The following is a 66,492-nucleotide window of genomic DNA, read 5'->3' as shown; positions in this document are numbered from 1 at the left end:
CTAATTGTGAACCATTTGACGCTTACTGGAAACTAGTTGTGAATAATTGATGTTTGCTCTAGAGTAGTTACGAACCATTTAACGTTTGCTACAGACTTGTTAGGAATCATTTGGCGTTTACTGTGGACTAAATGTGAACCGTTTGGCGTTTATTACAGACTAAATGTGAACCATTTAACGTTAATTCCAGACTAAATATGTGAACCATTTAATGTTATTACAGACTAAATGTGAACTAGCTGGCGTTATTACAGACCAAATGTGAACCATTTAACGTTAATTACATACCAAATGTGAACCATTTGGCGTTTATTACAGACTTAATGTGAACCGTTTAACGTTTACTGTGGACTTGTTATACACCAGCTGACCATTTCTGTGGGCAAACCATGGACCATTTGTAGATGAACTATTTTAGAATATTTTAGCTCGGACAAAATAATAACTTTTGAGTGAATGAGCATTTTACTTTTAGCAGTATTTAGCAGCATCACAGGGGGACGAGGGATACATCCATACTCCCGAAAACAGGGCCCACGTGTAAAGTGACAGCCATTGGTGTCACTTCCATACTTTAACGTACACCTACGACGATCGGTGGTACTGAGATGGGTTTGTGGAACGAGGCCCTTGTTCCCAAACCTCTTCTTCAAAATTATTTATGTTTTACTGTACAGAAGACAGGAATGGCTCGTTAATTTAACAAAAAAATTCTCCCGGTGAAGTGTTTCTGTACAATTTCTGGTACCGGTATCTTTTGATTGTTTTAGTGAATCTTATCATCAGTGATACCTGAGCCTCTGAACACAACGTTAAGATACAAAAGCTTGATATTGACAGTTCTTTCAATATATAATGGTATAATTATATATGTGGTTTTCGTATAGTCTGAGCACTACTTTAAGATACGAGGACTTGTCAGCTCTTTCAATTTTACATGATATATATATTCAATCTACTGGATGTGATTGGCATGTAATCGAATAGAGGTGTCTCGAAGATGTATTGTGAGCTACGGACAGGGGATAAAACAGGTGTTTTGCTGGACTGTTGGAGGGTCGATCCGGGTGAGAATTGGTCTTCAGTAACTCATGCTTGCAATTGTCGTAGGAGACGACTAACGGGATCGGGTGGTCAGGCTCGCTGACTTGGTCGACAAGTCACCGGTTCCCAATTGCGTAGATCGATGGTCATGTTATTGATCACTGGATTGTCTGGTCCAGACTCGATTGTTTACAGACCGCCGCTATATACGTGTAGTTGGAATATTGGTGAGTGGAACGTTAAACAACAAACCAACCAACTACTGTTCGGGGGAGATGCATCTCAGCTGTCAGAACATCAGCAACGACCCAACCCGTAGACGTTTCACAGAGCCAACCTATACTACCCATCAAATGTTTAGACTCACTTAAAGCACTCACTGTATGTTTACATATATATATCGTGTATGTAAACAGCTGCGTTTTGGCGTGAAGTATTGTTAAGAATTCTCCAATTTTCATCGAGTTTCATCGTTTATTGAACTCATGACAGTAATCAGTTCATGTGTAAACAGTATTTTTAAACAGCATGGAATATTTTCAAAAGCTAGTTCAGAACAGTTGAGTTACGTAAGTGGCTACATTTACACTAGTGAGTCTAAACTTGATGGGTAGTATATATTCCGCCGTGCCGTCGGGCGGCATTCCGCGTAATGAGAACAAGAAGCAGTCGTTACTTTAATGAGGGGGTCGGAGAGGGAGGGAAGGGGGAGTTGTTCCATCACTCTCATCCCACATAAGTCTCGCGCGATTAGTTTATCACGTGACAGGCTCTTCCAACCCCTCTCGTGAAAACATCAGAGAAAGACCGATATAGATGATTTGGTTGGTTGGTTTGTTGTTTAACGCCGCACTCAGGAATATTCCAGCTATATGGCGACGGTCTGTAAATAATCGTGTCTGGATCAGACAATCCAGTGAGCAACAGCATGAGCATCGATCTACGAAATTGGGATATGATGACATGTGTCCACCAAGTCTGACGACCCTTTCCCGTTAGTCGCATCTTACGACAAGCATGGGTTAATGATGATAAATTTTCACCCGGATCTTCACGGGTCTGATGCAGATGAAATTGATTTGGTCACCAGCCGGACAGGTTATTTGAAAGGGTGCACCTTCCGTTTTAATTTAAAACATAAATTTTATAACATTTACTCGAACATAGTTTCTCGCTTCGCTTTAAATAGAAAGAAAGTGTTTACACAAAACAAAGGACACTTTTCATTATTGTGTTTTTGTGTTCGGTACAGGTGAATTTAAATTGACACTGAAAGAAACGTGACTTGTCATTGTTTCAAAACTTCAAGGTTCTTGGGAAATGCAGTGAAGACTGTCACCACTGAAAATACTCAACTGAAAAATGGAAAACTTGCTATCTATACAATTTAAAATTCCACTATTCACCTAACGGTTTTATTAGACAGCTTGTCAACATTGCGGCCGTGTCATTTGATCCATTTGGCGTTTTTAGAAACAGTTCGTGTCGTTTTCTATATTTCACAATGCGACATGGAGCGGCAAGGTTCTTCTATCAGCTTTTTAATAGTGTCAGTTGACATGCTAACGACAGGTTACCTTGAAACAAGGTTTGCGGCGATGCACAAAAAACTCTCGCGTTGTTCCCGATAGGTTTCATGTCAGTAAGGGGCATAAAGAATAGCATCTTTCAGATCTGATCTCCACCCCAAGGCTAGCGTGATACTGATGTCGGGTTGTAAATACCTTCACTGCTGACTGGGAGGATGAAGATGAAGACAAAATACCATAGTTAGCGCCAATCAAGTTACCACAAATAAAAGCATGCAGCAGCACAATTGGCAACGTTGATGAATGCCTGTGTACGACATAGACACAACATCCCCTTCTTGGAAGGAATCTCGGTGTTTAAATGTCAGATGTTTTCTAGACTGACTTACACACATTGTCGCCTGTGAGTCTGAACGTTGAGGGTGATTATACACAATTTTGGTAACGTTATAAGGACGAGTTAACGTAGGTGTCGGGTTAAAATTTTAGATTAAAAATATATTTGACACTTTTTCGGAATTTGTAATGTTTTTTTAAAACCTCTGTTTTCTATGTATTTTATTATTTAATACGATACGTCGAAGTAGTTTAAAGCTACTGTGCGCATCCCCTTCGTCAAATTTGATCACGGATGGAGAGTGACACTGTTTATGCAGCATCAGCTATTATGACGGTGAAAGGGAAATAATGGACCAGACCTAACCAGTGGCATCAACGCATATATTCTATTTGACAAGAATGGGGATGTCGTGTCCGGGTCGGTAGGCAGTGTTCTTGAAAATTTGGAAACTACGTGTTAATTTTAATAAAACCATATACGCGTGAAGATCAGGTTTAGTATAGATCTTCACCAACCCATGCTTGTCGTACGAGGCAACTAACGGGATCGGGTGGTCAGGCTCGTTGACTTGGTTGACACATGTCATCGTATTCCAGTTGCGTAGATCCATGCTCATGCTGTTGATCACTGGATTGTCTGGTCCAGAATGGATTATTTACACACCGCCTCCATATTGCTGGAATATGGCTGAGTGCAGCGTTAAACAACAAACAAACATACAAACAAATACATAAAAGCATAACACCTAAACAACAGCATGTCAGTCATTGAATAGTCACATTTAATACCCCATTTGGCAATTCTCCAGCTGAGCCACGACGGCATCTAAATAACGGGACTTGATCAGAACATTAGTTCACCAATGTCCAGGCTGCCAGGACATGTCCAGACATCCGATCCCCACTTCAGTCTGCCCTCCCAACAACCAACAAATACTGAGGGAACTAAATAAGGGATCACATGAAAGCACACGTGTTCCTTTATTTTTTTCCAGGTTTCTTCAGAAGTTGTGCAAAGCTTGTGAAGAAACCTGGGAAAAAATAAGGAACACTTGTGATCCCTTATTTTGTTCCCTCAGTATATATTGGTCACACATTCTGACCTGGAATTTCAGAGATGTAACTATGTTGATAGATTTGTTTAAACTACCAGACATGCTGAACTTTGCATAGATTCATGTGATGTTAAAACGACAAACATTAAATACCTTTGCAGAACCGACTGTTGTACAGTCATGTGTAAAAGACCAAAGCATTGAATTCCGGACATATTTTATAGCGGCAATAGAAAAACAATGTGCATATTGTGGGCCTAAATGTTGCCTTTTAGCAGGCGTTCTGTGCATAATTAAATGGCAAATGTTAAAATTAACATACATCTTTCTTTCTTAGCTGATACACCCTACCCTCGCTATGCTCTATCTGATATATAGAGAAAATCCGATATTCTGAAAATCCGGTGTCCGTTGTACAAGAGTTGTACAAATAATAACGTTTGCTGAACAGTGTACTCTTTTAGGTATCATGACGTTCAGACAAAAGCGATTTTCACTTTTCTTTTCTGCATTAGGAATTGTCTGTTTACGTTCGTCTTTCTGACACAGGAGTGAGTTTAGTTTTACGCCGCACTCAGCAATATTCCAGCTATATGGCGGAGGTCTGTAAGTAATCGAGTCTGGACCACACAATTCAGTAATCAACAGCATGAGCATCGATCTATGCATTTGGGAACCGATGACATTGCTCCCTGGCTTGAATACTGGAGCGCTGCGTTAAAAACTTCACACATAAACACTTCAAGTAAACGGAATGTTCTCAAAAGCTGTGCATTAACAATGAGAGATGTCGCTATTACTACCATTAACATAACAATCAGCTGTCTCCATGGTATTTACTGCTTCTGTTCTGTTTCACTGTGAAGCGTTGCGAAACTGAGTTTGACAACGTTTAATTGGATTTCGTCGAAACGTTTTTTTCGCAAGGAATGAAACGAATTCTCATTTTCCAAAAGATCAATATACATTGGATTGTTTCGTGTTTCGACTGAGTCATGAATATATGTTAGATGTCTGTGTTAGGAACACACGTTACCCATAGGTGTGTGATCGTTGGAGGTGATCCATTTCTCAAACATACGACAGTAGTCATTACGGGAAGAGAGGTAGTTGCTGGATTTAACGTCACATTGTTCTCTGAGTGACATATTATACGAGATGGAGCAGTAAAGGAAAAACACTTTAAAGGGCGTCGGTATTTCATTGCTATTGACGTGCGATGTGGCATGTTATAGTCCAACATGACACAGTTCGTGTCCAATGAGAAGTTGCCATTGAACGTGAAACACACCTAGATACTGATGATGTACTCCAGATATCACGCGCCGTTGGAAAGCGTGCGTCATTTGCGTTTCGTATGATTTTCATGCCAGTCGTTTCATGCCAGCACTTAAAAGTCAGTCTGAAACAGTAACCCATGCTTGTCGTAAGAGGCCAGTGGCGGGTCTAGAGAGGGGTGGGGTGTGTGTGTATGTGGTTTTTTTTCAGGAGGTCCCCCCCTCCGAAAATTTCTGGATCCGCCTATATAGGCGTCTAACGGGATCGGGTGGTCAGGCTCGTTGACTTGGTTAACATATGTCATCGATTGCCAATTGCGTAGATTCATATTCATGCTGTTGCTCACTGGATTGTCTGGTCCAGATTCGATTACATGTATTTACAGACCGCCGCCATATAGCTGGAATATTGCTGAGTGCGGCGGCGTTAAACTAAACTCTCTCACTCAGCCTGAGACAAATGGGTGGCGTACCTCTCTTCCTTAAACGATGCAATGTGTGAAGCCCATTTCGGCTGTCCCCCGCCGTGATATTGCTGGAATATTGCTGAGTGCGGCGTAAAACTAAACTCAGTCAGTCAGTCAGTCCTTAGACGATGCTTCGTGTTTTCAGAAATGGACAGGTGGTTGTCAATTATTCATGCCAGCATTATCTTGAACCCTGTTTTCAATTAATGCACATTTGGAATTGACGGAACTATTTTGTTTTGTTTTGACGCTCAAGTAAATGAGTTTGTAGAAAAACGCGTGCCGCCATCAATCATGTGGTTTGAGGTTGTGCGGTTAGGGCGACAGGAGTGTTAAATATCTTCAATTATTTCTGCGATTTTGAAATCGAGATGTATTTTTGTCTCGTATGACACTGTCTCTTCTGTTGATGGTAGTAACCACTTTCTGCGATATCTTTAGGTTTTCTTTAAATTATTCATTAATTATCAGGAGTAATCAGCTTGTCACTTATTATATTCTTTAATATATATACTGAGTCATATAATATCGGTTGGATATCGAATATGAATAATCGTCGTAGTTATTTCTCATAAAACATGGGCGGTGGGGTAGCCGTGTGGTTAAAGCGTTCGCTCCTCACGCCGAAGACCCGGGTTCGATTCCCCACATTAGTACAACGTGTGAAGCCCATTTCTGGTGTCCCCCGCCGTGATATTGCTGCAATATTGCTAAAGGGGCGTAAAACCAAACTCACTCACTGACTCATAAAACATCTCTCGGGCACCGAATGTGTCACCTACTTTACAGGAACACATCAGCTCACCAGACAGTCTTCGACTGATCCTAAAAGTGATGACGTCATTGGCAGCATCAATCCTCGATGTCGCGCGCATGAACGGTAGACCACAGAACCCATACAACACGTTGTCGAAAGTATAAAAAAACATAACGCACTTGAGGATTTTTACGAATCCATGATTTTTCCAAATTAAATGATTTGAAACAGGAAAATGTGTAACATGTTTTTTTTCCTTTATGGATATCGCACCATTACTTTTATCACTGGTGTTGTCATTAATGGATCTTCATATGGGATATTACTGGCCAATAATATTCAACAGTCACCCTGGGTCTTACATATGGGACCCGTGAAGATCCGGGTTAGAATTGATCTTCAGTAACCCATGCTTGTTGTAAGAGGCGACTAACGGGATCGAGTCGTCAGGCTTGCTGACTTGGTTGACACATGTCATCGTATCCCCATTGCGTAGATCGATGCTCATGCTGTTGATCACTAGATTGTGTGGTCCAGACTCGATTTTTTACAGACCTCCGCCATTTAGCTGTAATATTCCTGAGTGCGGCGTAAAACTAAACTCTCTCACTCACTTTCATTTGAGATATTACTGGTCAGTTACAGTCAACCTGTGAGAGGTTGATGCTTGCAATATATTTAAACCAGAAATTGCCTGATGCTTGACTGTTATGGGGCCGTTTTACCACACAGGTTAATGCCCCTTCGAGGTCAAGGTATTTATCTCCTCTAGGTCAAGGTCATTTAACGTGCTTTCAAATATACCTGAACGTCTCTCTTAATTAGCATTTATCTCTGGCTTGCTGAGATAGCGAACCGTCTGCTGTTGTTTTAATTAATATAAGATAGCCGTCCCGTGGATGCGAACGCCCCGTCTGGTGAACTGTCATTTGAGACATGGTGCACGGGCAACTGTATGAGTCTTTTAATAATGCATTAAACAGATAGTGGGGACGCGAATCTTGCCAACCTAGTTTTCAGTTTTGGCTTATATTGACTTGTATTTCTGTACATACATTGGTCAGAAGGGAGTGAGTGAGTGAGTTTTGTTTTACGTCTCTTTTAGCAATATTCCAGCAATATCACGGCAGGGGAAATGGGCTTCACACATTGAACCCATGAGGGGAATCGAACCCGGGTCTTCTGCGTGACGAGCGAAAACTTTAACCACTAGACTACCCCACCGCCACTTGGTCCATGGTGGCCCGGTTGTCTTATAGGTTCGTAAATTCTATGTGTAGAATTACCTCCCCTGCGTGAAAGCATCCAAAAGTCGCGAGTTTGAATCCCACTTTAGGCCTGATTGTGCCCCTGGGTTTGTCACCCCCGTTCCCCAGCATGTAAGAAATACTCTCGACAAGGCTGTATGACAAAAGGAATGACATAAACTTTCCAATAGTCACATTTATTTCGTAGAACGTCATATGACTCTTACTCAGATGTAGTTCGATGGAGGTTATTACATTCCAGGTTACGGTAGAGCTTTCAAAAAGATATATGGTAGCCATGTGGATTACAAAATCAAAATCTAGTGCATCAGTGACACAAATGATGTCCAATGCAATTCCCAATTTTGACTTTATCGAACGTGCCTGAGTGAGTGAGTGAATGGGTTTAGTTTTAAGCCGCACTCAGCAATATTCCAGCTATATGACGGCAGTCTGTAAATAATCGAGTCTGGACCAGTCAATCCAGTGATAAACAGCAAGAGCATCGATCTATGCAATTGGGATACATGACATGTTTCAACCAAGTCAGCAAGCCTGACCACCCGATCCCGTTACTCGCCTCTTAAGACAAGCATGGGTTACTGAAGATCAATTCTAACCCGGATCTTCACGTGCCAGGTTTGTTACAGGTGAACAACTAGTTAACGTTGTTGTTCGTTTGTTTAACGTCGCACTCAGCAATATTCCAGCTATATGACGGCGGTCTGTAATAAATCGAGTCTGGACCAGACAATCCAGTGATTTAACAATCGACTTTTTCAGAAAAGGTAAAGATAAAAGACCTACATGTACATTACTTCGGGATGTCCTCCCCCATGAAACAACTCGTCGTGATATAGGTAAATACTGTATAAAGCTGTATCCTTCATTCACACAAACTGGCCTACTTCTTCCGAGGTCATTACAAGAGACAATAATAACATAAACTTTAAAAAACCCAAAACTTTGTTAGTTCCTCAATCGCATCCCCAAGGATCCAGGTTTGATATAACAGTGATTTCATGAGATTATTTAGCATTTTTTCTGCCATGCTTGTCATGAAGTCTGGAAACTTTAACTTGGCATTCGACTCTCATTCCACGCAAAGCCATAAAGCAGCTGGCCCAGGGGAGACAGAAGGTTGTATGATAACGCTGTCCCATTTGTGAGATGACGTTTATCCGACTCCGTCAGATCAGCTGGCAGAGACGACAGCGGCCATTAAGACGCCTCAGTGCCAGTCGAGGCTATTTGCTATTGCTCGATAACACCCAATGAGTTGATAATGTCAATCAACAACTTTCCCAGGTTTATATTTTCCCCTTTAAATGTACTCACTGTTAACAAAATGGCCCATTTTGACAAGTCGGGGTTGAAAGTCAACGGTCGGAACAAATCTCTGGAAAGTGGAATGAGCAAGGTTTGTCATCCTTGCGGTTTTGAATACTCTTGCGAATTCCCCGTTCCCCGCTCCCCCACTATAACGGTAAATGCCACCATTAGGAGTATGAATTATTTACACAGGATTAATACTCAGTCAATTCGGGGATCCCCCTGAACGTTTAACTCTAATCCCTCAACGTCTCTCTCGGATCATAACGTTGACGTCGAGTTAACGTGGATCAGATGCGCAGTGGGGAGTTCCAACATCGTGGGCGACGATTCGAGAAGACATAATGCCAGAGAAATACCATCAACCGTATAACGAGGCAATCTTGAAGATTTATATGCATGTTTTGTTCAACAAAAGCGAAAAAGTATAAAGTAACATATTATGCCATGAAATGAGGCGGTTCGATGCCAAATATATTTTTCCTTGGAGTTTAACTGCTATACTCAATGTAACATTTTTATAATGGGCAGACAAACGGGTCAAGTGAAAATATGGTGAAAATAACGGATTCCTTTGGGATCTTTAAGCTGCAGGAAAGAGTATAACTGCTCTTGGATTTTGTAATAAATACCAAAGTTCATCCGATGCTATTACAGTACTTCAACAACGCCCACGTGACGATGTATCGGGATTGTTCCTAATACCCTGAGCTATGGCATTGTAGAACTCGAACAGGCTTGAAATAGTCACAGTAAAAGTAGAACAGCATTTTCCTTAGTGAGTGAGTTTAGTTTTACGCCGCACTCAGCAATATTCCAGCTATATGGCGGCGGTCTGTAAATAATCGAGCCTGGACCACACAATCCAGTGATCAACAGCATGAGCATCAATCTGCGCAATTGGGAACCGGTGACACGTGTCAACCAAGTCAGCGAGCCTGGCCACCCGATCTCGTTAGTCGCCTCTTACGACAAGCATGGGTTACTGAAGATCAATATTCTACCCCGGATCTTCACGGGTGCATTTTCTTTAATACTTAGGTGAGTTTGGTTTATATCTTGATAACAACGTGTATGCACGTGAGTGTGTGACTGCTTGTACTGGTCCGAACTTATCCGGTTTGATACTATAATCCACTGTGGTGAAGTTTAAAATGGATATACCCCCAGACACATTATACAGATTCCGAGACGCCCAGTCTTTGCCTTATACTCTATATATCGAAATTCAAGCAGCATCGCACAGTGCATGCGCCGTCTTTTAACGACTTTTGGTGCCACGGAGCCAGTGTGCGAAATAGCCACTGATCCGCTTGCCCGTGGCTAGTAAAAATATTATCGGGCCAGTAAATCTCCACAGTCACTGGCCCGACTGGCTAGTGAATTTTCATGGGGTCATTTTGTAAATATACCACTCGTTCCGACTTGTTCAGTTATAACACACTTTTAAATCATGCACGATTATGGCCTGATAAAAATATTCATATCAGCAGCTTATTGATGAAACCCGTGTTTACATTCACATTTCGGACTAGTGAATTATTTTGTGGGCTAGTAACTTTCAGGCATAGCTGGCTAGCAAAATTTACACTATTTCGCACACTGCACGGTGTCAGGGATCGTACAACGACGTTACTTACTCACTCTGCGTTAGGGCTAAAAGTATACTTCGATATGAGTGAGGTCTCTTCAACGCTGTACTACATTAACTAGATATTACCTTACTAATGAATAAGCGATATAAGTGTACCAGCACAATGTATATACTGGTAACACGCTGTACCTTACGTCCCTGTATACGTTCGTTGTTACAACGTTATTCTGTTGTCACAACGTTGCGGCCAGAAGTCGTGATACGTCGTTTATATGTCGCACAGGGCTAAAGTTATTTGATGCTGACGTATTTTACGTTGACTTAACGTTGTAGTTACGTTAATTGTGGAATAGTTTACCCAATAGCGAACGTCCTGGTACCAGTATGATGCATGCTCGTCATACGTTGTAAGGTCCCTGCACCAGTTCGATGTACACTTGCCATATGTTGTAACGTCCTGGTACCAGTATGATGCATGCTCGTCATACGTTGTAAGGTCCCTGCACCAGTTCGATGTACACTTACCATATGTTGTAACGTCCTGGTACCAGTATGATGCATGCTCGTCATACGTTGTAAGGTCCCTGCACCAGTTCGATGTACACTTGCCATATGTTGTAACGTCCTGGTACCAGTATGATGCATGCTCGTCATACGTTGTAAGGTCCCTGCACCAGTTCGATGTACACTTGCCATATGTTGTAACGTCCTGGTACCAGTATGATGCATGCTCGTCATACGTTGTAAAGGTCCCTGCACCAGTTCGATGTACACTTGCCATATGTTGTAACGTCCTGGTACCAGTATGATGCATGCTCGTCATACGTTGTAAGGTCCCTGCACCAGTTCGATGTACACTTGCCATATGTTGTAACGTCCTGGTACCAGTATGATGCATGCTCGTCATACGTTGTAAGGTCCCTGCACCAGTTCGATGTACACTTGCCATATGTTGTAACGTCCTGGTACCAGTATGATGCATGCTCGTCATACGTTGTAAGGTCCCTGCACCAGTTCGATGTACACTTGCCATATGTTGTAACGTCCTGGTACCAGTATGATGCATGCTCGTCATACGTTGTAAGGTCCCTGCACCAGTTCGATGTACACTTGCCATATGTTGTAACGTCCTGGTACCAGTATGATGCATGCTCGTCATACGTTGTAAGGTCCCTGCACCAGTTCGATGTACACTTGCCATATGTTGTAACGTCCTGGTACCAGTATGATGCATGCTCGTCATACGTTGTAAGGTCCCTGCACCAGTTCGATGTACACTTGCCATATGTTGTAACGTCCTGGTACCAGTATGATGCATGCTCGTCATACGTTGTAAGGTCCCTGCACCAGTTCGATGTACACTTGCCATATGTTGTAACGTCCTGGTACCAGTATGATGCATGCTCGTCATACGTTGTAAGGTCCCTGCACCAGTTCGATGTACACTTGCCATATGTTGTAACGTCCTGGTACCAGTATGATGCATGCTCGTCATACGTTGTAAGGTCCCTGCACCAGTACGATGTACACTTGCCATATGGTGCAACGTTCCGGTACCAGTATGATGCATGCTCGTCATACGTTGTAAGGTCCCTGCGCCAGTTCGATGTACATTTGCCATATGGTGCAACGTCCTGGTACCAGTATGATGCATGCTCGTCATACGTTGTAAGGTCCCTGCGCCAGTACGATGTATACTTGCCATATGGTGCAACGTTCCGGTACTAGTATGATGTATGCTCGTCATACGTTGCACGGTCCCTGCGCCAGGACGATGTATACTCGCCATCTTTTGTGACGTCCTGGTACCAGTACGATGTATGCCCGTCGTTGTAAGGTCCCTTCGGTGTTGAAGCAAGACGTACACTGGCCATACATTGTAATCTGCGATCAGCAAACCGATAATTCATCGCCATACGTATGAGGAATAGTCGCCATGTGCTGTAATTCATTCATATGCTTAACATTAGGAGCAACTATCCCCGTACACTGGGGTACATTGACACACTATGAGCCACCCAATCCACTTATCGGCAACATCTCTGAGGACGATTTCTGATCACCACGGGGCCATTTAAATAACAAATCGAATATTTTTAATTCAATCCAGCGCACAAAGAAAATATCGCAGCTTTTTATGATGTTCTTCCTAGATGCCAACAGCCAATATATACTGGACAAAATAAGTTAGGGATATTGGTATTTTATGATTGATATTTTATCAGAGTGACAATGAACAAATAGATCATTATTCATAATTTCAAAATTTGCATATATCCCTAACTATTTTTGTCCAGTATACATGTCAGCCAGAATTGCTTCCAAGGAAAATCAACAAATATATGTATTTAATCTAACTCTGAACGTTTGAAAGACAAACGGAATAACAGAACATTCTGTAACTAGACCTTAATTTTGTTAAATATGTATTGACCATGCACTTAAAAGCTGTGCTATAGTATTTCAAAGCTCTTTGTTCTGTGTCTGTATAATCGAGTATAGTCACATTTAAAAGCCGAAAGAGATGCAAATGCTGACCTTTCCAGGAGGATCATGGCTGCACACTCTGAAGTGTCGGAACGCTTTTAGTGCGTCTGGTCCAACCTTGGGAAATAATTGAGTTAACAATTACCAGACAAATTTCACTGGTTAGCTTGACCGTATAAGACACGGAATGACTCCGGATTTGAAGGAAATATGAGAATCTATCTTTACTGATAGTGAAATAGTTTGATATTGATATGGTCGTTGTGTCTCCTGTTCTGTTTAACGTTTCGCAAATGGTAGTTCAGCTATATGAGGGCGGCTGTAAATCAGATAATCCAGTGATTGATATTGCGAGCAACGACGTCGGGGTACAATGACACGCTATCAACCAGGTCAACGAGTTTGACCACCAAATCCATTTGGCGTGAAACGTCTAATTCAAGTTTAATTATCCCTTAATTAGGACTTGAGTGATAGCCGATGACCGGACATCCCCCCCCAAAAAAAAATATAAATAAAAAAAAAAAAAAAAAAATAAATAAAAATAAAAATTTAAAAAATAAAAAAAAAAAATAATGATAATAAAATAAATAAATAAATAAATAAATAACTAAACTAAACTAAACTAAACTAAACTAAACTAAACTAAACTAAAATAAAATAAATAAAAAATAAATAAATAAATAAATAAATAAATAAATAAATAAATTAATTAATTAATTAATTAATTAATTTTATTTAATCACTGTCGGCAATTAATTAATTAATAATGAATAAATAAATAATAAATAAATAAATAAATAAATAAATAAAATATATAAAATAATATAACACAAAAAGAAACGCACGCACGCATACACACACACACACTCTCTCTCTCAGTAATTGTTGTGTTAACCGTATTGTGTTAGCATGGTGGTGGACAGACGGTACAGTCAACGTTTCACGTCAAACAGACAGTAATTAGTCTTTGAAGGTGTAATCATTCGTAATATGCCAAATTCAAATCATCCAGATAGTGAGCTATTACTGGCCAGTTACAGTCAACGGGGGATTATTTCTCCCCAAATGAAACAATGTTTCGATTATGGCTTATAAGTCACAAACATTATGTATATGTTACCACAACACCAAACATATCGTACCAAACTGCGACGTTGCCAACGCATCACGTTCCACGCCCAACGAAGGCGATTTAGTCGATTTTGAAGGGTTCATTACGACCAAACTGCTCAATAGGCTCGGATGCCGACAACATGCAGTGATCCCATAACTGATACGGTGACCCAATGCTATTGGTGCTGAAGACGTCACTGTCGGCATCCGGTTGCGCAGATGGAGAATGCGCAGGTGACTGTAGTCACAAGTCTATGGGACGTAACTCTCATTTGTTTTAATACTTGCCAAAGGTGCTGTTTTTGTCAATTGCCATGCTCAACATGACTGATTAGAAGCTGTATACCACTGATATGTCGTATTGCTGAGTTGAGTGCCTCCTTGACAAGAAGGACATTTATGTTAATAAAGTTAACATATAGCGAAGTGACGTAATTTCAATTTTTTTTCATCGCGTTATTTTTCAAATTTATAAGTTGAATTTGCATTTTTAATGATTTGTATCTGTAAATCCATACCGAAAGGTATCAGAATCTGAGTTGTGTTTTACGTTGCATGTGCGGGGCGGTCACTCTCGGTCTTCAGTTCTGGGACTGCAATATTGCCTGGCCAGTCTGGCTGATGTTTCTCATTGGTCTGAACAATGTATGAAGCCCATTTCTGGTGTCCCCCGCCGTGATGTTGCTGGAATATTGCTAAAAACGGGGTAAAACCAAAACTCAGTCAGTCAGTCATTGGTCTGATGATTGTCCGCCTTGTCCAGCTGAACGTACTGGCTATGTGGCTGGTCGACCCTCGTCTGGGGCGGTGGGGTAGCCAAGTGGTTAAGGCGTCCTCTAGTCACGCCGAAAACCGGGTGAAGTGCGCACAAAATGTTCGTAACGCTACGACATTCGTAAGCCTATGCGTAGATAGATGCCTATGCTGTTTATCACTGGATTGTCTGGTACAGATTCTATTATTTACCTACCGCCGTCATATGGCTGGCGTATTGCTGAGTGTGGCGTTAAACAACAAACCAACCATTCTCTTCCCACAGAGGTTACTTGTCATATCTTCCTACGAACCTCTGTTCTAATACGGCCCTTTCATGGTGCGAGTGTTCAGGATTCGTGATTGGTTGCAATCAGATTTGGTTGTGCAATCAGCAACGTTGTTTCAAATGTGATCATTCGCAAGGCCTCGGTTATTTCCGTATGCTCCTGGAAAACAAGAACCTCTTCCCCTGCGCGATGCGCAAACGTTTCTTCTAGACAGAACTCAGTCATGTAATGGCGGATCAATGGCGTCTCCATCGCCCTCGTTGACAACGGACAAGCTAGCCATTAAATGTCTTGTGTGTCTCATCAACCCAAGTCCCCAGCAGAGGAGGGATATTTGTGGCCCCACATTTGCTTGTATTAGTCAAGTTGGATCTAAGTCGATGTAACACGTGTTTTGATTGGATAGAACGAAGGGAGTTAATTCGTGTTGCGATTTTTTGCCTCTAGGGGATTTTACGAGAACCGGGATATATGGCCGTATTAGAAAAGAGGTTCGTAGGAAGATATGACAAGTAACCTCTGTGGAAAGAGAATGGAAACCCACCAACTAAAGAGAAAATGTCGAAAACAAAGGATATTGATATAAGTTCAACTTTTTTCCGCATCTTGACATCAGTTATAATTTACCGATATAACAAAGACGATAAACCAAAGCTATTTTGAAGTGTCAAGATGATTTTTACATATCATCACGTCGCTTGAGATGTGTTTGCAGTCAGTCCCGCAGGGATATTCTCATTTGAGTTTTTCTTATCGATCTGCGACTTTTTAACCATTCAACCAGACACCTGATGGAATTATTCTTTTCACTGACAGTCTATATTTTGGTTTCTGTTCAGTGTGTAGACAGAAATGTATTCTGCTTGAATACTATGCGGCAAATCCGTCCTACTTTCGACGTCGCCACACAACCAGGAACCGTGTTGATAAACGGCCTCAGTCAGATGGAGCTTGTGTTTAAAGGCGGTGTCCGACTAACAAATGGTCCCGGAAACATAGTTATGTATAGTTAAGTTCAAATGAAAGTATTTCTGAAAGGAGACCTCATGTTCTAACAAAGACTTGCGATAGAATTAAATCACTTGCTCTATAACAGACTTTCGATAGTCTTAACACAGAGACCCGTGAAGATCCGGGGTAGAATAAGTCTTCAGCAACCCATGCTTGCCACAAAAGGCGACTATGCTTGTCGTAAGAGGCGACTAACGGGATCGGGTGTCCAGGCTCGCTGACTTAGTTAATACATGTCATCGGTTCCCCATTGCGTAGATTGATGCTCATGCTGTTGATTACTGGATTGTCTGGTCCAGACTCGATTATTTACAGACCGCCGCCACATGAGCTGCGTGCTGAGTGCGGCGTAAAACTAAACTCACTCACTCACTAAACACAGACTTGAAATATTCGTAAATCCCATGGCCTAACACAGACCTATGATAGTAAGCCCAAATCCCACTTTGTGAAACAGGCCATGGATACCTTTTTCAAATAACCAAGGGAGAATCATATTACTGACTAGTGTACAATCTGTTTACCCCACCCAAGGCCATTACTGCGAGTTGTTTCGTTGCCAAAACGCTGATGTTATCATGCAATACCTCCGCAATGATTAAACTACCGATACACGTACGGCGTAGTCTTCAGGGGTTGGTGGAACCTCTCACTTCTCACACTTGGTTTACTCGAGTAACTTGGGCGGCTGAGCAGCAAACACTATAAATTGCGTCTAAAAAGCATTGCATTTGGGTCGGTGCCATTTTCACATTTGTCAACTTAAAAATGTGCTACTGCTTTCGTCCCTTGGGCGTATTGGACTGGAAGCATTGCATTCAAAGCATTCATTTCACGTACACTTAACACTGTAGTCATAATTGACTTAACTGCGTCATTGTCACTTTGTCTAGTGAAAGGGGTGCTGAACAGGTTGAGTGTGTTCTGTCGCTAAACAACGCCTCCTTGCCGAGCACTGTAAGCAATACTCAGCACCTGACAGTCAGTGAGTGAGTATGGTTTACGCCGCTTTTGGCAATATTCCAGCAATATCACGGCGGAGGACACAAGAAATGGGCTTCACATATTGTACCCATGTGGGAAGTCGAACCCGGGTTTTCGGCGTGACGAGCGAACGCTTTAACCACTAGGCTACCTCACCGCTCCGCACCTGACAGGGATCCTAGGCTTGCAGTCCGAGAACAATATTATCCCTTTCACCCAGTCCTGAGTGAGTGAGTGACTTCAGTTTCACGCCGCTTTAGCAATATTCCACCAACATTACGGCGGGGGAACACCAGAAATGGGCTTCACATTGTACCCATATGCGGAATCGAACCCGGTCAAGGCTACCTCAAGCAACCCATGCTTACCATAAGCGGCGGGATTGGGTGGTCAGGCTCGCTGACTTGGTTGACCAGCCATCGTATCCGAGTTGCGTAGAACGATGGTCATGCTGTTGATCACTGGATTGTCTGGTCCAGACACGATTATTTACAAACCTATATAGCTGGAGTATTGCGGAGTACGGCTTTAAACAACAACCAAAGTTTGATGATTGATGACTACTGATCATGACATCCCCATCTCCTTCCCTAAAATACTGAAAGTCCACAGACCTTTAGCAAAATCTAATGTATAGTATATGAAGATATTTAATTTGGTCCTGTAGGTTAATCAGTGAATCGGCGGGGGATTAGATTATCTGGCCGAGTCAGCTGGCTTTTAATGCCGTTTTGCACAGAATTTCGAAAACAGCTGTACGTGGTAGGAAAGTCCGAAGTGATGCAGGTTGTGTATCTCTTTGTTGAAGCCACAGTGAAGATCCGGTTTTGAATTGGTCTTATGCAAATCCATGCTTGTTGTAAAAGGCGACAAACGAGATCGGGTGGTCAGATTCGCGGAATTCTTCGATGCAGTCATCGTATCCGAAATTCCGAAGATCGATGCTCATGTTGTCAGTCACTGTGTTGTCTGTGCTGATTGAACAGCCAACAATGAAGTAGGTGGAATATTGCAGGGCAGCTTCAAACAGCAAACTATGGCGAAACCCGTACGCGCGGGCACAGTATAGCCATATTACATCACATTATTTCCACATGCAGTAGCTAAAAGGTGTAAGGTTGTAATAAATACCTAGTTTGCCATAAAAATCCTGCCTGTATCTGTTGTGCAAATTGGTCACCGTCCGCCACGGTTTCTTCATGGTTGTGTTCAGCGTCTTACAAAGTATTTTATGAACGCTTCTCATTCAAAAGGGTTTGTTTGTTGTTGTACGCCGTACGCAGCAATATTCCAGCTGTATGGGGGACAAGACAATCCATTGATAAACAGCATGAGCATCGATCTATGCAATTGGGATACGATGGCGTTTGTCAACCAAGTCAGCGAGCCTGACCACCCGATCCTGTTGTTCGCCTCTTACGACAAGCATGGGTTGCTGAAGACCATCTAACCCGGATCTTTACAGGTTATTCAAGAGGGAATGTACGCACCGAGAAATGCAGAGAAGGACCTGTCAATGCCCCCGACTGTAATGCAATAGCCTAAAATTAAACAAGTTCTGGTTCTGAGTCACACTCGTTCTGTGGGTATGCTGTGCTGACCCAGAATACCAAGGAAACCAAGTTGGTTCCGAGTCACCAGTGTTACTGGGGCTCCTTTCCAATTCCAATTGGAGTTGTTTTGTTTCTATCAAAAGTATATACTTTAAGAGACAAACCCACTGTGGGTTTGATAGAACATGGAACAGCACATTGTAACAAGGCATCCCAGCCTTACACAGGGCATCTCTGGTATGCCACCAACAATGCTATTGTCACCAACAATGCTATTCCTTTAGCACATGTTTAGTGTTGGGTTCACCGAGGTATTGTATTATAAATATATATGTACCGTGTACAAATCCCTACTGGACGGATATTTTGACTTTGCCTCTCATATGGCATGGTGGCCGAGCTGTGTAAGGCGCCGCGCTAGTAAGCGAAGGTGCCTGGATCGATCCCCACTTGTGACCGGGTGTAAAAAAACCTTGGAGCTAACATTACTTGCAGGCTCTTTCAGTGTTGTCACAACCCCAAGTGTGCAGTACACAACCCTGTGCACTTAAAAGAACCCACGAATCCGATGGTAGGTGACCAGATGGTGGTTAAAAGAATGCCAGAAAAAAAGACATCCGTTGCTCAAGGGAACACTCAAGCGCCTTGAGCATGTACCAGTTGCGTGGATATGTGCGCTATATAAATATCCTATCATCATATTCAAATGTCAGGTAAATGATGTTATGAAAGCTACTGACCATCATTTCAGATATAAATATACCAACCTGTGTAAGTTACTATTGGCGGGTGATGCATGTTCATACTGTATTGTTTGTTTGGCCCAGAGTAGGGTCATGAAACCATGGATCAAACATGTACTGACAAAATCATGGTCATAATGTATTCGTCTAAGGGAGGCAACTCAGCACAGAACACTGGGACAACTGAGCCAAGGATGCATTTCCAGCTTTACGCCTGTTGCGTTTTTTGTTTTTTTTCAAACTAAACAAAATTTAAAGCTTTTGTTTTGAAAGTAAATAACCGACTCTGTACTACAGTCTCAAAGAATGAATGCTTAGAGGACAATTCCACAAAAATGGAAGTCGGACAACTGGTAGTCTAGACTGAGGGCTTTGTGTACCCCTCTGATAAGTGTTAAATGGCACGGCTCCCACAGCCGAAAGCTATGAAATACACAATGCTATTTTAGAAAGTGATCAAATGTAACATATGTTATATTTGGGATTACACTTTCTTAGTAAAGTACAGATTTTAGTACTTTTTTGGGTACATATTCTAGCCCATCACCCAGGGTGTGGGTTCGAATTCCGGATGGGACTCAACCCAAAAAGTACTAGAATCTGTGCTTTACTAAGAAAGTGACCTCTCTGACTGCCCTTAATAGTACCCTGATGCCCTGGATCGTTGTGCTCATATCAATCACTGACGTGTCTTGCCAAGGCGACATCAAAATAGGAATGGCTCGTGTAATGACAACAAACATTCCAATGATGGGCTATGATGTGTAATAGTGAGACTTCGTCTGTTTAATTGGGCTGATGGTAATGTGGTGTCCGAGAGATGCCACGGACCGCCGCCATATTGCTGGAATATTTCTTAGTGCGGCGTCAAACAATATTCAACATTCAACGATACCAACTTACTCCAGCCTGTGTAAAACGTCTACCGCGACCTAACAGCTTTACACCTTCCAGAGTAGGAATTGAACCGAACGCCACAACACTGTAATATATATACAGAATTATTGCAAAGGTTTCTAAATATCAGGGGCCTTTATTGACAATCCAGTGACTGAGATCAGGAGCCACGATCTACACAACTGGGACATGCCGATATGCAGTAAACCAAGTCACGAAGACTGAACAGCATCCATTTCATTGCCTCTTCAGACAGGTGGACCATGTGTGTGAAACACAATACCAGTACGCCCTCACATGTAAAATGAATAACAAAGCTTCCTTGATATGTAAACACTCATCAATTTATATAGTAGAGGTATGCAGCCAATAAGCTTTCATAACAATACTGTTTTGTCATTTAATTATTCCAACACACTGTACCAAATATATTGGTAAAGAAATGTGATTCTAAATTATCTTCTTCTTTCTGTGAGTGTGTGTTTTGGCTGTGGCCATTGAATTCTTGAACAAAAGACAAACACTATTTACTAAAACATAGTTATTCCTGATTGTGAAAATTTCGGTCGTCACACAGCACCTCAAAATGATCATTTGGTTGAACTGTAAGTAAAGCACTGATACTTTCATCCATGAATTTGCTGTAGCAGGAACTTGCACACACCTGTAGACACCCATGCACAACACACGTCGATGGCAGATTCATGTATCTTCCTGTATCGCCCTGTTCATGAAATCCTGTTTAATGTTCAACTTCACCTTCAGAGGTTGTGACGTGTCCTCACCTCTCGCAGACATCTCCTGCTTCGCGAGGAGACCCAGCAATGGAGGAATATCTGCATATTTGGGTACTACATTCCTGGGCCGAGGCTCAGACAGTTCCTGGCAATAGGTACTCTCTTCCTCTTTGGGAATGAGTCTCCAGTCTGCCTTCATACCAGCATTTATCTGCCGTACACCTAGGTTCTCTCCCCTGAACACCTTCGTCCCCCACGCCTTCCCACTGCGAGTACTCTGTAAACAACAATTTGATAAGCATATAATAATAATGAGAAAATTTATAACGCGCCTTTTCCAAGCTAGGTATCCTGCCCAAAGCGCACAATTTGATCATTAATACCCCCGATAACCCTAGCTGTTAGTTTTGCACTAGAAGGTTAATAGTCTCACAACTTCTTTCACCGGGTACCCATTTTCTGTTGGGTGAACAGAGGCAATTTTGAACAAACTAACTTGCTTAAGGTGAGACCACATGTATCGCATGTGCTTTGTTGTGGGCAGACTCTCAGTCCCAGGAATCAACCTGCCAAACACCAAACACGGTCACCCATTTAAGGACTCTCCGCACCCAACATTGCTTAACTTCAACTGATTTGTGACCTCAGCTCGATGCACAGGACCACACACCGCCATATATAAACATTATCACCAGTGTTGAATGTTATCTATTCTTTTACAGCCTATCCCATGTAGATTCAGGGTTAGAAAATCTGTTGAATGTTGCTGAGTGTAGAGTTAAACAAATACAAACAAACTATTTCATCCTAAAATTGATGACTATTTCTTCCTATTTGCATTGAGAGAGTGTATTGAAATATACCTTGGCCTCAGTCTGTGATGTTAACATAATGTACAGAAGAAACTTTGTTAAAATGTAAAGAGAGAACTCTCTGACCCCAACTAGAATATAAATGGTAGATCCAATAAAGGTATCTTTCTGGATTAACACTATTTTGAGCAAAATTCACAATGCTTCAGTAATGACATGGCATGTGTCTACTTCACAAAGGTGGATAGTCAAAAAGATTACACATTGTAGATATTTACTGATTTACATTTACAAACCCTGACACTTGATTCCTGATCAAGAGATCCTGGAATATAAACTATGGCGACTTAGGCAACTGTGCCATGTGTATTCCACATCTTAGAGAAGCTAAGATAGATGAATGTCTTCTTTTACGTAATGAGTAAGTTAGTCCATAGTCCAGTTGAATCAAATATATGGAAGGTCATTGTTTGGGTACATTACGGCAGTGCGACTTGAATGAGAGTTCTACATTTCTGTCAGCACAACAACAGTTATATCATTTAGTCTAAAGTTTGAGTGAGTAAGTGAGTGAGTGAGGGTGTGTGAGTGAGTGAGTGAGTTGAGCTTTACAATGCTTTTAGCAATATTCCAGCAATATCATGGTGGGGGGGGACACCAGAAATGGGCGTCACACAATGTACCCACATGGGGAATCGAACCCGGGTATTCGGTGTGACGAGTGAATGCTTTAACCGCTAGGCTAGCCAACCGTCCCCAATAAGGACTGAATGTTCAGACCAGGAAAAAAGAATTTAATTAATCTTCATAAGTTTTCGATGATCTGTTTATCTGTTGTTTAATTCCGCACTCAGCAATATTCCAAATATATGGCACAGTCTGTAAATAATAGTGTCTGGATCAGACAATCCAGTGCTCAACAGCCACTGGGATACAATGACATGTGTCAATGAAGTTGGTGACTCTGACAACCCGATTAGGTTAATCGCCTCCAACGACATGCATTGCTTGCTGGAGACCAATTCTAACCCGGATCTTTACGGGTGGCCATGTGACTTGTGCATATGTAAAGTGTACTTACCAGAGTTATAACATTACCCAATAGTCACAATACATGCCGTAGACAACATATCCTTCCCAAAATGGAAGGTCATAGATACATTTTGACATAATCAGCTGATTATTATCCATTGATAACAGTGGCAGATTCGAGTAGATCACGAAGCATATTTGAGGAGATTAGACACAGCTGACAATTGACTCTCAATCTTGTTACCTTGTCCGAGAGGTCAGGAACAACCTGGGTTAGTCGATAATAGCTTTTTTCTTCGTAGCGTTCCGCGAACTTGAATCTTGTCACAACTCGGCCCTCGCCACAATTTCTCAAGTTTGCTGCAATCTCGAAGAGAGTCTTTCCACGGAAATAGCTTTCCCGGCCAACATATCTAATAGGCATTTTGAGACTTTAGGTAGGTCTTCTGGAAAGAAACTAAATTTTGTATTTCTCATGCATTTGAGCACATGTTTACGTGTGCCGCCATATTGGAATTGATTTTTCTTAGAGTTATCTCCCCTTGACCACAACCTTCTTGATCATTGATATGAACAGTGCTCATTTCACGCCGCGTATTCGTGTGAAAGGTCAGTCTGGCGTGTTCGACTGGTCTATGCACTAATTAGACAGAGGAACCGGACCGTAAAATTTAAATTCCATTCTAAAAATCATTATTGCAAAAGTATAACAGTAAAATACTGTGGATGAGTACTATCACTAGGAGTATATAAGTTACATCGGCTACTTTTTTTAATTATAGTCACGTTTCAATGTTGACCGTTACCCTCTTTTTCAAGCTAATCTATGAGTCTGCAAATGAAATTATGAACAGGTAAAAAGGGCTAAGTAAAATGTGCTATGAAAAAGGGCTACGTCAAAAGTGAAAAAGAATGATATTATTGCAAAAATAGTGTTCGTTTCTATTTGTTTTTATTTAGTTCATTAATAAAACATGAATTACATTTAACTTCGATCGAAAGTAAAACCTTTTGGTGTTGTTTTTTCTAAGCTTGTCTGATACATACTTGGGTATATATAATGTCGTTTGACTTTTGATCATTTGTTTAACTTGCGTAAAGGTGGTGGTGTATAAGCGCCCTCGTCATGGAAGTCTCCCAAGTTAGACTACAAGTAAGACTGCTCACAGGCAAACTGTAGCGCAAACAGGGTTGCGCAACAAAGAGAAAATGACCAGTCTTCGTATATCTTTCGCACTTTGTTGCGCAACCCTGTTTGCGCTACAGTTTGCCTGTGGACTGCTCCACGACAGCAATACAAAGTGCGAGGGTACACCAGGAAGATAGCTGGCTCCAGGGTTTCCCACGAAGGGGATCTGCCTCCTGGAGTTTGTACAAGAATGGAAATGACAGTCCATCGGAATTGCTGTCCATCTGTTTATATTTGTGCTTGGTTTGGCAGAGTATTTGTTTTACTAAAACGTTAAAGAAACGAAAAATGAAAAAAACAAAAACAAAATCAAAACAAAAAACTTACGTTTCAAGATTAATGCCAATGGAAACATTGTAAGATAATATGAAATAGTTCTTAAATGCTTTTAACTTCAACTAAGGGTACTACTACATAAATATATTACTACTAAAGTATAACCATTACCACCATGGAGGCAGTAGATAAATGAAGGCCGAAGGCCCGGGTTCAGGTTTCGACCAATAATTGTGCCAATTGTAGATTTACACAGAGTTATTTCAGGTCATGCAATATAACTAAACACCCCTCCCTAGCCATAAATTATGAACGGTTCCTAACTATAATCTGGCGATTTTTGTTGTTGATACACAATCAGACGAAAAGATGCAAACAAATACAGGCGTCTTAACACTTAACAAATAGTCTATGATTCCAACACGTCAAACTAGCCACAGCGTGTTTAATATGACATATTGTGGGTTAGGTCGATATGTCACACCAAATAGTCGTGTAATATTTGGTCGATGGAGGACGGACAAGCAAAACGTGTGAAACTTGGTTCATTGTGTATACTTAAGTGAAGCGCCTGCGCATCATACCCAGGGAACCTGGCTGGTATTCGCGTGATAGAATGTTTGTTGCACATGCGCAATGTCTCCTAAACTGCCATCTGTAAATGGCTTGGAGCTGTTAAGTGTGCTTTGTAATTAGTTTTGTCCTATTGTAGGACATTTAACTTGATTATAAACCATTATTTAAATGCGCCTTGCGTGGACAGTGGGACAGAAAACTGACCAAGTAAAGTCGAAATATCGTCATCCGCCACGCTCAGAAAGTGACAAAATTAACCAAATTCCGCATTTGACCTGTTTTCGTGTTTTGAAAATGTTTTTGTTATTTACCACAGGGCAACAAAGCCACATTTGCAGGTCATATGTCAAATCATGGAAATCGGGCGGACTGTGATAGGATTCCACCATGTACACCGATGTTTGCTATAGGCTAAAAATAAAACGAACAAGTGATGTTTGTTTGTTTGTTTATTGTTTAACAAGCAATGTTCCAGCTATATGGCGGCGGTTTGTAAATGATCGAGTCTGGTCCAGACAAACCATTGGTTGACAGCATGAGCATCGATCTACACAACTGGGATACGATGGCATGTGTTAACCACAAGGGCGTGGTTAAGACAAACCTGGAAACGCAATCAGAGTATTCTGTGAAATGAGCACCATACTGAGGACCGTTAATGAGAAGACACGGGAGGATAAACTCAATTTTTTTCAAACGTCAAGACGAAATATGAAGCCTTTTCTGTGTGTCTCCTGGTGTGACAGTGATGGGAATTTGCTAAATCTCAACTCAATCCAATAACCTATCGCATGTCTAGGCATTTTGTGATGAGGCATTCCTGTTAATATGGAGATACGCTTTGAACAAATCAGGCAAATAGCTGTTATTTATACACACAAATTCATAATCATGACATGCCTGGCCATTGTTCTTCGACAACATCCATTAAATCGCCCTCCCTCCCACTCCCCTTTCAAAGTTCACATGCTAAAAGCTAAAATTCGAATTATTCAGAGCTGAAATATTTAATTAAAAATAGACGAGCTCTGAAGGAAGGCCTGACGCACATTCCATTCGCGGACCTGGAATACCGAAAGAACAATGGTCTGAATTTGATCTCTATGTCCACTGATCACTTGAATCGAATGAACTGATGACTCAATGTTAGGTTGCCCTATCACACCGACCTTGTCCATTGTTTTTGATCCCAGGAGGGGGCGGGGAATAGGGGTTGGGGGAGGAGGGGTTTTGATGCTGCAAATTCCATCAGAGATCTCAGAACATAATTGTAGAGCCAAGGGACACGGTTCCAATCTGGCTGTTCATTGTCTCTCTCCTGCTAATGTCTTTTGTCCACTCAGATCGATAATCCCGTCGAGACTTAATGTCAGAGTTGTTTGCAGACATTAAAATGCAACTCCTTGAAAAGATGTGCACAGTTTCAAATTAGCGACAGCGTTAAGCGTCTCGGCGCAATGATTGTCATAACTATTCCTCGCAGACATGGGCCTTGAGATAACATGTCTTTCGGTTGTGTTTGTGACATTGATATGATTATCTGAAGCAACGGTACGTTATTAAATAAAGGAAATGTTTGTTTGTATTCAAGAATCATGTCCATGATTCTGTGTAACTAATATGGCCCGTATAACACAATTGTGAAATTGAATTGGGATGAGGAGGAGAGGGTTTAACTCAAGTTCAGCAGCCGACCATTCTTCGGGGCTTGTATTTGGGGCTGGTATTTGTTCCACAAAATGCTGAAATTAATGCTTAATAATTTGATTACATTTCGAGGGTTATGCTGGATGGGATAGCGTGAAAAAAATGCTGTAAAATGTTTGGCTCGACTCCAATAATGCCTGAAGAAAAGATACATTTCTAACAACCTGGCCTGTATAAATAAATATATGAATGAATGAATGAATGAACACTTTGAATTAAACAACGCGTTGTCATGTTGATAAGATCCACAACAAATATATGAAGCGTTTGTAAAATATAAGTACTAGTATTAATGTCTTTTTACGTGGACTGACTGAGTATGGTTTTACGCCGCTTTTAGCAATATTCCAGCAACATCACGGCGGGGGACACCAGAAATGGGCTTCACACAATGTACCCATGTGGGGATTCGAACCCGGGTCTTCGGCGTGACGAGCCAACGCTTTAACCATTAGGCTACCCCATCGCCCCTTTTTACGTGGAAGGTATACAGATCTATATGTAGCAATCTGACGGCTATTATCACATTTCAGAACAATATTTTAAATTTCACAATATATTTTATAGTAATATTATATTATATAGTAATATGATTAGAAATGACAGTCAAGATATGAAACTGAGATGCAGACTATCAAGTACTGATAAATATCATACCAGTAAACCAACAAACTGCTAACATTGACGCAGCGTCACTGATAAGAGTAACCAGTCACTGTGTGCTCGCCTCTGGACCTGTGTACTAACTGACACTATGGACAATCATATTCACATTGATACAATTACGAAAATGAAATTAAAATTGTCGAGTAGTCCCATACGGTTGTTAGGCCTAATTGCAGCGATTTGTCTGTATTTAAGGGTGAGTCAGACTGAACTCAGACGGTGGGGCTTGGGGGGTGAGAAGAGGGGGGTGGGCGGCTCGTCTCGCGCTCCGGAATTATACAGTCACGTGACTGCACGTGCTGACAATTCAGTAGCTGATAAAGGGATCCTGAGCACAGACGTGTGATTTCTTGCTTAGGATGTTTTAGTAAGAGAGAATCCGTCGCAACGTGAGATCGATGTGAACAGACTGTTATCAGTAACCAGAATGATGTATAGTGTTCGAATTCCAAAATATGTTTGCTTAATATTCATCTGAACTATGATGGGTCAGATTTAGCCTGTTCGTAATAATAGTCTTAGGCCAAATGTTAGAAAAATCTTTATCTTTTAGTCTCTCTCAGCAGCAGTAAAAGTGTTATCTAGTAACTCTTATGACACCTCCCACCCTCCAAGAATTCTTGTCGATATGGAACTAGCTACAGAATTATCAGGTTACGAAAAACAAACAAGGTTTACTCCACTGTTGAAACAGTGTCCACATGTTCATAGACCAACTGCATGAGTATTAACCACATGGACGGTGACAAGCACTGGTGTTCAACATGGTCAAGATATACAGTATGTATGATAAGATCGGAGTATTATATTACCGGATTTTGATCCTATCTCTACATTTGGCCTATGAGTAATAAGTTGATATTAGTCGATACTAAGAACAATTCCTAATAATTTTCACAAACAGAAGTCCTGAATTAATTTCCAAAATATGTCACCATCTTAACAACTTTAAATGAATTCTATATCTTACCATAGTCTCCTCATATATTATTTCCATGTCATTATACCACATGATTTAAAAAATATATGTTATAATGTACATAATTTATGTGTTTATATTTGTAGTTTATAGAATATTGCCACTGTTTCTTCATGGAATACTATGCAATAATATCTTATCTTACAGAAATGCATCAGAAAAGTGTCATGTTACAGAAAAGCCCGGAGTGATGTCTATTCTTTGGAATAGTCTGTCATCAGTTTCTGAAACTGAAGATGAGTCAGAGACTGGATGTAAGTCTAGTCTTAGATGTGTATCACCTTGGAGAAACTTGCGAGAATGGATACAGTGCAGACAAACCTAGAAACGAAGCTTGGATTCGAATGTACGATTATAGGTTTCTGTCACTTCGAAGGGACGCAACCCTGCGCAGGGAATTGAGGCGCCTCGCAGGACTGGGCCACCCGAGCACCCTTCCTTGGCAATACTAGAGGAACGGAGATGGCAACTGTGTTGGGACCGTAGACTAACATATATAGTCTCTGAAATGAACATATTTTATAAACTCACGGGCGAAAGAAACGTCACCAAAATGATCTTTTATCGTACACTATAAGTGATTATTCATATCTGTAGTTTACACTTTCATCATTCAGAATGTTGTAAATCCATTCATTTTCCACATATGATTGGTAAATTTCCAAAATCTGAGTTTGTTGTTTTGTGGCATGTTAAATAAGCGAGGTGACTTTTCTTTCGCCCGTGAGTTTAGTTCCTTAAATTATAATCATAAAATGTAATGAAATAGAACCCATGGATTTCCTTCATTTTCAGACTAATCTAGACTTGCCACATAATCTAGACTTGCATGGGCTTTCTTGGATACAATTGTTTCAGGGTCTGTATGTCAGACTATTGGGACTGTTATATCGTCTTGTAACAATATACCGAATTAATTCATCTCAACATCATAATATCGTAATATGGTTCATGACGGCCACGACAGATGTGAAAAACACCGTATCGTTGTCCGTAACGACTCGAACAGGACACATTGTGTCCAACAGAACACGGCCCTACATCCTCTAACGTGTCGACAGCCAAACATCTTCCCGTCGTCTCAACAGTCACTCGTGGAAACAATTCCTCTCCCACTGACAAGGCAATTGGATACAATCAAACCCTTTAGTCTAAATCTAGCATATTCCATTGACAGCGTCAGCCTATTGAATTACAGCATTCGTTGTCGGCGTTGCCGTGTCGGTATTGCTGGCTAGACGGACGCTGTGGACGCTGAACCCCAAGTCGTCCGTTTGCAGAGGCTACAGCCAATCTTGACCAACTAACCTATTAACCTGATGTAATGGACGCCTTTCGATCAGCAAATAGTGTCGGTTGATGCCACGAGGTGGTTGGCGCAAGATGACCTCCGTCTAGGGTCATAAACTGGCTGTACTGCTGGTTCACGCAGCAAGATTATCTCATGTAGGTTTAATTCGTTTAGGGGACAGGAGCCCAGTCAAGTGGAGTGATATGGCGTCGGTTTGTGTGGATGAAGGCGTCAAAAACAACCTCTTCTGAAGCCGAGGCGGCACGGGGGCGGATTTCTGCAAAGGACCATTAACAAGTGCCAAGGAAATGGCACAGATAGAAATGTGTCTTTTGATCATGGTGAAAGAGATCCCGTATGACGAGGCTTTATCAAATATTGCTGACATGCATCAAGTTCCATTAGTGTCCGTTTTATCTGCTAGTTTTTAGAAGTCGTCAGTGATGTTCTTTGGTTTGGAAATATAAAGATTCTAGATGACGTATTGGATTGTTTCACTGTCTGTAAAAATACATGCAGTGTGTGACGGCTATTATGACAGCCCGACGTGTAAAAGGTACAGACGCTTGACGCCAAACTGAAAACATCCAATATCTGATATAGTTTCCCCAAAGAGACCATACGCTGGCATATGGCGTTGTGGCTGCTGGTATATCTCCAGTTGGTCGGATGTATCTCCTGTATCTCCAGTAGTCGGAGGTATCTCCTGTATCTTCAGTTGGTCGGATGTATCTCCTGTATCTTCAGTTGGTCGGATGTATCTCCTGTATCTCCAGTTGGTCGGATGTATCTCCTGTATCTCCAGTAGTCGGAGGTATCTCCTGTATCTTCAGTTGGTCGGATATATCACCTGTATCTCCAGTTGGTCGGATGTATCTCCTGTATCTCCAGTAGTCGGAGGTATCTCCTGTATCTCCAGTTGGTCGGATGTATCTCCTGTATCTCCAGTTGGTCGGAGGTATCTCCTGTATCTCCAGTTGGTCGGATGTATCTCCTGTATCTCCAGTTGGTCGGATGTATCTCCTGTATCTCCAGTAGTCGGATGTATCTCTCTCATGTTGGTGTATCTCCTGTATCTGGTCGGGTGTATCTCCTGTATCTCCAGTAGTCGGAGGTATCTCCTGTATCTCCAGTTCGTCGGAGGTATCTCCTGTATCTCCAGTTGGTCGGATGTATCTCTAGTTGGTCGGATGTATCTCCTGTATCTCCAGTTGGTCGGATGTATCTCCTGTATCTCCAGTTGGTCGGATGTATCTCCTGTATCTCAGTTGGTCGGATGTATCTCCTGTATCTCCAGTTGGTCGGATGTATCTCCTGTATCTCCAGTAGTCGGAGTGTATCTCCTGTATCTCCAGTTGGTCTGTATCTCCTGTATCTCCAGTTGGTCGGATGTATCTCCTGTATCTCCAGTTGGTCGGATGTATCTCCTGTATCTCCAGTTGGTCGGGTGTATCTCTAGTTGGTCGGATGTATCTCCTGTATCTCCAGTTGGTCGGATGTATCTGTATCCCAGTTGGTCGGATATATCTCCTGTATCTCCAGTTGGTCGGATATATCTCCAGTTGATCGGATGTATCTCCTGTATCTCTAGTTGGTCGGATGTATCTCCCGTATCTCTAGTTGGTCGGATGTATCTCCCGTATCTCTAGTTGGTCGGATGTATCTCCTGTATCTCAAGTTGGTCGGATGTATCTCCTGTATCTCTAGTTGGTCGGATGTATCTCCTGTATCTCTAGTTGGTCGGATGTATCTCCTGTATCTCTAGTTGGTCGGATGTATCTCCTGTATCTCTAGTTGGTCGGATGTATCTCCCGTATCTCTAGTTGGTCGGATGTATCTCCTAGTTGGTCGGATGTATCTCCCGTATCTCTAGTTGGTCGGATGTATCTCCTAGTTGGTCGGATGTATCTCTAGTTGGTCGGATGTATCTCCTGTATCTCTAGTTGGTCGGATGTATCTCCTGTATCTCTAGTTGGTCGGATGTATCTCCTGTATCTCTAGTTGGTCGGATGTATCTCCTGTATCTCTAGTTGGTCGGATGTATCTCCTGTATCTCCAGTTGGTCGGATGTATCTCCAGTTGGTCGGATGTATCTCCTGTATCTCTAGTTGGTCGGATGTATCTCCCGTATCTCTAGTTGGTCGGATGTATCTCCAGTTGTATCTCTAGTTGGTCGGATGTATCTCCTGTATCTCCAGTTGGTCGGATGTATCTCCTGTATCTCCAGTTGGTCGGATGTATCTCCAGTTGATCGGATGTATCTCCTGTATCTCTAGTTGGTCGGATGTATCTCCCGTATCTCTAGTTGGTCGGATGTATCTCCTGTATCTCTAGTTGGTCGGATGTATCTCCTGTATCTCTAGTTGGTCGGATGTATCTCCTGTATCTCTAGTTGGTCGGATGTATCTCCTGTATCTCTAGTTGGTCGGATGTATCTCCTGTATCTCTAGTTGGTCGGATGTATCTCCTGTATCTCGAGTTGGTCGGATGTATCTCTAGTTGGTCGGATGTATCTCCTGTATCTCTAGTTGGTCGGATGTATCTCCTGTATCTCTAGTTGGTCGGATGTATCTCCTGTATCTCTAGTTGGTCGGATGTATCTCCCGTATCTCTAGTTGGTCGGATGTATCTCCAGTTGTCGGATGTATCTCCTGTATCTCTAGTTGGTCGGATGTATCTCCCGTATCTCTAGTTGGTCGGATGTATCTCCCGTATCTCTAGTTGGTCGGATGTATCTCCCGTATCTCTAGTTGGTCGGATGTATCTCCTCCGTATCTCTAGTTGGTCGGATGTATCTCCCGTATCTCTAGTTGGTCGGATGTATCTCCTGTATCTCCAGTTGGTCGGAGGTATCTCCAGTTGTCGGATGTACCTCCTGTATCGCCAGTTGGTCGGATGTATACCCAGTTGGTCGGATGTATCTCCTGTATCTCCAGTTGCAGAGGTGGGTAGCCTAGTGGTTTAAGCGTTCTCTCGTCACCCAGAAGACCCGGGTTCGATTCCACACATGAATACAATGTGTGAAGCCCATTTCCGGTGTCCCCTACTGTGATATTGCTGGAATAAAACTAAACTCACTCACTCACTCACTCACTCACTCCAAGATGATACTTCTATACAATTAAACAAGCAAAACCTAGCTGTATATCAAACTGTTCCACTGGTCATCCAACGAGTCAAAAACGGCAATATATATTACAAATAGACGCTTTCGTGACAAATCCACCTACACAATCATACAGCTGGTGCAGTAGTCAAATCTAGCCAATAAATACTGGTTTTATCAACGCTAATAACCATCTCATGCAGTGCGTTATGCCGAAACAGATGTTTAGGCAATTAAATTATGGGGAGTTTACAATTTCAGCATATGCCAGTAATTGCAACGCTGCACTCACGTAAGTCTTTCCTGGTTTTCGACACGTGGTTGAACACATCTGAGCGCGCTGTGAACCTGGCCGTCGGTCAAGAGCGTCTTGCTGGGAGGGTTGTTTATTCATGAAATGTAGCAGCATCCGTCAACATGGATCGTGATGGTTTTATGGGGGATATTTCCACTCTGCTTGTTTCCGCAACGTTACGCCACCTCGCCATGTGGTTACAATGACGTGTCTGTGTGAAGTGTATGTATAACCCTTTCATGGGGTTACAGATGGGCAATCAACCACGATCACGTGTTTGGTAAACGAACGCGTTACCAGTTGTTCTCACAGTCCCCATAAGAATCACACTTATTGCTAGAGTGAGTGAGTGAGTGAGTTTTGTTTTACGTCGCACTCAGCAATATTTCAGCTTTATGGCTGCGGTCTGTAAATAATGGAGTCTGGACCAGACCATCCAGTGATCAACAGCAAAAGCAGACTTTCTGAATAACTAACCAGTTGTTGGGATATAGACTAATATTTGATAGTAAAGATCGAGTCAATAACGCCGATAGCACGTTATTCGTTATTCGAAAAACTGGTATCGACAAATGAACAGTCTCCTAACTTCAGACTGCTCGGGATTATCTGGTCCAGACGACATTAGACCACCGCCATAAAGCTAGAATATTGCTCAACTAAATATCAATCCCTTTAATTCCCATATTGACCTACTTTGATATGGTAGAGATATCAGAATGGATCTTACAGACTTAAATACGTATTTCTGGTTTGACCAAGATAGTCCACAGAACCCATTCATAATCAAGCGTTATTGCTACAAAATAGCCCAAAACGTTAGAAAAACACTGTTCAAACTCGTACACGGCATCTGCCAATACAAGAATACATCACCAAGACGTTTCAGCGCTGGGTACAACGAGAGGTATTCAATATATACCAAGACAAATAGCCAAGTACGTTCCAACCATTATCAAGCGCTATAGGAACTGACGATGATGTAAGAGGCACGCACCCCTGTTCTATTCTGGAAGACCCACGAGGTTGGTTTGGACAAAACAACGTGAAATGAATCCCTCTCCGCTTGTCTGATGAATTGGAAGCCGTCAGAGCAACGTCGGCCACTCGCTCAATCGTCCCAATGCTCGCCTACTGTGTATCCATTGCCATCCCTGTACACAGTGTTTTCGTTTGCTTGACAAGAGGACGCTAATAGACCCCTGATTCCATGGAGAAACCATCGATTTTCGACCAGCGGGGGTTTTAGTCGAGTAGGATAGTTTTTTACGTGGAAATCACATTTTATCATAAAAATCTGAAATAAAGACGATAGTTATTCCTCTCATCATTCACGTTGTTTGTTTAGAATAGGAAAATGTTTTCGTTCGATTTTCCTTTAGTTTTTCTTTCAGGATAATCCAATTGTTTTCCAGCAGGCCATGTAAAGGAGAAAAGATCGTGTGTGATGTTATATCTTCCCCCAATTGAATTACATAACCGACGTTTCTATGCATATTTGAAAAAGTGCATGTCGAAAAACAATCGAAGAAACATTAAATGAAGAAAAAACACGAATAAAATTTGTTTGGTTAAGTTAAGACCACTTTTCCATATTACTTGTCACATCATATCGGTATTTCGGGGCGAACCTAATAGAAAAACGTCAAATTTAATTTCCAACAAATGTGCTGCGTGAATTCACACGCCGGCTTGTTGGTGAATGTTAAACAAGGTCACAACAGCTGCTGTGGGGGAAGTGTGAGGGGGTGTAGTGCCGTGCGTGGGGGTGATGGGTATTGACGGTTAAGGCAAACAACAGAATAAGGAAAATATCACACATTACAATTATTACTTTAGTACCCGTGAAGATCCGGGTTAGAATTGATCTTCAGTAATCCATGCTTGTCGTAAGACGCGACTAACGGGATCGGGTGGTCAGGCTCGCTTACTTGGTTGAGGCATGTCATCGTATCCCAATTGCGTGGATTGATGCTCATGCTGTTGATCACTGGATTGTCTGGTCCAGACTTGATTATTTACAGACCGCCGCCATATAGCTGGAATATTGCTGAGTGCGGCGTTAAACATCAACCAGTGCTTCACTTTGAGATTTGTTTCCACGCCAAACTGTCATCACCTGATGCATGCATACAGTTCAAATCGGTGACAGAACAATATCTATCTAATCTTAAATAGTCATTATCATCTATTCGTTCACAAAAAGTGACCACTGTTAATACAAGGGATAACTGAATCCGAAGTTGTTATGGCTTACACTGTAAGTCAAGAACGCGGATACCGGGTTTTAATGGGTCTTCAGCAACCCATGCTTGCCGAATGAGGTGACTTAAGGGATCGGATTGATGTTAAGTTAGTGTACACAATCGAACCCCGTTATTTCGAATGTACCGATATCTCGAACATATTCTCCGGTCCTGATTATCTCACTGAACATAAACGTAATTGTCGCGTATCTCGAATTCGAGATAAAAATACATTGTCTATCTCGAACTTGGGATTCGATCCGTACCTTTTTACCAAATACCGTTACGGCAATCAATAAACAAGAGCTGAAACCCCAAAGAGTCTCCGCTCTGCTGCTGAAACAATGTGGTTAGAAAAATTCAATAACCATATAATCAGACAGTCTACAGGATGCGGTCTGTGGTATCTGATATCCACACGTAAGAAGTCAGAAAGTGAACCAGTATCCCCTGCAACCGCCAAGGGGAAGAAACCTTCACGGAGATCGATAGTCGCTTTACATCACGTCCGCAACACTTGCAGAATCACCTGATAGAACTAATCATTAGCAAGCCTCTCAGGCGTAATTCAGAGTCCAGAAAACAATAGAGTCGACATGTATATTAGATGCCCATGTACTGCTCCTCTCACGGGTGATTAGTCAAAGCTTCTGTGTTGGCCAGCCCAGGCTATTTCTACGCCCGCTTCCACGCACGTCTTCGCGACTTAAAACCACATTACATATCTCTTTGATGTTCGCCCGTCCAGAGCAACAATGCATGGAACTCGACACATATCCATTAGTCTGACTTTCACCTCCCTGTCTGACTAGAGCAAAAAGGGCGCTGTAGGTTGTGAAACCCTTTATACTTTGACTAGAGGAGAAATTGTTCCTCATTATGTATCGTGGTCTTTCACTTGGGTTATGTCTGGAAAGGTCTTTGATGTTGGTGCCGGCGCCCGTGAGGAATTGGTTCATGCTTGGGAGATTTGGAGATTGGTTTTTAACATGTATCACTGAGTAAATGCAGTATTTTAGCTGCTGCGACTGTTATTGAACCCGAGACTTGCACAAGTCTCTTAGGTAAAAATTAATAGTTTGAATGATAATTTCTAAAAATATAATAAATAACAGACTGGAGTTCTTAGGCTGTACTGTCCGCTTGTCTAAACTTACCTCTTCGAAGGATAGAATTTCTATATATCCACGGGCTCAGCATTCAGTACTGCCTTTGAGCAAGGCTATTGAACCCGGAGCTAGACTATCTGTGGTCAGTGGCGTGTGTGGTGATCCTGGGTATGGAGTGCCATTCCATACTCAATCAGACGTTGAAGAGAGTCTGGGTGTAATGTTCTGTACTAACGGTCAGCATGGCTACCCGATATGAGTAATTTTCCTTTTTTGCTTACAGTGATTGGGGAACAGATAGTCTGTCTCACAGTCCCTGAACCACATTATTTTCCCTACTGCCAAGCCCTCTCTGCAATGCTAACGCCCTAAATAAAGCAAATCTAGATTTCCTCAGGTTCTGAATCTCTGGTCTCCCTGGGGCTCCTTTTCGATTTAAATGGGCTTGTTTGTTACTATCAAAATTATATATATTCAGAGACTTAAGCATTAGTCTGGGGAACAGATGACCCAGCCTCTTAGGCACCGGCATTAGCTGTGTAGAGTTGTGTGTGTGATGATGATGATGATGATGATTTTAATGGAGAAGCATGTACAATGTGGATGACCCCCTCTAAAATCTATGTACAAGGTACTCGCTCCCCCCTGCATGTCATGTACAAACTCTACCCCCACCCCATAATTATTTTTAAGCATAACTTTTAAATATTATTGTGTACAAAATTGATGAACCCCACCTCCCCAGAACAAATGTGGAAATCATTGCGCAGAACGATGCCACTGATTCATTCTCTACAGATTTTATTACCTGAGTAACAACAAAACAAACAGTCAGTTTTGAGTATCTGGAATTTACACAATCTGTGCACTGGTTTTCTTTACTTTGCTACCAAATACAGTAAATTAGGGTTATAACAAACTCAAAGGAACCACGCGTGTCAGTTCGTTATACCTATTTCGACTAAACTATACAGTAAGGGACAGGAACAAAACAAACAGTTCGTAATATCCGTCAGTTCGTTATATCCGTCAGTTCGTTATAAGCGTGTTCGTTATAAATGTAGTATACTGTGTTGAAAAACATTCCGAAGATTATAATGGCTTTCGGAATGTCCGTTGTCTACGGATAACTCGACATATGTGGTTGGGCGCGGGGAGTCTTGGATGGGTGACGGTGTTTGGCAGTTTGACTCCTGAGTTTCTAGGACTTCAGTCCTGCCCTGCAACGAAGCATATGTGACACATGTGATCTCACCTTAGGCAAGTGAGTTTGCTCAAAGTTGCCTCTGTTGACCTAGCAAAAAATGGGTACCCGGTGGGAAAAAGTCATGTGACTATTAACCTATGCATCACAGGCAGCTTGGGTTATCCGGGGTAATAATAATCAGATTATAGCGCCTTGAGCGACCGCAATGGATGGTAAATAGCACATAACAAATGCACTTATTATTATTATGTTTGACTGTCCAAAGACTTCGAGTAAAAGGAGTTCATTTAGCTGTATATGATACGTATAGGGGTAGTACTGAAAGGTCGCTGACTACGTTGTTAGATACAACCAACTCATTCATGGCAGATGATTAAACTGAGATACAGGTCGGAATAGCGGAGACAGTGTATCACCCGTCTGTCCTTCATTATCAGCTAGAGAGCGGAAACGCAGATAGTTGATCTTTTACCATGTCAGATTTTTGTAGGTGATATGTCATTATTCAATTTGAACTAAATGTTAAAGTTTAATGGTGTGAAAAGTTCAATCACCACTTACATCGTCCAAGGGATATAACTTGTTCACAACATAGAGGATAATGTTATGGGTACCTGCCTTCACGGCGCTCTTCACGGACTAGGCGAGGGGGGTAGGGTAGCCCAGTTGTCAAAGCGTTCGCTTGTCACCAGGTTCGATTTTCAACTTGGGTACAATGTGTGAAGCCCATTTCTGTTGTTCCCTGCTGTGATATTGCTGGAATATTGGTAAAAGAGGCGTAAAAACTAACTCACTTACTCTTCACCGACAAGTAGGGAACTTGGGACTGGTCAGATGATCAAGCTTAAGGTTGTACATTTGACTGAAGATCACACTAACTCAAATCAGATTATGTATATTATTGTAGCAGTTTATGACATCATGTTACACAGAGATCTAGGTTTGTCTCCATAATGATATACAAGTGAGTGAGTTTAGTTTTACGCCGCTTTTAGCAAAATTCCAGCAATATCACGGTGGGGGACACCAGAAATGGGTTTCACACATTGTACCCGTGGGGAATCATAGCCGGGTCTTTGGCGTGACGAGCGAACGCTTTACCCATTAGGATACTCTCCATCGCCCCTCATGATATACAGCGTCTGGACCTAACAACTGGCACCTGAAAACGAAGTGTAGCTTTCCTTTAAAGGTTAATATCAGTGGCTGTCTGGGCTAGAATATTGATCTTCAGTAACCCATGCTTGTCGTAGGAGGCGACGAACGGGATCGGGTGGTCAGGCTCGCTGATTTGGTTGACACGTGTCATCGGTTCCCAATTGCGCAGATCGATGCTCATGCTGTTGATCACTGGGTTGTCTGGTCCAGACTCGATTATTTACAGACCGCCGCCATATAGCTTGAATATTGCTGAGTGCGGCGTAAAACAACTCACTCACGTTAAAGGTTAAACAGCTGATTCACAATAATCACAACCGACAGAAAAGGTTCATGATTAGTGCCTCTAATATTTGTCAGGAACCAAAAGAAAACAAGAATCTTTGACTGGTGAACACGTGGTCAGTCTCATATACTTCTGTGTGTGAAAAAACGTAACGCATCGGAGAAAGAGATCTTGATCAAGTCTAACGAGATTAGACAAATGGTACACTTTTCGTTCAAATTCATAGTGGCCATTCCATATCTCTTAAGGCCCCGATGATGATGAAATGTGAAAATAGTATACATGACAGAGGCAAGCACCGTTAAGCAACTGCTTCTTTTCATAATATTCGGATTCGTCAAGGTCCGGGTTAGAATATTGATCTTCAGTAACCAATGCTTGTCGTAAGAGGCGACTAACGGGATCGGGTGGTCAGGCTCGCTGACTTGGCTGACACATGTCATCGGTTCCCAATTGCGCAGATCAATGCTCATGCTGTTGATCACTGGATTGTCTGGTTCAGATTCGATTATTTACAGACTGCTGAGTGCGGCGTAAAACTAAACTCACTCACTCACCCCATTCGTGTGATGAAATAGGTTTTGTTTTGACCAGATGATCCATTGATCAACATCATGAGCATCGATCTACGCAATTGTGATACGGTGGCATGTTTCAAACAAGTCAGCGAGCCTGACCACCCAAACCCTAGTCGCATCTTACGACAAGTATGGGTTGTTGAAGATGATTCTAACCCGGATCTTCACGGGTTTAATGGTATACGTTAGTATGTATCTAAAATGATAAACACAACATCTCACTCAAGTGAAATGACACTGTTAATTATACCGGGTCCATGTCCAGCCTGCTTCAATGATTTTCGGAGTTGGCATGAGTGAGTGAGTGAGTGAGTGAGTTTAGTTTTACGCCACACTCAGCAATATTCCAGCTATATGGCGGCGGTCTGTAAATAATCGAGTCTGGACCAGACAATCCAGTGATCAACAGCATGAGCATGGAGTTGGCATGAAGATCAGTGAGTAATGAAATGGTAAGTAGAATATATAAATTTATCTAATCTTTTTAAATAACATGCTTTTTTCGTGAGTGACCCTCTCATGTAATATCAGCGAGGCCACTCAGTGACCTGACCACTAAGTGAATAGAATACTGACTGTCTGGTCCAGACTCCAGATTATTTACAGACCGCCGCCATATAGAAGGAAGATCACCGCCATATAGAAGGAAGATCACCGCCATATAGAAGTGATCTTCCCGCCATATAGAAGGAAGATCACCGCCATATAGAAGGAAGATCATCGCCATATGACAGGAAATTAAACAAACAAGTCTCTTCGGTGAAGGCGCAAAAGGTAAAAATTGGAAATTTGTAAAAAAATAAAATACCCTGAAACATTTGATAAGATAAAAATCAATCCATAAAACACAGTTCCTGGTCCTGGATGATATGTTGTTCCTCCATTGATAGGGGACTGTTCCATTATTGTCGAAGGCGTTGTTGACGTCTCCGATGAGGGGTCAAACGTCACTAGCACGTTACAAACACACGACATCCTTCTTGATTTTGACAAGCCTTCCTCGTGAAAGATAACTCTATCTATATCATACCCTTCTTCTGATATAAAACTGACACGGATCGGTGATAGGCTTCAAGCTGATAATCACATGCTATCCATTAGATAATGGCCCTCGTGTAATGCTCGTTAAGGGAAGTAACTATTCGTTCCTTGTTTAGTAATAAGATATAATGTATGCCGATCTGTTCTGATCCCTGATAACCTTGTGATCATATGGTCATTAGTTAGCCATGTAGTGATTATCCTATCAATGTACACCCTGCCATAGTGGGGGCTGTGTCCGCGGTGCTAGAGGCAGCTGTCAGGTTCAAAATGTAATCTTGTGTGTGTTGGAATCAATATAGCAGTTTGGTTGGGGAAGGGGGCAGGAGTAGCCTAGTGGTTAAGGCGTCCGCTCGTCACGCCGAAGATCCCAGTTCGATTCCCCACGTGTGAAGCTCCGGCATATTGTTGCTGGAACACTGTTGACTCGGGCGTAAAACTAAACTCACACCTTCACCCAAGACCATTTGGACAGTCTATGTCTGTTTGTCTGTCTCTGTCCATCTCCCCATCCCCATATCTCTGTCTTTCTCTCTCTCTCTCTCTCTCTCTCTCTCTCTCTCTCTCTCTCTCTCTCTCTCTCTCTCTCTCTCTCTCTCTCTCTCTCTCTCTCTCTCTCCTTGTGCCTCATCTCCCATTCTCCTCTATCTATTCTTTGTGCCCATCTCCCATTCTCCCTCTATCTATCTGTCTCTGTCCAGTCTGAGCCATACATACCCTGAAACAAATATATCCAAGAAAGCCCTCTAGAATATGTGGCAAGTCTAGATTTCCTCATCTGCAGTAAAATGAAAAAAGTTTCTGGCATCTTTTTTTATTTTGTTTTATGATTATTTGTTTATTGACATTATTTTTCAGTTATATATGTTCATATCAGAGACTAGATGTTAGTCTAGTCGCTGTCTACATCGCTCCTCTCTGTCAGTGTCTAGTGTAATTGTCAAAATCCTGGATAAAATGCATGGTGGAAATGCATAAGTATGATTTCCATGCAGTTTGGGCCACCATTAAACAAGAGTGAGTGAGTGAGTTTAGTTTTACGCCGCCCTCAGCAATATTCCAGATATGGCGGCGGTCTGTAAATAATCGAGTCTGGACCAGACAATCCAGTGATCAACAGCATGAGCATCGATCTGCGCAATTGGGAACCGATGACATGTGTCAACCAAGTCAGCGAGCCTGACCACCCGATCCCGTTAGTCGCCTCTTACGACAAGCATAGTCGCCTTTGTAGCAAGCATGGGTTGCTGACGACCTATTCTACCCCGGATCTTCACGGGTCCCATTAAACAAGAGGGTGTGTTTGTTTTGCTCTGCTGTGGAGCGTATTTCTGGTATGCCCCGTAGTGATATTGTTGGAATATTACAACCTATACTATATTCACGTGACTTCACACAGAGAATGGGGTCAAAAGCATTAATCGGTTAAGCATGAAAATGACAGCAAACATTTTAACCCTTGGAGTGACACCAAAAAGAAATAATCTGAGATGCCCTTGTAAATTAATGCCATGCAAAACCGTGAAAGTGATTAGCTTATTTCACACTTACATGTCTCTGGTGTCCCTTGCCGTGATGTTGGTGGAATATTGTGAAACACCCCCCCAACCCCCCGAGAAAAGCCATATTCACTCACGCATTCACGCACTCGGTCACTCACTACAGTTAGTAACTCACTCCACTCAGCGACTCACTCACTGAGTGCAAAAGGTTAGATTTTGGAAATTAAAAAAATAAATACCCAGAAACATTTTAGTGGTCACTCACTCACTCACTCACTCATAAAGATAGGTAATCATAGGTTTCAACATCTGTGAATCTTATGAAAAGGCCATGGACTTGTGTAGCCACACCTAGACCAGATAAAGGCAGATTCCGATCTCTTTTCTAGTGCCGGTCAGTGGGAGGAAACTGGACATGTTTGTTCGGTCAGTTCCACACATTCCCAGCATCGACTCAATACCTTACCCCCTGCTGTGCTCCATACGTGGCGGGCTGTTATGCCACCGCAAGGAGTGACCAGTTAGGCTGTGAGAAATTTGACTCCAGAGGTCGGTGAATACCTCCTCTTGCTGTGCAAGGAGTGACCAGTTTGGCCGTGGGACGGCGGAGGTCCCTGAACACCTTCTTCTGTGTCGGCCCGTTGTAGCTGTTTAGTCTATATCCAGACATGATTGATCACATGCAATAAGAACCATCGTTTATCATCGATCACAAACACATAGAAACCTCGTTTCGTGTTGCTTTAACGAATCTGATACCTGCTGTAGTCTGATGACGCGGAAGACTGAAATAACTTCACACACCAGTGCAGTTCGGTGTCTGTTCCAGTTCCCTAGGCTGAGGAAGGCTTAAGTGTTCGACTAACAGACTGACTAACAGAGTTATGTATGACGCTAAATAAAAATAATTTAATAAAGAAATCCTCAGGTTGAAACGAAATCGTATTTGTCTGAATATCGGAGGTACAGCTGAAAAAGGGCATCGGGGAAGGCTGCTAGAACTCAGGAACTTTATATAAATTATATTCACTGGGGTCTGTAAGATTGGGTGGTCTGTTTGTTGCCTAACGCCGCACTCAGCAATATTCCAGCTACATGGAAGCGGTCTGTAATGAATCGAGTCTGGACCAGACAATCCAGTGATCAACAGCATGAGCATCGATCTGCGCAACTGGGAACCGATGACATGTGTGAACCAAGTCGGCGAGCCTGACCACCCGATCCCGTTAGTCGCCTCTTACGACAAGCATGGGTTACTGAAGGCACATTCTAACCCGGACCTTAATTCACGGTCTGGGAGGCTGGAGCTGAGCAGGTGGTGAATATGGGATGCTGGAGATGAGTTGGTGAATATGGGATGCTGGAGATGAGATGGTGAATATGGGATGCTGGAGATGAGATGGTGAATATGGGATGCTGGAGATGAGATGGTGAATATGGGATGCTGGAGATGAGATGGTGAATATGGGATGCTGGAAATGAGTTGGTGAATATGGATGAAATGGGAATATGGATGCTGAGATGGTGAATATGGTGAATATGGGATGGATGGCTGGAGATGAATATGGATGCTGGAGATGAAATGGTGAATATGGGATGCTGGAGATGAGATGGTGAATATGGGATGCTGGAGATGAGATGGTGAATATGGGATGCTGGAGATGAGATGGTGAATATGGGATGCTGGAGATGAGATGGTGAATATGGGATGATGTAGACTAACAACTAGTCTCTGAAATGAACATATTTTACAGAATATAACTGTTCATAATAGAAAGAAATAAACTATCATGAAAACAAAGGAAGTGTGGAAATCTAGACTTGCCACATATTCTAGACTTGCATGGGTTTTCTTGGATATATTTGTTTCAGGGTCTGTATGACAGACTAGGGATGGTGGAGCTGAGAAGTGGAAAGGTCGAGTGGGATGCTAGCGCTGAGAACGTGGTGGCGGTAGGATGTCCCAGTTGATAAGAGGTTACACTCTGAGTGTAATATACAATACATACTCTCCACACCACGTGTACGGTACACAGGTGTATTTTATAACCTGACCAAACATTTCCCGAAACGCCTTATCATTTTCTCTCTCACTGGATTCCAGAGCCCAACAAATCATACCGCTGAATCATTGTAACCCGGGCAGATCACGCCCAAACCCTCGTCCACCACCCCTCCCCGAAACCACCCCTCCCATCTGATGGGAAGACCTGCCACAGACATTCCACATGTGGCACGTGCAGCTGATCCGCCGTCATCCCGCGCCAAAATGTCAGACTGGGCTACCATTGATTCTCAACACGTGCTGCACGGGCAATCTGTCAGCTGCTCACTGATAAGTGGTGAGGGTTTGTTTAGATTTACTGCACACTTTTCGTTCTGTGAAAATGAACGACATTGTTGAAAGACCAGTTGAAATTCCCCATACGCTCACATCAAAGGTTTCCTTTCAACTTCAATTAAAGTCACATTGACAAAATAAGTACCATATTTGTATGGAGAGAACAGCCCAAAACGAGTAACTTGGCTCAGGTCAGTTCTATTAACTGTCCACGATGAGAACCAAAACTCAATTTGTGTCAATGAATCTTATAGAATGCGATGAATACATACTGACAGATGGAGTAAAAGTCGAGTGAGTGAGTTTAGTTTTACGCATCTTCAGCGATATTCCAGCTATATCACGACGGGGGACACCAGAAATGGGTTTTACACATTGTGCCTATGTGGGGAATCGAACCCGTATCTTCGGCGCGACAAGCGAACGCTTTAACCACTAGGCTACCCCACCGCCCCTTTAAAGTGGACATTATACATCCAGAGGACATGTATATTTGTCAGTGGTCAAGGGCAACTAAATATATATCTTTCCAAGGAACTGCCCAACTTATATAACATATGTCGGTGGTTTCAAGTTTGCCCGAAGATAAAACCGGATTTACGTAACTCCGGTGTAGCTATGACGTATGATGTAGCGCTGACGTAGGTGTGATGTAACCATGATGTAGAGGTGTCGTTCGTACCTACGATGAAGCTATGCTGTTGCAGTGATCGCCGTAGGTAAGAGGTGATACAGTCGTAACGCTGCTGAACTATAGTATGTTTTGATGTTTTGATACAGTTTTACTGTAACGGTAATACTAGTCGCGATTTGACCTTTTATGCTTTGTGTTTGTAAACAAATTGTATACACTTAAGGCATTTTTTATGGAATTCTTTGAAACAGGACACGTCGAGTGATGTAGACAAACATTTTACAAAGTACAAACATAAAAGGCTAACCTTATCTTTTAGATGAACATTTTTAAAACAATATAGTGGTCTTTCAACACAGATGTCATGGTAGTCGTGGTCAGGCCTCCACGCTTGTACAAGTACACCAGCTTCATACAGAAACGTGCAGCTATGTTGGTATGGTCAGACATACATCGGCGTCCACGCTGCCTCATGTCTGTCAAGTACATCAGCTTCATACAGAAACGTGGAGCTATGTTGGTATGGTCAGACATACATCGGCGTCCACGCTGTCTCATGTCTGTACAAGTACATCAGCTTCATACAGAAACGTGGAGCTATGTTGGTATGGTCAGACATACATCGGTGTCCATGCTGCCTCATGTCTGTACAAATACATCAGCTTCATACAGAAACGTGGAGGTATGTTGGTATGGTTAGACATACATCAGCGTCCACGCTGCCTCATGTCTGTACAAGTACATCAGCTTCATACAGAAACGTGGAGGTATGTTGATATGGTCAGACATACATCGACGTCCACGCTGCCTCATGTCTGTACAAATACATCAGCTTCATACAGAAACGTGGAGGTATGTTGATATGGTCAGACATACATCGGTGTCCACGGTCAGTACAAATACATCACATCGAAACGTGGTCCACGTATGGTCCTCATGTCTGTACAAGTACATCAGCTTCATACAGAAACGTGGAGGTATGTTGGTATGGTCAGACATACATCGGCGTCCACGCTGCCTCATGTCTGTACAAGTACATCAGCTTCATACAGAAACGTGGAGCTATGTTGGTATGGTCAGACATACATCGGCGTCCACGCTGCCTCATGTCTGTACAAGTACATCAGCTTCATACAGAAACGTGGAGGTATGTTGGTATGGTCAGACATACATCGGCGTCCACGCTGCCTCATGTCTGTACAAGTACATCAGCTTCATACAGAAACGTGGAGCTATGTTGGTATGGTCAGACATACATCGGCGTCAAGGCTGCCTCATGTCTGTACAAGTACATCAGCTTCATACAGAACCTGGAGCTATGTTGGTATGGTCAGACATACATCGGCGTCCACGCTGCCTCATGTCTGTACAAGAGTACATAAGGCTAGGAGGCAGCGTCAAGCTTCATTTTGGAAATGTTTACCTAAAGATAAACTTGTTTAAATCTTAATAAACCCATTAATCTGCAGCACGAAGCAGACAGTGTGAATCATTAACAGCCCAGTGAAGGTGTGTTGTTATCGGGGCTGATAAAGATGCACTGTAGCAATCACCTACCCTTGCGTGTCACGTCAAACCCTGATTGCCTCATCATCTGCTATCTACCAATACTAACGTCATCCACGCAGGTAAGTACAACACATTAGCTCTCTGTCTGTCATCAGGAGCTATCATGCAACCTAATTTCACACACAGGTTTCCAATGATGAATCTCTGGATAAGAGGGAACGGGCTTCCCACGAGATCAAAGTAAGCGTGCATGGTTAATCAGTGGCGCTTATCTATATCAAGTATATGATTAGAAAATACAGGCCCGTGTACGGAATACGGGTTTCTGAAGCACATTTCTCAGTCACCTTTATATTTGGTAGTGAGTGAGTGGGTGACCAAATGGTCAATCAGGTCCAATTGGAGTGATGAGTATGAAGGAGTATGTCGCATTATTCCAGAGATATCAGTGAGTGAGTTTAGTTTTACGCCGCACTCAGCAACATTCCAGCTACTAGTATATGGTGGCGGTCTGTAAATAATCGAGTCTGGACCAGAAAATCCAGTAATCAACACCATGAGCATCGATCTGCGCAATTGGGAACCGATGACATGCGTCAGCCAAGTCAGCGTTGGTCGCCTCTTACGACCGGGGGAAACCAGAAATGCAAACCGAAACATGAGTCCATTATTAACCTATTCAGACAATGACCTACTTTTCAGCCGATCCGAATTTTCTTGTGTGAAAGTGAAAAGAGACACCACAAACAACTATGGTTACACTGAATTCCAATTCCTTGTCTCATAAGAAAATGGTATTTACAAGTTAATTTAATTTTAAACCTTAATAACATCGTATTTCTATATTTTATGGCGAGGTGTCGTCAGCATGACCTTAACTAAGACGTCACAGACTGCCCCTGTTTGATGAGGTCGTAAAAAGATTTACAATTCACCTGGCTCACTGGTTACACCTGTTATGTGTTATTTGCGTTTTGTAACGCACAATGTGATTGATATAATATCAAGTCCGTACCAGACCGACAAACATTTCTAGCGGCAGAGCCTCGTTTTGAGATTTCCACGATTTCCAGATTTCTGGTTGTCAGAGCACGCTGTACGACAGAGCACGCTGCACGACGTGTTTGCAAGGATTAGAAGGAGCGTAGTGTTGCAATATACAAGTGGTTAGAAGCATCAAATAATACTGATTAATATTTATGTATCCAGTTCAATGAATTGGTCTCAAAATTCTGGACTGGTTATTGTACTAAGTTGCACAATAGGACGGAACCCGGTCATCAGGAAACGAGACTGTTGTGTAATCAATGTTTTGACTTGGTATCACACATTTTCCTATGTGGGAATCGAACCCGGTATTCAGCTGCCAAACGTCTTCCGTTTCGAATAATCTCATGATACACACTGATAGAAGCCACGAACGTTTAATTATCAGGTGATTGAAGCGAAGGCTGAGTGGGTTAGATCGCCGACTTAGTGTGCTGTGGTTAAGGTGCCTGTCTCTGTGAGTGTGAGTTCGAATCCCGGATGGGACTCAGCCTAACAAAAGTACTAGACTCTGTACTTTACTGAGAAAGTGTAATCCCAAATATAACACTTGTTACATCTGACCACATTCTACAAGGCATTTTGTATTCGTTAAATTTACAAGATATCATTCAAATACGCTTATGGGGAAGTGGGGCAGCTTAGTACTTAAAGCGTTCGAGCGTCCAGGTTCGATTCCCCACATGGGTACAATGTATAAAGCCCATCTCTGGTGTCCCCCGCCGTGATATTGCTGGAATATTGCTAAAAGCGGCCTAAAACCATACTCACTCACTAAATACGCTTGTGTCAAATGTTATGTCAAACTAAAAAAATGTATCACTGTAGTGGCTGGTACTCGTGGTGGACAATGACCGCTTAACGGACTTTAATCAAACAACAATAACAAAAACATATAACATTAAAAGACTGCACACTGGGCATACGTGCAACCTGGAATAGAATAACACCAGCACCTAGCTTCCCTAACCATGTGCACCTCACACAGTGGCGACTTATTTCGGTTGTGTGAGCTATATCCAAACTTCTGTAGGAGGTAGGTCATTATCCTCGTTGCAAAAACAGGTGAGCAAAAACGGAAAGATATAAATATTTATTTCTATGCCCCGCTTTTTCTAGATAAGCTGACATCAACTGCGATAGATGCTGTTTTTTTATTTCTGCAGCATGGTGGTCTGTAGATGTGGAACAGGTGGCTTGATGCATACATGACAGGAACTGGAAAATGAAATGACAGGTCCGTGGCGTGTGTGTTGAGTGCGAAGCTATATTTGTACTTTAGCTACTGGGGTTCTTAAACAGACGAAACACTAATAACAGCCTCGTCTGTCATTACGATCGCCCTGATAACAAAACGTTGACCTACAACTTCAGTTAACTGTTATTCTTTGTTTAACTGGCAAAACTTGCTATGATTGTTAGGAAATAAGTCATTCATCTGTTTGTCCTATACATGCCTTACCAGTGGGCGATCGACCACAAATATATGTTCCCTATACGACCAATATACGACCTACCAGTAGCTAGGCGATCAGTCACAGAACATGTTCCCTATACGACCTACCAGCAGCTAGGCGATCAGTCACAGAACATGTTCCCTATTTTTTACCATTTTACAGAGCAATTTGTGATCAGTCACAGAATTTTCATCTTTATGAATGTTCCAAAGATAACAGGTCCTGTAGGACCTGTAAGAACCACCATTCGGTGATATGTGACAGAATCAGAATAGGAACCATTCCAGTCCAGAATCAGTAGTAGGAACCACCATTCGGTGAGAGGTGACAGAATCAGTCCGCAGTAGGAACCACCATTCGGTGAGGTGACAGGTCAGTCCGCAGTAGGAACCAGAAGGTCAGAATCAGTCCGCAGTAGGAACCAACATTCAGTGAGAGGTGACAGAATCAGTCCGCAGTAGGAACCACCATTCGGTGAGAGGTGACAGAATCAGTCCGCACAGTAAGAATCAGTAGGAACCACCATTCGGTGAGAGGTGACAGAATGAGTCCGCAGTAGGAAACCACCATTCAGTAGGAACCAGTCCCATTCGGTGAGAGGTGACAGAATCAGTCCGCAGTAGGGAACCACCATTCAGTGAGAGGTGACAGAATCAGTCCGCAGTAGGAACCACCATTCGGTGAGAGGTGACAGAATCAGTCCGCAGTATGTGACAGAAACCACCATTCGGTGATAGGTGACAGAATCAGTCCGCAGTAGGAACCACCATTCGGTGAGAGGTGACAGAATCAGTCCGCAGTAGGAACCACCATTCGGTGATAGGTGACAGAATCAGTCCGCAGTAGGAACCACCATTCGGTGAGAGGTGACAGAATCAGTCCGCAGTAGGAACCACCATTCGGTGAGAGGTGACAGAATCAGTCCGCAGTAGGAACCACCATTCGGTGAGGTGACAGGTGACAGAATCAGTCCGCAGTAGGAACCACCATTCGGTGGTGACAGAAGGTGACAGAATCAGTCCGCAGTAGGAACCACCATTCGGTAGGAACCACCATTCGGTGAGAGGTGACAGAATCAGTCCGCAGTAGGAACCACCATTCGTAGTAGGAACCACCATTCGGTGATAGGTGACAGATCAGGTGACAGAGGATTCGGTGACAGAATCAGTCCGCAGTAGGAACCACCATTCGGTGAGAGGTGACAGAATCAGTCCGCAGTAGGAACCACCATTCGGTGAGAGGTGACAGAATCAGTCCGCAGTAGGAACCACCATTCAGTGAGAGGTGACAGAATCAGTCCGCAGTAGGAACCACCATTCAGTGAGGTGACAGTGACAGAATGACAGAATCAGTCCCAGTAGGAACCACCAGTAGGTGACACCAGTCCAGTAGGAACCACCATTCGGTGAGAGGTGACAGAATCAGTCCGCAGTAGGAACCACATTCAGGTGACAGAATAGTTCAGGCATTCGGTGAGAGGTGACAGAATCAGACGCAGTAGGAACCAGCATTCGGTGATAGGTGACAGAATCAGTCCGCAGTAGGAACCACCAGACAATATTCAGCTTTATGACGCAGTTCCATACACAATCTCGTCCTGACCAAACAAATGGTTGATAAAGAACAGAATCAGTCCACAGTATGAACATCCAAGTAATGACAGCTCACAGTCCAGGGCACCGTTGCGCAAATCTATTATAACTCCTATCCTTTAACAAAGTATTACGATAGTCTTAGCGCTAAGAACGGTTTATGCAACGGATACCTGGTTAGTCTGTCTCACAGTCCCTGAACCACAATATTTTCCCAACTGCCCAGCCCTCCTTGCAATGCTAAAGCCCTAAAGTTTAAATGAAGCAAGTCTAGATTTCCTTAGGTTCAGGCCTATCTCTGGTCTCCCTGGGGCCACTTTTCAATATAAATGGATGTATTTGTTACAATCAATATTATATATATTTAAAGACTAAACGTTAGTCTAGGACCTGGTGTGGATGTTCCAAGATGAACATGCTAAGCTGGCCATCACTGACTTCGTGACTTGGGAGGAGAAACCTTTTTGAACAGCGTTTCAGTTTCGTGCAATCACAACCACAAAAATACAACTTGCATTCCAGTTCAATTAATCTGGTACAGCCTGGATTCCCTCATTAATATAATTTCATTTTCCATCACACATTAATTGGACAGTCTGTGTAATGACTCGAACCTTGTAATGCAGTTCTAATGAGAATAGAACACTCCACAGCGCTAATGCCTGCTTATGCTTTTTACAGGGATACGGAGATATTTATGTTTTTTACTTAGAACATCACCCTCGTCAGTCATGGATGAAATAGAACCTTTTGATCTGAAGGCAAGGTTTTCTGTTTTCCAAGACGTGTCTATGTTTAAGTTTTTGTTGGTATCAATCTAACAGATGTTGCCACGGGCAACAGAGAATTATAATTAGTGACGCGTCAAGCACACTGACTAAATGATTATTAAGATTAAATCAGAATCAGATATCGAGAGTTGGTTGCCTGTGTAATTAATATTTTAAAAAGAAGACTCGTCCCCAGTGCTATGTAATTGGTCATTAATAATAAACTCACAATTAATCAACTCAATACTCTTTACACCGCAGTTTCTGAAGCAGCGAGGCCTGCCTCATTCAACTTAAATGATTAAGAACCATTGATCCGCCAAGCGTTAACACATCAAGGATGGAACTGTGAAATAAAAGTGCAAAATATAGCACTAATACAATCTGTTAAATTCACCACAGATAATATACGGTTTAATATTCTGATAGACTCCATATTTTGCAACACATGACAGAAAATTATCTCTGGAACGAACCAACACAGCAGTGCATTTGACCTTTTGCCAAGCGCTGTGCTGTCGAAAGTCTCCGTGTGTGTGTGGATGTTATTGTGTCCTTCTACGTCGTCACGGACGCCGCACGGAGAATGTAGTTAATTACTTTCGTATCTAGTGAGATCAAATTAGTTTCGTTTCTTAGTTTGATCTTCTTCCTATATATCACCTAAGCATGTTACTGCATCACGCGGATCCGTGGCCAAATTTCATTTATCCACACAAGCTAGTCCTAGTATCATTTGGTGCTTGTTGACGACGGCCGCCCACAATACAACAGGGCACACAGAACGGATACACCGAAATTTGGTCTATGACGTAACTGTCCTTGAGACAGAACCTTGGTAATTAACGTCATTACGGGAGAAAAACGTTGGTTGTCTTTTTTGTCTTACGCCGCACTCAACAATATTCCGCTATATGGCGGCGGTCTGTAAATAATCCAGTCTGGACTAGACAGTCCAGTGATCAACATCATGAGCATCAATCTACGGAATTGGGAAACGATGACATGTGTCAAACCAGCGAGTCTGACCTCCCTGTTGCCTCTTACCACAAGCATAGGTTAATGAAGATCATTTTAACCCGGATCCTCAAGGTTAAATTATATAAACCGCATGATCTTATATATTTGCAGATCAGAAATATGTGCGTTGATTATATGTTTAAAACACAACTGATCTGAACAGGTGACTTCTATGAAGAAGTGACGTGATAGGTTGGTGAGTGGTTGGCTTGAGTGATCGTGTAATATTTTTGACGATATCATTAAATATTATTAATTCAGATATCTTCTGAACTCCCCATTGCGCAGATCGATGCTCATGATGCTGATCACTGGGTTGTCTGGTCCAGACTCGATTATCTACAGACCACCGCCAGTTGCTGGAATATTGCTGAGTGCGCCGTAAAACTAAACTCACTCACTTATGCCATGGTGTCATGTTTAGGCTTCTTGTAGATTCCCAAGAAGGGTACCGTATGTCACAGAGCAAGACAAATGGCGCCTTGGACCAAGCTGAACCGTGATCTGCTCAAGACGATATACAGAAAAGAGACCGTTGGGATTAAACTCTGAGGCGAATTATCTTGATGTAGAGCTCCATGGCGGCCATCAATCAGTCCAATGTATCTGTTTAGTTTCATCCGCCACCGGTATATTATTAGGACGAACATACTGAGGCTGATTAGCTTTTATTTGGATTGAACCATGACAAACGTACCAGACAAGTCAGAACTGATTTAACAGAGTCACGATCAATGAAGCTTAGACAGTTTAATGTGCTCGTGAAGTAGTCCTTTTTACACGACGTGCCCTTTGCTGGCTGTACAAGAACACATGCATGATGAACTTTAATTGCTGTTGAAGATTTGCCGTCTTTTGATAGTTTATGATTCGTCCACAAAAGCAAAACATTCACCAACAGTTATGCATCTTTGTGTAGTGACATGACAAGGGTAAACTGACATTTAGCCGATGAATTAGAGACATCTGTTTTTAATAGAAATGTATTTTTACGAAATAGAAGAATGAAACCATATGGAGCCCACAAAAGTCCTTAGCATGGACACGAGGCGATCTAGACTTGCCGAAGCATTGGAGATCTGGGTTGAACTCCTTTTCCAACGTATTCACTTGGGTCTGGGAGTCTGACTAAGGACCTAAGGACCACATACGGACAAACCAGAATTGCAATTGCACCAATTACTTAGATCATAACGTGAACCGGTTCACTTCATTCGCATATTCTTGAAGATCCGGGTTGGAATTGTCTTTAGCAACCCATGCTTGAAGTAAATGGCAACTACCGGGTTCGGATGGTCAGAATTTGCTAACTGAATGAATTGATGAACGAACGAACGAGCCAATGAACGAACCAAAGAATGAATGAATGAGAAAGAAAACAGTTCATCCGTGTATCCGGGGGCACGGTTGCTACCGTCGGCTAAGGCATTATTCACAGTGCAGAGTTCGAGTCCACAGTCATGTTGTTGGAACGCCTGAGGACGCAAGTCAGCACACTGAACAGCGCAACCCTAGATGACTGCACAACCCGTGTCCCCTTTTGTGAAAGGATACATTGGTTTAGATGGTCAGACTCGATGACAATAATAGCGTGGATTCATGAGGACGTTTCATGTCCAGACTCGAATATACAGATCGTCATCCTACAACAGGAATACTGTTGACTGAAATCATGAGCAACTTCAATCAACCCATTCACACACTCATCTCATTTATAAATCCATGCATGTATACACTGTTCTGAGACATAAGAATGAAATAAATCTGCTTCTTTCCTGTTTAACAGCGGCGATAACTGTGAATGACTGTGTTGATAGAATCAGCAGCTGATTATTTTGTTTAACTTATCGGTAATCCACACACTTCCGCAAAGGGTACTTGAACGTCTGGGTCCTAGAATAGAAGGCTGCATCTTGGTGGAATAAAAGGTCCTCCAAATCAGAAATAACATCATCATTTGCATAATACTTGCCAGAAAGGATATTTCTTTCTCCAAGTGTAAGAGGAGAGGTTAATCTAAACAATATGATAAAAAATAACCTGGAAAATACGGAGAATGTTGAATTAGTTCAAAACCACGAACAACATACCTGTGTACGGATGCAGATCCTTGTAGAACTACACAACCTTTTTTTCGATCGTTTATCCTTGACACTGTCCCTACGTTGTGTAATTAGGCTTGTATGATATTGGCCATTAATGGTGGTGCATTTCGGGAGGTATTCAAATAGCAGAACTCAAAGCTTTGGAACAGACTTTGCCTTCTTAGGAGAAGGAGAAATATAAAAAAAGCCACGGAACAGACTTTGCCTTCTTAGGAGAATGAGAAATATGTTTCCCCTGCTTTGACTGTTGTTTAGTCTCTGGCTGCTAGTGGAGAACACACACTCGCCGATTGCTACAATTAACTCAACAAACCACCTTGGTCGGCGTCAGTAGGATGGATACTCTCGAGAGATGAGACGTCTTGGACCCAGAGTGCTGAAACATGTATCATCCTCGGTTCATTCACTAGAGTGTGTGAGTGAGTGAGTTTAGCTTTACACCGCACTCAGCAATATTCCAGATATATGGCGGCGGTCTGTAAATAATCGAGTCTGGACCAGACAATCAAGTGATCAACAGCATGTGCATCTATCTGAACAATTGGGTTACGATGACATGTATTAACCAAGTCAGCTAGCCAGACCACCCGATCCCGTTAGTCGCCTCTTACGACAAGCATGGGTTACTTAAGATCAATTCTAACCTGAATCTTCACGCGTCTCATTTACTGGAATGGATCTGACTTTCTCAAAGTTATAACTGGTTATAATTCGGTGAGAGGTGACAGAATCATCCCGCAGTAGGAACCACTATTCGGTGAGAGGTGACGGAATCAGTCCGCAGTAGCAACCACCATTCGGTGAGAGGTGACGGAATCAGTCCGCAGTATGAACCACCATTCGGTGAGAGGTGACAGAATCAGTCCATTCGGTGAGAGGTGAGAATAGGAACCACCATTCGGTGAGAGGTGACGGAATCAGTCCGCAGTAGGAACCACCATTCGGTGATAGGTGACAGAATCAGTCCGCAGTAGGAACCACCATTCGGTGAGAGGTGACAGAATCAGTCCGCAGTAGGAACCACCATTCGGTGAGAGGTGACAGAATCAGTCCGCAGTAGGAACCACCATTCGGTGAGAGGTGACAGAATCAGTCCGCAGTAGGAACCACCATTCGGTGAGAGGTGACGGTGATAGGTGAATCAGTCCACTATTCGGTGAATACGAACCACCATTCGGTGAGAGGTGACGGAATCAGTCCGCAGTAGGAACCACTATTCGGTGAGAGGTGACAGAATCAGTCCGCAATAGGAACCACCATTTGGTGATGGGTGACAGAATCAGTCCGCAGTAGGAACCACCATTCGGTGATAGGTGACAGAATCAGTCCGCAGTAGGAACCACTATTCGGTGAGAGATGACGGGATCAGTCCGCAGTAGAAACCACCATTCGGTGAGAGGTGACAGAATCAGTCCCCAGTAGGAACCACCATTCGGTGAGAGGTGACAGAATCAGTCCGCAGTAGGAACCACCATTCGGTGAGAGGTGACGGAATCAGTCCGCAGTAGCAACCACCATTCAGTGAGAGGTGACGGAATCAGTCCGCAGTAGCAAACAATATTCGGTGATAGGTGACGGAATCAGTCCGCAGTAGGAACCACCATTCGGTGAGAGGTGACAGAATCAGTCCGCAATATGAACCACCATTCGGTGAGAGGTGACAGAATCTGTCCGCAGTAGGAACCACCATTCCGTGAGAGGTAACAGAATCAGTCCGCAGTAGGAACCACCACGTTTTGTTGTTGTTCAGCACAACACTCAACAATATTCAGCTTTATGACGCAGTTCCATACACAATCTAGTCCTGACCAAACAAATGGTTGATAAAGAACAGAATCAGTCCACAGTATGAACATCCAAGTAATGACAGCTCACAGTCCAGGGCATCGTTGCGCAAATCTATTATAACTCCTATCCTTTAACAAAGTATTACGATAGTCTTAGCGCTAAGAACGGTTTATGCAACGGATACCTGGTTAGTCTGTCTCACAGTCCCTGAACCACAATATTTTCCCAACTGCCCAGCCCTCCTTGCAATGCTAAAGCCCTAAAGTTTAAATGAAGCAAGTCTAGATTTCCTTAGGTTCAGGTCTCCCTGGGGCCACTTTTCAATATAAATGGATGTATTTGTTACAACCAATATTATATATATTCAAAGACTAAACGTTAGTCTAGGACCTGGTGTGGATGTTCCAAGATGAACATGCTAAGCTGGCGATCACTGACTTCGTGTGATTTTCCATCACACATTAATTGGACAGTCTGTGTAATGACTCGAACCTTGTAATGCAGTTCTAATGAGAATAAAACATCCCACAGCGCTAATGTCTGCTTATACTTTTTACAGGGATACGGAGATATATTTTTTTTACTTAGAACATCACCCTGGTCAGTCATGGATGAAATAGAACCTTTTGATCTGAAGGCAAGGTTTTCTGTTTTCCAAGACGTGTCTATGTTTAAGTTTTTGTTGGTATCAATCTAACAGATGTTGCCACGGGCAACTGAGAATTATAATTAGTGACGCGTCAAGCACACTGACTAAATGATTATTAAGATTAAATCAGAATCAGATATCGAGAGTTGGTTGCCTGTGTAATTAATATTTTAAAAAGAAGACTCGTCCCCAGTGCTATGTAATTGGTCATTAATAATAAACTCACAATTAATCAACTCAATACTCTTTACACCGCAGTTTCTGAAGCAGCGAGGCCTGCCTCATTCAACTTAAATGATTAAGAACCATTGATCCGCCAAGCGTTAACACATCAAGGATGGAACTGTGAAATAAAAGTGCAAAATATAGCACTAATACAATCTGTTAAATTCACCACAGATAATATATGGTTTAATATTCTGATAGACTCCATATTTTGCAACACATGACAGAAAATTATCTCTGGAACGAACCAACAAAGCAGTGCCTTTGACCTTTTGCCAAGCGCTGTGCTGTCGAAAGTCTCCGTGTGTGCGTGGATGTTATTGTGTCCTTCTACGTCGTCACGGACGCAGCACGGAGGATGTAGTTAATCACTTTCGTATCTAGTGAGATCAAATTAGTTTCGTTTCTTAGTTTGATCTTCTTCCTATATATCACCTAAGCATGTTACTGCATCACGCGGATCCTTGGCCAAATTTCATTTATCCACACAAGCTAGTCCTAGTATCATTTGGTGCTTGTTGACGACGGCCGCCCACAATACAACAGGGCACAAAGAACGGATACACCGAAATTTGGTCTATGACGTAACTGTTCTTGAGACAGAACCTTGGTAATTAACATCATTACGGGAGAAAAACGTTGGTTGTCTTTTTTGTCTTACGTCGCACTCAACAATATTCCGCTGTATGGCGGCGGTCTGTAAATAATTCAGTCTGGACTAGACAGTCCAGTGATCAACATCATGAGCATCAATCTACGGAATTGGGATACGATTACATGTGCCAAACCAGCGAGTCTGACCACTCTGTTGCCTCTTACCACAAGCATTGGATAATGAAGATCATTTTAACCCGGACAAGGTTAAATTATATAAACCGCATGATCTTATATATTTGCAGATCAGAAATATGTGCGTTGATTATATGTTTAAAACACAACTGATCTGAACAGGTGACTTCTATGAGGAAGTGACGTGATAGGTTGGTGAGTGGTTGGCTTGAGTGATCGTGTAATATTTTTGACGATATCATTAAATATTATTAATTCAGATATCTTCTGAACTCCCCATTGCGCAGATCGATGCTCATGATGCTGATCACTGGATTGTCTGATCCAGACTCGATTATCTACAGACCACCGCCAGTTGCTGGAATATTGCTGAGTGCGCCGTAAAACTAAATTCACTCACTCATGCCATGGTGTCATGTTTAGGCTTCTTGCAGATTCCCAAGAAGGGTACCGTATGTCACAGAGCAAGACAAATGGCGCCTTGGACCAAGCTGAACCGTGATCTGCTCAAGACGATATACAGAAAAGAGACCGTTGGGATTAAACTCTGAGGCGAATTATCTTGATGTAGAGCTCCATGGCGGCCATCAATCAGTCCAATGTATCTGTTTAGTTTCAATCTTCACCGTTATATTATTAGGACGAACATACTGAGGCTGATTAGTTTTTATTTGGATTGAACCATGACAAACGTACCAGACAAGTCAGAACTGATTTAACAGAGTCACGATCAATGAAGCTTAGACAGTTTAATGTGCGCGTGATGCAGGCCTTTTTACACGACGTGCCCTTTGCTGGCTGTATAAGAACACATGATGAACTTTAATTGCTGCTGAAGATTTGCGTCCTTTTGATAGTTTATGATTCGTCCACAAAAGCAAAACATTCACCAACAGTTGTGCATCTTTGTGTAGAGACATAACAAGGGTAAACTGACATTTAGCCGATGAATTAGAGACATCTGTTTTTAATAGAAATGTATTTTACGAAATAGAAGAATGAAACCATATGGAGCCCACAACAATCCTTAGCATGGACACGAGGCGATCTAGACTTGCCGAAGCATTGGAGATCTGGGTTGGACTCCTTTTCCAACATATTCACTTGGGTCTGGGAGTCCCACATACGGGACAAACCAGAATTGCAATTGCACCAATTACTTAGATCATAACGTGAACCGATACACTTCATTCGCGTATTCTTGAAGATCCGGGCTGGAATTGTCTTTAGCAACCCATGCTTGAGGTTAATGGCAACTAACAGGTTCGGATGGTCAGAACTGCTAACTGAATGAATGGATGAACGAACGAACGAGCCAATGAACGAACCAAAGAATGAATGAATGAGAAAGTTCATCCGTGTATCCGGGGGCACGGTTGCTACCGTCGGCTAAGGCATTATTCACAGTGCAGAGTTCGAGTCCACAGTCATGTTGTTGGAACGCCTGAGGACGCAAGTCAGCACACTGAACAGCGCAACCCTAGATGACTGCACAACCCGTGTCCCCTTTTTTGTGAAAGGATACATTGGTTTAGATGGTCAGACTCGATGACAATAATAGTGTGGATTCATGAGGACGTTTCATGTCCAAACTCGAATATACAGATCGTCATCCTACAACAGGAATACTGTTGACTGAAATCATGAGCAACTTCAATCAACCCATTCACACACTCATCTCATTTATAAATCCATGCATGTATACACTGTTCTGAGACATAAGAATGAAATAAATCTGCTTCTTTCCTGTTTAACAGCGGCGATAACTGTGAATGACTGTGTTGATAGAATCAGCAGCTGATTATTTTGTTTAACTTATCGGTAATCCACACACTTCCGCAAAGGGTACTTGAACGTCTGGGTCCTAGAATAGAAGGCTGCATCTTGGTGGAATAAAAGGTCCTCCAAATCAGAAATAACATCATCATTTGCATAATACTTGCCAGAAAGGATATTTCTTTCTCCAAGTGTAAGAGGAGAGGTTAATCTAAACAATATGATAAAAATAACCTGGAAAATACGGAGAATGTTGAATTAGTTCAAAACCACGAACAACATACCTGTGTACGGATGCAGATCCTTGTAGAACTACACAACCTTTTTTTCGATCGTTTATCCTTGACACTGTCCCTACGTTGTGTAATTAGGCTTGTATGATATTGGCCATTAATGGTGGTGCATTTCGGGAGGTATTCAAATAGCAGAACTCAAAGCTTTGGAACAGACTTTGCCTTCTTAGGAGAAGGAGAAATATAAAAAAAGCCACGGAACAGACTTTGCCTTCTTAGGAGAATGAGAAATATGTTTCCCCTGCTTTGACTGTTGTTTAGTCTCTGGCTGCTAGTGGAGAACACACACTCGCCGATTGCTACAATTAACTCAACACACCACCTTGGTCGGCGTCAGTAGGATGTATACTCTCGAGAGATGAGACGTCTTGGACCCAGAGTGCTGAAACATGTATCATCCTCGGTTCATTCACTAGAGTGTGTGAGTGAGTGAGTTTAGCTTTACACCGCACTCAGCAATATTCCAGATATATGGCGGCGGTCTGTAAATAATCGAGTCTGGACCAGACAATCAAGTGATCAACAGCATGTGCATCTATCTGAACAATTGGGTTACGATGACATGTATTAACCAAGTCAGCTAGCCAGACCACCCGATCCCGTTAGTCGCCTCTTACGACAAGCATGGGTTACTTAAGATCAATTCTAACCTGAATCTTCACGCGTCTCATTTACTGGAATGGATCTGACTTTCTCAAAGTTATAACTGGTCCTCAGCAACCCTTGTCGCAAGGGCCGACTAACGGGATCGGGTGGCCAGGCTTGCTGACTTGGTATCGTATCCCAATTGCGTAGATCGATGCTCATGCGATTGTTTACACACCGATGCAATAGTTGGAATAATGCTGAGTGTGGCGTTAGCTTTCAAAACGTATTATGGTAGACATGTGGAGAGCATTCCAAAATTTGATGAATCAGTAATAAAAATTATGTATGAATAAATTATATTGACTTATACCCTACGTTTCAGATATTATTCAGGTGAACAACTGACGGGCATTTGCACATGTCACGGGAGGGTGCCGCCGGTAGGACAGGATACGCTCACGTTTTCGAAAAACATGGTATCATCACTATTTGACAATGACTCATGCACTGTCACCGTATTTCATTATGACAATTATTGGATTGTCTGGTCCAGACTCCATTGTAATATTGCTGAGTGAGGTTTTAACAAGCAAACACATTCTCATGATATAGTTGCACCATCGACTGTACTGTTAGCAGAGATTTCTTATGGATGTGCAAAGTGTTTTGTAGCTTCTATCTATTAAGGGGGCGGTGGGGTAGCCTAGTGGTTAAAGCGCTGGCTCGTCACGCCGAAAACCCGGGTTCGAATCCCCACAAGGGTACAATGTGTGAAGCCCATTTCTGGTGTTCCCCGTCGTGATATTGCTGGAATATTGCTAAAAGCGGCGTAAAACCAAACTCAGTCAGTCAGTCAGTCAGTCTATCTATTAAGATGACGGCATGTCCGGATGATGTTCCTGTTGGAAATACTTATAACAACTAGCCAATTTTGTCAATTTTCAATCCCAGGGAAATTATCCTATTGATGCCTGAGACATATACTGCCTGGTTATTCGGTAAACATTTGTACTGTAAGCTTGCAAAAGATTGTACTTAATATGTAAACTGTTGTGGATGTACTACACATTCTTTGTAGTCGGACGTAGAACATTTCAGACACCCCTCTATGTCTGTGAATAACGGTTTGTAGACAAGAAAAGAATATATCGAGAAAAGGCTCCCACCAGTCTATGACGTCACTTTATAATGCATGTGGTTTGTTTATAATGCATGTGGTTTGTTTTATTAAACAGCTACCTTTAGACACACCCTAAAAGAAATGATAGTTCAAGAAGACATACCTTCCTTAATGCATAGCATACAATGTCAGACTTTCCTTGAAATAAGACATGAGTGAGTGAGTGAGTTTAGTTTTACGCCGCACTCAGCAATACTCCAGCTATATGGCGGAGGTCTGTAAATAATCGAGTCTGAACCAGACAATCCAGTGATCAACAGCATCAGCATCGATCTGCGCAGCTGGGAACCGATGACATGTGTCAACCAAGTCAGCGAGCCTGACCACCCGATCTCGTTAGTCGCCTCTTACGACAAGCATGGGTTACTGAAGATCAATATTCTAACCCGGACCTTCACGGGTCTATATAAGACGTATGTATCATCTGACTAGAATGCATAGCATACAATGTCAGACTTTCCTTGAAATAAGGCGTATGAAAGTTAGTGAGTGAGTTTAGTTTTACGCCGCTTTTAGCAATATTCCAGCGGGGGACACCAGAAATGGGCCTCACACATTGTACCCATGCGGGGAATCGAACCCGGGTCTTCGGCGTGACAAGCGAACGCTTTAACCACTAGGCTACCCCACCGCCCCTAGAATGATAGCAGTGTTACTGGTAAAAAGCATGATTGCAAGTTTCGTACAGTTCTAAGACGAACACAGACTACTCCGTGTAATGTTTAATTACTCGTTCATTTCATTCGTTCAATGCTTGGTTTCATTTAAATATCCAACGTTAAATAAGTGCAATAATCTTGAGAAAAAAATCAGTCAATTTACACAGCTTTATCAAGTCTAGATTTCTTCAGTTCCTGAAGACGAAGACTCTCCGCTCCTTTCTAGTATATTCATTACCAGACAATCAAACGCAATCTTTAAATATTTTCAATGACTCAATGTAAGTGTACAGTCAAAGCGCTGGTATCGCTTTGTTGACCTGGGCTGTAGCTTTGCTTGGTCTTGTATTGGCCAAGTCCCGTTAGGAAATCAACATGCCAGGGTGATATTGACAACAGACTGGTGCGCTTGGTAGACCCCCTCCCTTCACTGTCTCCATCCCTCTAAAACAATACGTAAGATTTATTTATGTTACGTACATGTTGCTTGAGTAAGTCGGGAGCGAAACAGATGGCCAGGCTGTCCCACATTGCCTCAGTCATGACTCACCCTGTACGTACACACCACGTGGAACTTTGCCCAGATAACTACATATACTATTGATTATATTCCAACGTGTGGTTGTCACTGCAATAGATCTCACTTTGAGCCTGGAGTGTTTAAATAGCCACGTAATGCATTTGATATCTTGCGATGTGATAGTGCACTGTGTGGTAGGATATGTTTGCATATGTGCATTGAGTGTCGACCTCGATTCTTTAATCTTTTAAACGTTTGATATGCATGACATTTGCGAGTGGTGTTAGTGCGTGGGTAAAGCAGTACGGGTCCCCTGTCGCATATGGAAACGTTGTTTTATGCTGAAATACAAACCCATTTGTAGTGTTGATGTGTGAAACCACAAATAGTGTTGCTGGGATGGCGGTGTTGGCGAAGAGATTGGTTTGGGATTGAAATAGGTTTGGGGTGGTGATTGAGATCCGGATTGGGAAGGGGGCCGGGGGTGAGGAGTGGAGATAGAGATGGAGGTTGAAATGGGGATGCGGATGGGTGCGGGAAGGTGGATGGCGATGGGAATGGGGATTGAAATGGGTTTTGGGAAGAGGTGGGGGATGTGAGAGTGGGAATTGGGATGGGGATAGAAATGGTTTTGAGGATGGGTGTGGATGGTGGAGTCGTGATGGCGACGGGGATGAGGGCGGGGATGGGGGTGATGATTAGAATTCATATTGGTCTGGGGATGGGTGTGGGAATTAGGATCCACATTGGTCTGGTGATGGATGTGGGAATTAGGATCCATATTGGTCTGGGGATGGGGATGGTGATTAAGATCCACATTGGTCTGGGGATGGGGGTGGTGATTAGGATCCATATTGGACTGGGGATGGATGTGGGAATTAGGATCCATATTGGACTGGGGATGGGTGTGGGAATTAGAATCCATATTAGGCTATGAATGGGTGTGGGAATTAGGATCCATATTGGTTTGGGGATGGGTGTGGGAATTAGGATCCATATTGGTTTGGGGATGGATGTGGGAATTAGAATCCATATTAGGCTATGAATGGGTGTGGGAATTAGGGTCCATATTGGTCTGGGGATGGATGTGGGAATTAGGATCGATATTGGTCTGGGGATGGGTGTGGGAATTAGGGTCCATATTAGGGATGGGTTGGGAATTAGGATCCATATTGGTTATGGGATGGATGTGGGAATTAGAATCCATATTAGGCTATGAATGGGTGTGGGAATTAGGGTCCATATTGGTCTGGGGATGGGTGTGGGAATTAGGATCCATATTGATCTGGGTATGGATGTGGGAATTAGAATCCATATTGGTCTGGGGATGGGTGTGGGAATTAGGATCCATATTGGTTTGGGGATGGGTGTGGGAATTAGGATCCATATTGGTCTGGGGATTGGTGTGGGAATTAGGATCCATATTGGTCTGGGGATGGGGATGGCAATTAGGATCCATATTGGTCTGGGGATGGGGATGGGAATAAGGATCCATATTGGTCTGGGGATAAGGGTGGTGATTAGGATCCATATTGGACTGGGGATGGGGGTGTAGTTGACTTAGTCTGACGTATTTGATGGTGGGGATGTCGTTCCATGAAGTTGTGGAGGGTATGGAGTGCAGATGGTGAGACTAGGGTCAGTCGGAATCGGGGAGGGAGGAGTAAAGTTAATTTGGAGTGGGGTTGACATTTGTAATCGCGGGATGCTCATTCATCATTTCCGATGTGACATTGGTTGTTTTACGCCACAGTCAGCTATGATCCTGCTTTATCACAAAGGTCTTCAAATAATCGTGTCGTGGCCAGGCAAAACGTGCAATTGTTGATAGCATGATGGACGGCCGGCGTGATGACACGTATGTAGATACGTGTATAGATAGACACGAGCTGCACATTCGTCAACGGCGCTTTACTCAACAAACGTGAGATATGATACAGTTTTGTATGAAGCAAGATGCACGCATTCACTCGTTGCACCTCTCAATTGGTTTATGCGCCTTATCATACTTCATTCAGCTTCATTTCTGACATCATACATTATGTGTATAGAATATGAGGGGAAAGTTCAATTTCTTTAGATTAATTATGTTTAACAGAAATATAAGTATAAATACCTGAAAACACGATAGGGACCACTTCATTGTTTCCATCACCCCGTGCGTCCATATATATTTGGGTAATATCTACGTAGGACATAGATCTATTTTGATAAAGGACGATACTAATGAAAAGTGAAAGTCTTATATTGCTCCAACATGGTATTAATAAATAGTCTTTATATTTTTTTAAACACATGAAATGCAATTACGAAACTGAAGCAAGCTATATACGGGACAAACGACTAACAGGATCGGGTGGTCAGCCTTGCTAACTTGATTGACACATGCCATCGAATCCCAACTGCGTCGTCTGATACTCTTTATGTTGATCACTGGATTATCTAGTCCAGACTCGATTATTTACAGGTCGACGCCATCTAGCTAGAGTATTTCTGAGTGCGGCGTTAAACAACAAACAAACAAACAAACAAACAATCTTAAGAAAAATGAATAAAGACTGGAATGATTTGGTATGTACAGATCCCTTCGCTCTGAAATGTGAACATTCCTTTGGACTCCATTTGATTTTTTTATTCTGCGGACGTTTATTCTTAAATATATGAAAACATAATTTCTGGGACCAATTGTTTTGTCTTCAAGCAAACACAGCCATTATCGTCACGATGTGAGTCCTACTTCAGCAACGCTTGGAGAACAAGAAGGTCATTCATTTCACAACAATGACTTAGATGGATGCGGGGAAGGTTCGGGGGCGAATCCGTGGGTTTCTCAGACAAGAGAGACTTAAAATCGTTCTCGCTGTTTGTTGTTTATCGCGAAGTATGGCCCTGGGAAATACTGGCTCTAAAGTGGTGGTCGTAAGGGTCAGTGATGGATAGTTGTGTTGGCCGAGAATAGATCTCTTCAACGGTCTAGGTATTTCTCCCTTCAAATTGGCTAAAAACACCACTGCACCGTGCCCGTTCGGCGGTATTGCATTGACTCATCGAAGTTTGAACGAGTTCCGCAGAATGAAAACTTTTCACAGTGAAATGAGATCACGCTGTTAATTTTCGTTAAAGAAGTTTCGAAAAGAAATTCCTTTGTGAAAGAAGGTTGAATACAACACCACGGGCAAACTCGGGAACGAAATAGGATTTTGTTAAAAAGTTTAAATAACACTTGAAACAGAGTTATGTTTGATTTGTAACTAGACATTTGTCGCCAGACATCCTTCCACG

The 66,492-nt window shown here is 42.5% G+C and overlaps 1 protein-coding gene across 1 annotated transcript; it reads right to left on the bottom strand.

Moving 5' to 3' along the window:
* Positions 1-21,001: 21,001 nt before the first annotated feature.
* On the bottom strand, positions 21,002-23,594 carry LOC124289372 (28S ribosomal protein S34, mitochondrial-like). The gene is made up of 2 exons (XM_046725989.1): positions 23,301-23,594; positions 21,002-21,489 (listed from the first exon to the last, which is right to left on the bottom strand). The coding sequence occupies exons 1-2, from the start codon at positions 23,478-23,480 to the stop codon at positions 21,178-21,180; spliced, it is 492 nt and encodes a 163-aa protein (XP_046581945.1). The 5' UTR covers positions 23,481-23,594; the 3' UTR covers positions 21,002-21,177.
* Between the last annotated feature and the right edge of the window lie 42,898 nt (positions 23,595-66,492).

This window comes from Haliotis rubra, unplaced genomic scaffold, assembly GCF_003918875.1.
Source record: "Haliotis rubra isolate DU_JTF1 unplaced genomic scaffold, ASM391887v1 Scf44, whole genome shotgun sequence".
In the NCBI taxonomy this organism is placed as follows: Eukaryota; Metazoa; Mollusca; class Gastropoda; order Lepetellida; family Haliotidae; genus Haliotis; species Haliotis rubra.
The sequence above is the reverse complement of the archived record's forward strand: the minus strand, read 5'-3'. Positions and strand labels throughout refer to the sequence as shown.

Excerpts from the sequence above, each read along its gene's own strand:
- LOC124289372 (XM_046725989.1), bottom strand. The coding sequence starts at position 23,480 with ATGCCTATTAGATATGTTGGCCGGGAAAGCTATTTCCGTGGAAAGACT. Across the intron at positions 21,490-23,300 it reads TTCCTGACCTCTCGGACAAG|AGTACTCGCAGTGGGAAGGC; the intron begins GTAACAAGATTG and ends TGTTGTTTACAG.